Genomic DNA, 68,282 nt, shown 5'->3' with positions numbered 1-68,282 from the left:
TTATTGTTATTACTTTTAAAATGTATTAATTTTGGCTGCGTTGGGTCTTCGTTGCTGCGCACGGGCTTTCTCTAGTTGCGGCGAGCGGGGGCTACTCTTCGTTGTGGTGCGCGGCCTTCTCATCGCGGTGGCTTCTCTTGTTGCAGAGCAGGGCTCTAGGTGGGCGGGCTTCGGTAGTTGTGGCTCGCGGGCTCTAGGTGGGCGGGCTTCGGTAGTTGTGGCTCGCGGGCTCTAGAGCGCAGGCTCGGTAGTTGAGGCGCACGGGCTTAGGTGCACTGCGCCACCAGGGAAGTCCCTAAACTCAGTTTTTAAATATGAACACACACACTCGTGCAACAGCACAGCTACAGCGGGCTTTGGCCTGGAGAATGCCCCACTGCCTCTGCTCCCGGCACCCCACGGCACCTCGGGTGAGGCTCTCAGGAGTCTTCCCTCACTCAGCTCCTGGGATGCCAGGTTGCCCGGGAGATGCTGGAATAGAACACCCAAGGTCCAGGGAAGGGCCTGGGGAACATGGGCCTCGGGGTCCCCTCCAGCCCACGACAGCCTCCACTGAGGAAGGAAGCAATGTGTCTTGGGCCAGCCCCCGAGGGCATGGCGTCTCAGATGAGCTCCACCGTCCAAGGAAAATAGCACCGCTCCCCAACGTGTGCCCTCACTCACCCTGGCCATGGGGACTCTGACCATGGCCACAGCCAGGCCACAGGGCCCTCCCCCACAGCTGGGTCACAGGATGTCTCCAAGAGACTCAAAGACTTTGGGACACAGCTCGTCATGGTTTTTAGTTCCCTGTTCCATCCAGCCCGCCCAGAACCCAGGGCTTTCCTGACCTTGAGATGCAGAGGACCTGGGCTACAGGGGTGTGACCACAGGTAAGGTGCCGGAGAGCGGACCACGGGGTGGGAGGTGGGGACTGCCCTGCGCTGGCTCAGAAAGTCCCCGGTTTATACGCGCTCATAGGACTGGCGCTCCGGGACTGAGTGTCTACACTGCGTCAGGCTCTGTGGACCCCAGGCAAGTGGTCCCACCCAAGCCCTGTCCTCAGGAGCAAATCCCGATCCAGTGGACGAAGACTCGTGAAAATAACCACGACGCCTAACCATAAGGGTGGGCCCAGAGGTCGGGGTGCAGGGTTGCAGAGGCTCCCAGGAGGGGAACCCCAAGAGTGGAGGGGCCTCCACCCCAAAACAGTCCACGCTGTGGACTCTAACACAGGCGGAAAGAAGCCCCCAGATGCATTTAAAACACGGCTTCCAACATCGTAAATCAACTATACTTCAGTAAAAATTAAAGAAACAACAAAACAAAAACAAAAAAACCCGCGACCTCTGCTGGGGTTGCCCGCAATGTCTGAATTTTTGTGACGGGGTGGGGGATGAGGCATTTTCACTTGTGTGAAAAGATGTAACCAGTAAACACAAATATTTTGTTTTTCTCCCATTGGCCTCGAAATGAAAAAAAAATGTTGCTTTGCCACGGAGGCAGAGAGGCCCAGGCCACCCGCGACCCGCCTACAAGAGTGGCCCCAGCCCCCGGCTTCTCTGCCTTGGTTTCCCCTCTTGGGAAGCTCAGAGGCCGCCGGCTCAGCTGTGACCAAGAGGAGGGTGCCGGGTCAGAAGACCTGGCCTTCCCTGGGCCTCTCCCCGGCTGTGCCCCTCCAGGTCCCTGGGTGCCCGGCCCCGGCCTGTGTGGCTCTCAGGATCACCGCCCTCCTGCCCCTGCCGTGTCTGGACGAGGGTCCCCAGGGGGCTGGGTCGGTCCCGTTGGAAGGGGTCCATGGAGCGAAGCCATTTTCTGGCTCTGGGCTCCAAGGAAATGGGGCCTCCCTCTGGGCGTGGGGTGGGAAGGCTGCCCCCGCCCCCCCGGGTGCAGCTCCAGCAGAGACTGGCCTCCCCGAATCTCACAGCACCTCCCTTCTTGGGGGGCCTCTTGGGACACAGGCCAGGGGTGTCCATCACCCCAGGGCCCAGTTCAGGACTGAGCAGCACGTGAGGGGGTGGAGGGCGGAAATCAGTGGTGTGGGGCGTTGACAAGGGCCTCGGGGAGACGGGCACTGGTCCCTACAACCTCCCAGCGGGACGCTGGTCCAAATCTCAGGCCTGTCCCTCTGTCTCCTGGAGTCCCGCACACGTCCTTGGAGCTGGTGCCTTTCTGGGCCGTGCGTGGCAGGGGAGGAGGGCCCCTTCTTCCAGAACCTCCCAGACGGGCCACCCCTGCCCCACTGTGGGGTCTGCGAGCAGGGGCTGGGCCACTCCACGGGGGCCGCCTCCCTGCAGTCTAGAGTCTCCTTTGGAAACAAAATCGCCCACCTTTGCACGAGAAGATGAACCGACTGAGAAAAGGCCAAGATGTGGTGTCAGTCCCCGCTCGTCGGGCTGGGACACTGGGTCTCAGAAGAGCAGGCTGTGTGCCCCGCGCACCCGGCTCCCTTACCGCACCTTCAGTTAAATGGAGGCGTCGCACGCAAGGACCGATGTCAGCTGCATGGGGACCCAAGCAAGGCCCAGAAGATTTGAGAAGCAACCGTTTTCCTCGTTCTGCAGAAACAGGAAGCACGGCTCCCTTGAGGACCCCTCAGCCGTCTCCCTTGGGAAGAAACGCCCAGAAGAAAGGACTCAGAGGGGCCTAGAGAAATACTCCGTCCTCACTTTTCACCTGAGTCACGGGGAACGTGAACCCACCCTGATTTAGTTTCCACTTTAAAGCCAACTTGGGATGTTTGTAACCCACACTAATCCCTCTGGGTTGTTTTGTCCTTTCCTCGGAAACGCTGAGCCCACGGGCTTGGATGTACGCGGTGGTGCAAACACAGCACAGTTTGCCAGTCGGAGTCTGCGTCTGGGGCCAGAGCAAGTTCAGGTTTCAGCGTCGTTGTCGCATTTTAGCAGAGTGTTCGCACCCTGTGGAGGCGGCGGGTCATCTCCCGGCCTGAGGAGGGATAGGCCCGGCGCCGTGGACCAGTGGGCACAGAGCAGAGCCCTTTAGCTACCAGAGAGCCGGGGGTGGGGGGGCACCAGAGCGGTGCTCTCCCCGCCAGCTGTGACAAGCGGAGTCCCACCCCACAATCTAACAGACAGCAAGGCCTCTCATCATGTTGTTTCAGCTAAAGAGGGACCTGATGTACCCATGTGCTGCCAGTGGGCGTGGAGGCAGGTGTGGCAAACCTCCCACGCTCCTTCCCGAGGAAGCCGGACCCCGAGACGCCCCCACTCACCTCGCCGCCATCCCCCCTTTTGCCAACTTCACACAGCCTTGCGCAAAGCTTGTGAAGTTCAAAACCATTTTTCTCTGAGTCAAAACCCCTTGTGTTAGTCTCCTGGCCAGAAGTCTGAGATCGAGGCGTCGGAGGCTCTAGGAGAGGGTCCTTCCTGCCTCTCCAGCTCCTGCCGGAGGCTGGCAGTCCTTGGCGCTCCTGGGCTTGTGGCTGCACCACCCTGACCTCTGCGTCTGTCTTCACAGCGCCTGCTCCCAGGTCCAAAATTCCCTCTTCTCAGGACACCAGTCACTGGATGGGAGCCCACCATACTCCAGTCGGACCTCATTTTAACTTGATCACATCTGCAAAAACCCTATTTCCAAGTAAGGTCACATCCATGGGTTCCAGGAGGAAACTACCCGATGCATGTTTGGGGGACACAGTTCAGCTCACAACACCCACGAGTGGCAAGTGACAAACGAGGAGCTGCTCCCGGCAGGCAGATCCGGGCACAGTGAGGGAGACTGGGCCGGTGGACGATGTCGGACTTGTCCGATTTTATTCCAAAGGCCCACCGTGGGCTGCCAGGCTAAAGGCACAAGCGAGCCCTTGGCACCCGTGGCCGGTCCCCGTGGGAGCAGAGCTGGGTGTGCTGGGGCCACTCTGCCCAGACGTCCCTCACTTCCTGGGGTCTCTGCCTCCACCCACCCCCCCGTCGCCTCCTCAGAGAAGACTCCTGAGCTGACCTCGCCCAGCGGCACCCAGCACTCGCCTCCCGCCAGCCCCGTCACACAACCGGGAAGGAGCGATGTCCTCTGAGCCCACGAAAGGCCCTCTCGCCTCCCTGGCCAGGGCACCCGTCCTGCTCGACGCAGAGCCAGAGATCTTCTCAAACCCCGGCTCAAGCCCCTGCCACGGCATCCCTGTGCTCCGGGCGCCGGTCCATTTCTCAGCTGGGGGTCAGCTGGGCCGCGGGCCAGGCTCAGCCCGTGGAAGAGGTCGGGGCTCAGGTGGCCTCCTAGCACCGACACCGCCGCGTAACTGATGCCTGGGGGTTGCAGCCCCGGCCCGGTGAGGGGCCCAGGCCCAGGGACAGACAGACGGACGGATGGATGGACGGCACACCGCCTCAGGTCCTCTGGGACCCGCCGGCCCCCTGCAGCCGCCGGGGTCGGGCGTCGGAGTGATACGGCCTCTCCCTGCCCCCAGCTTTGCTAGGCTCCCAGGCTGCGGGGGCAGAGCACGGGGGTCTCCACACAGATGGCGTCTGCTTTGCGTCACGTTTCTCCCCTTGAATTTACCCCAAGCCTTGCTGTTCTAAGTGAGGAACAGACATTAGTCCAAGCATACTCAGGACCCCCAGCTCTGGGGAAGGGAGGACGGACCCGCCCGCGAGTCAGGGTCCCCAGGGAGGGGGGAGGCGCCCCTCTCCCCCAGTGCCCTGCACGGCAGGGGGGTGGCCGAGGGAGAACTTCCCCCACACCCCCCCCCCCCGGCACTAGCAGAGCCCTGGGCCCCTGTCGCCCCTTCTCAGCCCTGCCCACAGGCATGGGAACCAGCTTTCCTTCCACGAGATACGTGGGAACCAAAGAGGGAAAAAACCCATGAGGCCCTTCACCCCAGCCTCATGGGTGCCCACGCAGATGCTCAGCGCACAGTAGACGCCCCAGCAGGTCCCGCATGGAGGTGAGGAGGGGCGGCGGCCCCCCCCCCAAAGGCCGCGCGCCCCTGGGAACCTGCAAGCTAATCCCATCACGGCCTGCTGGTTCCCACAGTGCTGAAGCATGTCTATCCTCCCTGTGCCTGAGTGATAGTCGGTCTGATTTATGCTGTGCAAAGACCCTCCAGCGGCTGCAGGCCCCTGGGGCGGGCTCCAACGTCTGAGCGGTCCTCTCTCCAGCTGGGGCCACGTGAAAGACGGCTTTCCTTGCTGATTTTTGAGAATTATTGCAATGAATGTTTACCCACGAGATGCTGATTATGAAGATAAGGAGGCTGGAAAGGCCGAGGAAAAAGGGACGCGAGAGGGGGTTGCAAAAGCCCCTCTGGATCGCAGAAGCTCCAGTCGCAGGCTCGGCCCACTGGCATTTGCCACCAAAGTGCCTGTTTTTATTTAAATGGCCCAGAGCAAGTCTCTGACTAAACTAACATTCCCACGCCGACACTCGGCAGTGCCTCTGGTTTTTGGCAGATTGTTTCCTTAGCTGTCAAGGCAGGAATATAGAAGAATTCTGGTCTTACTTAAGGATCGTTGGGGTTTTTTCCCTTCCCCCTGGAGACGTGAAAATAACTCACAGATGTGCCGTACCTGCTAATGCCTGTGCGCCGTTTACCTCGGGAACGCGATTCCCTGCGCTCCCTGTAACCCAAACCCTGATTTCCAGGCGCATTTTCTTTGTAACTGGGGGCCGCCGGGGGGAGTATGGGGGAGGGGGAAGCCCTAGACATGTTTAAATGTGTCTGGAGCAAATGGGAAGAGACCCAGGCGGCCCTGAGAAACTTGCTGAGGCTCCCCTCGAAGGCCCGCCTGGGGGACAGGGCAGCCGGTGGGGATGGGGGCGTGGTGCAGAGAGTACGGGGGACAAACGGTCTGAGGGGACTCCTGGCTTCCTTCCAGCAATTCCCGCTGGGGCAGAAAGGGTTTGCTGTGAGAAGCCTATACCTTCCCTGTAAAAATAAAAATGGACTTTTTTTAGAAGGTAATTTCCAGCTATTTTTAACCCCGGAAAGGAAGAAAGGGAAGGAGGGAGGGAGGACGGAAGGAAGGAAAAGGAAGGGAGGAAGGAAGGAAAAGGAAGGAAAGAAGGAAGGAAGGGGAGAGGGAAGTGGGGGGAGGAGGGAGCCTGGGGGGAGGAGGGAGCCTGGCCGGCTCTTCCCTGGGTGAGTGACTCAGGTCTGCAGAGGCCCCTACTGAAGCTTGAGGGATGGGGCCAAGCAGTTCCCACACACCCCCGCCCCCCCCCGCCCCCCTCGGGGCCCTTTCTCTTTGGAGAAAGTTCTGAGCTGCAGCCAGCAGGGCCAGCCCCACTCCCAGCCGGCCCTGCAGGGGTCCCAGGATCCCCGGGGGTGGGAGGGGGAGACCTAGACCGGGCTCCACAGTCCCCTCAGAGCATCAGTGCGCATAAAGTGGGCAGGGTGACAGCGTCCCTGCCGCAGCCCCTCTGCCAGCCCCGCCCCACCGGGGTCCCTCCTTGGTTTCAGCAGGCCCAGCCTGGAGTGCCCTGGAGTCTGGGCAGGCTCCTCCTCTCTGAGGCCGGCTGTCCCCCAGGGCCACCCAGAGGTGGGCCACCGAACCCTGAGTGATCCAACCCCAGGCCCAGTTCCACCCAGGCTCTGTGGGCAGCTGAGGGGGTCGGGGGGCCTGGAGAGGTCCAGGCAGGCCCCTCCTTCTCAGAGCTTGGGAGACCAGGCCCAGGGCCCCCAGCCGTTGGGGTCAGTGCCCTGAGCAGTTAGTCCAGGGGCTCCTGGTCTCTGCCAGGGCCTGTGCTCCTCTGGCTGCCCCGCAGCCCATTCCTCAAATGACAAGGACCGGGGCCAATCCCGCGGCCCTCGGCGCCCACACCAGCTGGGCCGCATCGACTCACCTGCTCAGGGCGGCAGCTACCTGTCAGGGGACTTGCCCGGGCAACACACTCCCAGGCTCTGTGCCTGCCTCTGAGATGCTGACCTTCCTTCCTGGGCTTCGTGGGCAGCAGGGCGGCTCACAGCCAACCTGCTTCCTGGCCCTGAGCTGCCAAGAGGCCTTGGGGCTTCCAAGGAGTGACCACTGTGGGTGACAGGTGGACAGGACCCTCAGCAGGGCAGGGCCTGGTGCAGGGTCCCGCGTTACGGAGTTGTTTGTTAGCCGTGGGTCCGTCTGCATCTGTTGGAAGGGGCAGGACACACAGTGACAGGTCCTTACATCCGGGACCGCACCCCCCAAGGAATACCGTACGATGGTGCAGTAGTTAGGAGGCCCAGGGGCTCTGTGACACCTTCCCGGAGGAGGTGAAGGCCGATGAGGGTGGGGTCATTTCAGCAGAGGACACGACACGCAGACAGCAGAGTGGGGAACTGACCCACTGCAGGTGGCCTGGGATGCAGGGCACCAGGGGGCCTCCCCCATCAGGCCTGGCAAAGCTGGCCCAGGGGAAATGCCGGCACCTGCAGGTGGCCCCAACCGGCCCACTCCCAACACAGACAGGTGGGTGCACATCCGGGCCTGGGCGACAGTGGATCCCTGCTTGGGGGGGCGAGGGCTGGCAGGAAAGCAAACTGTAGACCCCAGCCTGCCCCTTCCCTTCTCAGGATAAAGGGAAGTCCTCCAACGTCGGCCCGAATCCAACCTTGGGAAAGAAGATGGAGGAACTAGCGGAGCTTCCACACGTAAGCGCACAGGGACGCCCAGCCCGGGGTCCAGCACAGGGGGCTGGGGAGCCAGCCCTGGCCCGTCCACCTGAAGCCACGCCACACAGCCACTGAAACCACGTCCGGGAAAAACGCTCAAACCTCTGGAAATGTTCTGGCTTGGTTTCAAGTAGAAAAAGGTAGACAGGACTTCGGAAATCTCTTGATAGTGGAGGAGACTGAGCCCAGGGAGCAGGGATGGTCCCTCAGTGGGCCTGCTGGTCAGAGTCCGGTGCCGGGCCTGGGCCTGGCTGTGGTGGGGTAGGAGGCTGGACACGTCTCAGGTCCCTGAGCTCTCTCTTTGCAAGCAGTTCAGATACGTTTGACAATTAACTTCCAAAGGTGGACAAGCCCTACCCCTGGTGTTCTGGAATCGCCCCACAGCTGCCCTGGCTGGTATGACCCCCATCCGGTCAGGCCGGTGTGCCCGTCACAGGCCCCCCACTCTCAGGCCCGCCCCCGAGCCCTCACCCCTCCTCCCGACACCCTGTCTCCTCTGCCTCAGGGCCGCCATCACCCACACCAAGCTGTTAGCAGCACATGAGGGCAGGGCGGGAGCGGCCCTGTCGTGGTCACAGACAGCCTGCCACAGGCTTCCGGAGCCCATCTGCCTGCTGCAGAGCCAGGCGGGGACCTGGGTGACCCAGAACCAGTCCTGTCACAGCGTCTCGGAAAAGTCACGTGCATCACGCTACCCCAACCCCCGGGCTGCGGGGGTCACAGGGGCGCATCTGAAGCGCCAGGAACAACCACTGCAGGACAGAGAGGAGCTGGGGCCCCAGGACCAGGAGTCTCAGCCTGGCTGTGCCTCAGAATCGGGGTGGGGGGGGCTTTAAACATGCTCCCCCCACCCACCAAGCAGGCCAAGTCATGCTGGACCCCCTGCAGGAGGGGGCTCGGGTGGGTTTTCTTTGCGGGGCAGGAATGGGCCAACGTCAGCTCAGCCCATCCTGACGATGGCATCCCTGTATCTCTGGAGGCAAGAGACAGGGGGACTGACCCAGCTCAGCCTCGGGTGTAGAGCGTGAGGGCCTTCTCCCCCTCGGGGCCCGGCAAGCTAGACCCTGGAGAAGAAAGTGACCGCTGGACACTCACCCCTGGGAGCCGGGCCTGCAGCCTCGCCGCCACTGGTCCCAGGTTCTTCAGACAGCTTGGGGGCTCTTCCTTCAGCGCCTGTGCATGGAACTTCCCTGCGAACCTGGCCCCAGCGCCCAACATAAGCCAGCCAGGAAGCCCAAAGTGGTGTCCCATTGCCATACCCTGATTCAACTTCTGGCCATCCCAGGCCCCACCCTCGCAGTGGGCTCTGGAAGCGGCCAGCACCCCAAATTCCCCTCCCCTCCCTGTTTCTCCTTATCTTCCCCAACATCCCCCAACCAGGGCTGCCCCTAGGCTGCCCATCCTGTAAGAGAAGGTCTCCAGGATCTAGGCCATGGGGACGCCCCAGTCCTCTCCTCCCTCAAACCCCCTGGCCTGGGAAGCTTGATAAAGAGAGGAGAAGGGGAGGCCTAATTTGTGAATTTGTGAACGAAAAAGCTCCGTGCCCACTTGCCAGGGCCTGGAGGGGAGGGACACCCGGCCCATGCCCTGTCCTTGGCCTCACGCAGGCACCTCCCCAGCCCCAGGCACTTCTGGCTTTCCCAGGGTCTCCTCGGGGGCCCCAGTTGCCCATGGGATATTCCAGGAAGCAGGTGGCACAGGGCTTAGAAGCTTGGGAGGCCTAGCTGCGCTGTCTGTACCGCAGGCTAATGAGAGCACCCAGCTCCTGGGCAGAGGCCCAGGGTACTGGGCACAGCCGGGCAGACCCAGGTAAGACTCCCCTCCTCCCGAGCGCCCTCGGCCAGGGCTGCCCCTTGACGGAAAGCTGAGAACTTGCTCCCAAGCTAGGGCTGGGTGGGCCTTCACTTTCGGCCTGGGGCCTATCGGCAGAGATGCTAGCTCTGATGGAGGGCACACAGGCAATGGCCCCGGAGGAGTGCCTGGCCTGAGGTCCTCAGTCCATCCCCGGGAGACGAAGGGGCTGTGGTGTGCAGAGCCCTGAGACTGTGAGCTGGAGGGAGGTATGGAGGGACTTCGCAACCCCCCTCTTCCTTCTACGGAAAATCTGCTCCTCCAGGCTTCCTGGCTGCCATTCTATAAACATCTCTGCTGTCTCCAGACGCCTCCTCTCCTGGGCACTGACCCCAAGAGAAGTTACCCCAGGCTCTGAGAAGCGCCACCAGCTTCTGGGAGGCGGCAGGCCAGGGTGGCTCCGGTGGCAGCTGCCCGGGGGGCCCGGACCGGCTGTCCCTCCTGTGCTCCCAGCAGCAGCCCAGCTGCCACCAGTGCCCCGCAACAGGTGTGCCAAGGGCGGGCGGGCTGGGGTCAGGTGTGTGATCTGCCCACGACCTGGCAACCCCACTCTGCCCACCTCTCTGGGCCTCCCTGGCAAGGGCTGCTTCTCAGCCAGCCTCTGGGATTTCTGCATTCCTGAGGGCTCTCCTGCCCGGGACCCTTTACCTTGCTAGGTCCCTCTCAGCCGTTAAGGCTCCCCTCTGGTATCACCTACTCCAGGAAGCCTCCCCGCCCCCCCCCCCCCCCCCCCCCCCCCGCAACACAGGGTGGTGCCCGTACCCAGTGCGAGGCTGTAAACTTTGGTTTAGTAGGGTCTATGGCAGGCATTTTGGGCGCCCAGCACTTAACCCGGGCTGGTACAGGATGTCCAAATCTGCCATCGTGGTGGAGAAATAAATCATCTGGAAGGAGCATGTGGGAGGGGCCCAGGGCTGCGTGAGCGCTAGCACGAGGTCTGCTCGGCCCACGGGTGCTTTGCCGGGCTCCTTAGGCTGGAGGCGCCCGAGAAGGGGTAGGACAGTGACCAAGGGGCGTCTAGAGGCGGGTCCTTCCTGGGGGAGCTGGTGCGCAATCCGTCTGGCCAGGCGTCAGGCATTGGCCCCAGGATGCTTCCTTGGGGGCACCCAGAGCCCCCTTCGCAGAGGCTGCGGCCCTGGTGCCACCATCCCTCAGGGTCAAGTGCCCCAACCTTCACAGCCACGGGTGTCTGCGCTCGATCTCTCAGAGGCTTAAAGTTGCGACCACGGGCTCCTAAGATTGGAGCCCCGGGCCAGGGGTGCACCCAGGACTGCCCAGGGCGCGACTTCTCCCAGAGCTCGCCTCCCAGGGTCCCCCAAACGGGACTTCGGCAGCTCCTCCCCACCTGCCGGGGCCCAGCTCCTCGCGGGGCACGGCCTCCCGCAGGCTACCCTTTCCCCACTCGCCCCGCGCCTCCTCCGCTATTGAGATGTAAATCGTTGTCAATCGTCGCCGAGCACGGCTGAGGACAGAGCCGGATCCTTCCGCAGCCACGGACCAAACTTTTGGCCTCCGAAAACTTTCGAACGAGAAGTAGTCCCTAGGGCCGGGCCCCGACCCCGCTCCGCACCGCCGCGGCCCCCAACCCCGGAGGACCCGGGTTCGGGACGCGCGCCCCACCCCAAGGAGGTGCAGGGCTGGTCCAGGCGCGCGGAGGGGCGCGGCCAGCGAGGGGGCGACGGCTGCGGAGGGATCGGCGGGGGCGGGACCCGGGGGCGGGGCCTGCGGGGCGGGGGCGGAGCGCACGGCGGCCCAGCGCCTCACTAGTGCCTCGGCCGTGGGAGGGAGCGCAGGGGTGCGGGGTGCGGGGCGCGGGGCGCGGAGCGCGGGCGCAGCGGAGGAACGATCGCGGGCGCGGAGACGGGCCGGCGAGGTCGCGAGAGCGCAGCGTCGCCCTCCAGCCAGGAAGGAGAGGGCAGTAGCGGGCCGCCACCGCCCGTGGGACAGTCCGGAGCGCGCGTGTGCGCCCGAGCCCCGCCGGCCGGGCGCAGAAGGCCGCCACCGGGCGCAGCGGGCAGCCGGCGGGCAGGCATGCCGCCTCTCCTGGCGCCCCTGCTCTGCCTGGCGCTGCTGCCCGCGCTCGCCGCACGAGGTAGGCGACCGCCCGCCGCGAGCCCGCAACTTTCCGCGCCTTCAGAAACTTTTGGCAGCGCCCTAGGCGCGCGCCCCGGGTGGCTGGGAGCGGGCGGCCGGGGTGGGGAGGGGGACCGGGCGGCCTGGGGCAGGGTAGGGGCCGGAGTCCCGGGCTCGGGGAGAAGGACTGACCCCCCCCCTGCTCCGCCTGCCCCATCGGGGCGGACTCACGCGGCTTGCTCCTGGAACCGAGTTTGGGGCCGGGTTTGAAGTCGGGTTTGAAGCCGGGCGTGGGCCTCTGGGGGCCCGGGAGACCCAGTCCTGGGCTCGTCCTTCGCCAGCCGCGCGTGGGGCTCGCCGCCGGGGCGGGCGGACGAGCTGCCTACTACTTTTCGATTTGAATCGAGTCGGTTTTGGTTTCCTGTTGCTTTGGGGCCATTTATCTTTTTTCTTCGCCTCTTGCCCGTGCCGGGGGCGGATGTTGGGGCGTGGAGCGTGGAGCGTGGGGTCCGGGGCGCCGCGCTGGTCTTTACGAAGCCGCACTGCCGGACCCGGCCGCCGGGCGTGGTGGGCAGAGGGGAGTTGGGCGGGCCCGGCGGGCCCGGCCTCCTTCCCGAGTAAGAGAGTTTGCGCGGGGCCGGGGCGAGGGGCGCGGACCCAGGCGTCCCCGGGCTCCTGGCCGCCCCGCCCGCGGTGTCCCCTCCCCACGCCGGGTCGCTGCCCCCATCCCGGCTCACAGTTGGGGGAGGGGGGCGTGTGTGCGGAAGACAGCTGCTACTGGTGGGACTTTCACTTTGTGGAGTTCAAGTTTGGAAACCTTGCGGTGGGGGGGGCGGCGTGTGTGGGGGGTCGGTCATTCCTCTCTCCACTTCACCTCAAGAGGATCTCCGAGGAATCGGATGGTGATTAATTCTTCTCTTCCCCTAAAAGTTGGAGGGAGCATTAGCTCCCCGGTTCCTGAAGTTAGGGTTCGGTGTCACACCCCGCCCCGGCCCCCATGGGGTGCTTAATTACATAGCCCTGGGAAGAGGAAGAGGCGAGAGCTTGATTGGTTGACCCCTTCCAGGGAGTAGGGTCGAATTCCTTCCAAATGGAGCATCTCCATCCCCCTCCCCTGGGTGTGTGTCGGGGTAGGGGGGGCTGCCACTGAAGATACCCGCCCTGGGGAGCTGGTATTGGGTGTCGGTGGAGGCGTGGAGGCGCGGCCCGGTCCCTGGGGTGCAGTCCCGGTGCCCCAGGAGGCGGCCCTGGCGCGACAATGGGCCGCTCTGATTCCTCCGGCCGGCGCTTTGTTGGCGGGAGGGGCAGCGGGCCTTGCAGCTGTCGCATTTTCCCACGAGCGGAGGAGCTGAGTGTGGCCAGGGCTGCCCACCCCCCACTCAGCGCCACCCCCTCGAAGAACTTGTTTGAACAGCAAGACAGTCCTGGTGGTTGGATAGGGGCCTCAGCCCAGCCAGGGTCCCCAGTGAAGACGGGGTGGGGAGTGAGAACTTTGGGAGCGTGGCCCGGGGTCATCCCAGCTTTCCTCCACTGCTGTCCCCGAGGCGTCTCAGGCCACCCCGCCTCCACTTTGAGCATGACCTAGCCACCTGCCCCCCATCAACGGGCTCCCCCTCCCTCCATTTCTGACCCCAGAACTCTGGGCGGAATGTTAAATCCCCTTGGGGTTCATGCCAGGCTTCCTGGGGCCCCCGGCCCCCAGCAACCACATGACAGGAGGTGAGGGGTGGGCAGTGCCCCTTGGGGTGCTGGCCAGGCTGACGTCTCCCTTTGCCTCCCCCCAGGCCTGCGATGTTCCCAGCCCAGCGAGACCTGCTTGAATGGCGGGAAGTGTGAAGTGTTCCCCAACGGCACCGAGGCCTGTGTGTGAGTATGCGCCCCTGCAGGGACCTGTTGCTTTGTCGGGAGCAGAGCCCCGGCCTCCTGCAGCGGGCCAGCAGGGACAGAACACTGGGCCATTGTCTTCTGGAGGCGGCCCAGAGGCTGGGCGGGTCACGTGCTGGTTTTATTGGACAAAGTCTGGCAATTACCTAATCACCAGCAATTATGCTGCGTGCGGAGCTGGCCTGGCCCGTAGAGGATGGAGCGCTCCTTTGTGGGCCACCTCAGGCTCCCGGGGAGCTAGGTGGGAATCGCTGGCACCCCATTTCTTTCCGAAGTCCCTGAGAAATAATTTGACCTGCCGGGGAGGCTCTGGAGCATCTGTAGAGAGGCCCAGCCCTCACCGCCCTGCCAACCGCCCTGCCAACCGGGGGGTACCTCTTCTGGGCAGGTGAGCGCCTCCTGGGCAGGTGATGCCTCTCAGCAGGAAACTGACAATTTCAAAGCCAAACCCACCCTTCCCAGCCCTCTGCCTTCCCGGCCTGCTTCTCTCTGGCCTCAGGTGAGGTTGGGGAAGGGAAGTTGGAACTCGTCTTGTTGGCTGTGCCCACCTCCGTTGGGTGTGGGGGTGGGAGTGTCTGCCAGAAACTTGGTTTCTGTCCTGGCATCTGCAGCTCTGGCCTCCTAACCGGCTGGCCCTTCACCTTCCCAGCCTTGGGTCCTCAGCTGTGAACTGAGGTCTGTGATCGGGTAATCTGGTTAGAATCTACTGCCTGGCCGCCTGCCTCTGAGTACCAGTCAGCCTTAGGGAAGTTTTTCTGCTGTGGCTGATGCCCTTCAACTTGAGTTCGTCCCTGATGGGAATAATGAGGAGGTGCTTGGTGGCTGGAGAAACGCCCCCCTCCCCAGGCTGCCCAAGTGGCGCGCCCTCATTCCAACTGCTGAGGACCCATTCCCTTGACAACCCCCAGCCCGGGCTCACTGCTGCCCAGCCAGTGGGCAAGCAGCCCCTCCTTCTACTGCCTCCCACCCTCCCCAGACTGAAGCCAATTAAGCAGGTCTGTGAGCAGTTTAATGGACAAAGTGCATTGTGTCTTTGTCAGACGCTAATGAATGCGGCACTACTTTTTTTTTTTTTTTTTTTTTTGGTTTTTGGGGCCTTTTTCTCCTGCAGAAGCCTCACCGACGCTTGATGCCCTAAATCTTGTTTCCTTTCATTCAGAGACCGACAGCTGGGATTCAGTGGAAATGCAGTGGCTATTGTTGGGGAGGTGGATTAATGCTGGGTGATTAATTATGCGTGGCTTCCCAGAATGCAGACTCCTTCCCTGCCGCCCCTCGAGCTCCTGTGTAGGGGCGGGGGGCAGCCTCCGCGTTTCTGCAGAGGGCTTTGGGAGGGTGGGGGGCAGTGCTGTGCTGAGGAAAGTGGGAGCAGTCTCTTCTTGTCTGATCGGGGAGCCCGGACCGCCCGGGGCCTCCCGGGGCCAAAGCTCCAGCCGAGTGTTGCCTGGGCGGGGAAGGGGGTGCCTCGGGGTACACGCTGCTGCGGCTTACTCGCTGGCCTCAGGGTGAGGCACTTCAAGGGGATGGGGGTGTGCTCTCCCACTCTCCAAGCCTGGGCACTTTGGGAGTCCTGCCCCCCAAGACGGCCAGGGATCAGGGCTGTGGTGCCGGCCTTTCTCCTCCCTTGGGCCTGGCGCCCCGCCCCCCCTTGGCGGGAAGCCTGCCTGTCTGGCCTGGCACCCGGCCGGGCTCGGCACACAGAGACCCCATTGTGCACACCCCACAGAGCCACTTGGAAGGTGAACGGAAGCGCCGTCCTCGGAGGCCGCACCACTGGGCATCCCGGGTGGGAGGCAAGGGTATCAGAGCCGCGACCGGCTGGCCGGTCCCGGCTCTGCAGAGGCATGGGTCCAGGCTCACTGGGCAGTTTGGCGGGCGCTGCGGTCACCCCGGGGCCTGTGCCTTCCCGCTCTTGCCCATCACCCACCGTTGCGCAGAGGCCCCGGGAGGTCTGCTCGTGGGGGAGGCCCTGCTCTCCTAGCTGAGGGGGAGCCACTTTCTTTCCTCAGAGGTGTCAGGGTGCAGGCTTCTGGGGCCCTGCTGACCTGGCTGCGAGTTCCAGCTCGGCAGCATCCAGCAGGACCCTCAGAAAGTTCCTAGACTTTCTTGTTGACTTGCTGGCTCCCGCATGGCCAGGGCGTGGGAAACGGTGGTGTCATTGTGCCAGGCGCGTTAATAGCAGGTGACTCATGTGTTTCCACCCCGAAGAGAAGGAACCTTCCCCGAAGCTGCCAGTCAGGTGTCTGCAGGGCTCAGGGTGGGAAAAAGAGGTTCGTGTTGGTGTGAAGGCCCTCCGGGAGGTCACAGAGAGCCCGTGCCGGGCTGGCCAGTGGCCGCGGCGGGAAGGCTGCGTGTCCCCATGGGCGGAGTGCTGTCTCTGGACGGTGGCTGTGTGTGGTGGCCCGGGGGGGCAGGCTAAGGCGGGTCTTTGCGAGCCTCTGCGCATCTCCAGCCTCCGTGCCGCCCCATCAGTGCTGAGGAGATACCGAAGTGGGCTCCCCCTCTTTCCTTTTGATTGGGGTGGCGGGCAGTGTGGGAAGGCCTCTGGGGGCTGCCATCTGTGGGGTGAGCGTGCGTTTTCTGTCTGAAAGGCTTGTTGGTGGGGGGGTGCTGCCCGGTGCTGGGCTGGGAGCTGAGGCCTCAGGATGGCTCAGACGCTCCCCCTGCCTGCGAGAAAGTCAGAATTTTACCGGGACGTCTTCCAGGTGATCGCAGAAGTGGGGTGCACCGTCGTCGCACCCAGAGTACCTGGGAGGGAAGTCCGGCCAGCCAGTGTGTGGTGGCCCTCAGCTTTGGCCGATCCTGTATTTGAGGCCTGGCTTTGCCGCCCAGTGGCTTTGTGACCTCAGGTCATCGGGTCACCTGGATCCAGATCCCCCCCGCTCCCGCCCAGTCCGTCATTCGGGGCTGACCCACGATTGATCTCTTGGTGATGCATAAGGTTGCGTAAGAGGGGCACGCAGCAGGCACCGGGCCAGGGTCCGTTTCCTCCCTGTCCTCTCCTTTTGAGTTGATGCTGCTGGTTTCAGGATCCTCATTTGAGAGTGTTTAGTTGGCTGACGAGTCAACTCAGAGAGCCCGAAAGGTGCAGCCTGCTGGGCCCGAGCGGCGTGCTGCCTGGGAGGCGCCGGCCAATCGGGAGACTTCATCGCCCACGATGGCTCCTGTCGGTGCCTCTTCCTTGTTTGCTTCTGCGGTTCTGCGCGCCTGTCGCGTGCTGGGCTCTGTTCTGGACTTGGGCACCGCGGGCTCGGGGCAGACACAGCCCCTGCCCTCGTGGAGCCCACTTTCCGGTGTGGGGGCAGGAGAGGCAGCACGAACACGTGATGTGTCAGGTGGAGGCGAGCGCGGTGGGCGGGGCTCGGAGCAACCCCGTAACCACGGGGTCGGGCATGTAACGGAGCACGGAGAAGGTGGCACTCGGGCCCAGCACCACAGCACAGAGTGGAGCCCAGCCCTAGCTCTTTCTCCAAGAGCGTGTGTTCCTAACCACTGCCGCATCCTGCCTGCACTGCCCCGGGCCCTCGCTGGCCATTCTGTGAGGAAGCAGGGCGGGGACGGCAACTTCCCTTAAAAGAGGAGGTTCAGAGGGTCGGGTGGAAGTGACTCGGCCGCCCGGCTGCAGAGGGATGGAACGTTCTGCGTCTCTGTCACCTGGTCCGACTGTTTCCAGTGAGTCACCTGCGGGCCTTGGGCGAGGCGTGGGGTGGGGGTGGGGGGAACAGGTTAATTCTCATCCTCACTCCTAGGCTGAGAGCAAACAAGGTCTGTACAGGACTTCCTCTGTTGACGCAGAGCCCGGGCTCCAAGGACGCAGGGTTAGAAAAACACACGGCAAACGCACAGCGTCAGCTAGAAAGCTTCACCTCCTGCCTCTGACTGCACGGGGACATCCAGGGACACGCGATCTCTGCAGGGAGGTGCCTTCTGGGGCCTGGCCCTGCCTCTGTACAGCAGCCAACGTTTTTCCCATTGAGAAAATAATAGTGACGTGTTTTAACAAAGAGAAAAAAGGAAAACTGTGCCCTCAGCTGGAAGAGAGTGGGGCAGGGCGGATAGCTGATGGAGAAGCTCTTCATCAGGACAGCTGAGTGGGGTCTGGGTGGCGGGGGGCGTGGGCAGGGTGCTGGGACCCCGGGAAGCTGGAGTGGAGGGCCAGGGGGGCAGGTCCAGAGGGCGTTGCGGCTCCACTCCCCGAGTGCTGGGTGGCGGTCCGAAGGTCCCAGGAGAAGTGGGACTGGCTGTCTTCCTCATTGACTGTGACCCTGGTGGGTGGCCACGGCTGTCGCTGGCAGGTGGGGCCCACTGGGCAGTGCCGGGCTGGGCTGAGGGGCTGCGCCCTCCTGGGGTGGGGAGGGCACCTTTCCTGCTTCGTGTCTTGTCTGTAAGTAGTGAAAGGATGTGGCTCTACAGAGCTGATTGAGCGCCCTGATTGCTTTTCTCAAGAACGTAATGATGAGGCCCCCACACACGGACAGCCGCTCTTACCCGGCCTCAGAAAACCCCCGGCAGACTTTTCTTCTCCAGGCTCATACCCCCTTGGGGTGGTGGCCAGCTCTGCTTTTCTCTAAACCCCCAGTTTCCCCAGGTGGGGAAAACTGAGGCTGAGAGATGAAGAGGCTGGGAAAGGGAGAGGGGATCTGAGGCCAGCTTGCATCAGCTTTTGCCTTCAGGTACAAAAGCTGGCATATCCAGAACTTCTCAGACTCTTTCCGGAGGCTTTAATGAGTGACTGGCTTCGGGGCATCGTGACTGTGGGTCAGGATGTGTTTGACGGTCCCGAAGCTCCCGGCGGGGCTGTCTCTGGTGGGCCCCACCTCATGCCCCGCCACAGACAATCTGGCAGATACAGAGCCAGCTGGCTCTGGTTTGCTGTGCGCCTTCGGACTTGCGTCTCCTTTCTGGGCCCCAGGTTCCTCCTCTGTACGTGAGGGTGTGGGGTTAGGTGGCCCCTGGAGCTCCCTTCCAACTGCATCCCCGCAGGACCCTGGGATGTGCCTGTAGATGCCCGGATGGTGGCAGTGGGCAGCAGCGTGGTGGGAGAGAGGTGGAGAGGTGCCCAGGAGTCAGACCTGGCTGTGCCGCTGGGCAGCTTCTGCCGGTCTGGGGCCAGCTCTGGGCTCTGGTGTCCTTACCGCCTGGCCCGCTGGGCTGGGGACACACCCACTAGAGAGGGAGCAGTGATTGACAGGTACTGCAGAGGAGGGGCTGGCAGGCAGAGGAAGGCCCTTTGCCAGAGTGGCTTCTGTTGGCTTCTCCCCGGGCATCTCCTTTCTCGAGGCCTTGCCACCCTCCCCGACTCTGCTCTCTGAGAGCACGGGGAGCTGACGACTAGATTGGGGGGGATCGATATTTGCTTTTAGGTGGTCAGTTGCACATATTCTAAGTTTTATGACTTTAGCTGTTTAAAGTGTACATTTCAGTGGCATTCAGTACATTCACAAGGTTGTGGAACCATCGCCCGTATCTAGTTCCAGAGCTTTTTCATCACCCGGCACAAAATCCCATACCCATTAAACAGGCACTCGCCTTCCTCCTCCCCGCCAGCCCCTGGCGGGCACTCATCTGCTGCCTGTCTCTGGCGTTACCAGTTCTGGACGTTTCACACGCATGGAATCGTGCCTCTCCTCTCTCTGACCCGTCTTCGTTCACTCAGTGTGCGTGTCCATGCCTCGCTCCTCTGGGCGCTGGACCTGACCTGCCTGAGACTGTCAGGGACTGGCTGGCGGGGGGCACCAGCACCCTAGTCCGTGTGTGGTTTCGGACAGAAGTCCAGAGGGGGTGGGTGTTGGGGGTGGTGGACGTGCGGAAGGCTTCCTGGAGGAGTTGGTTCTCATTTCCGTGCCCGTGTGGCCGCGCGCCTGGCAGCCGCGGAGACCCCTCGAGTGGGGCCCGGCACGTATCGGGTGTATTCGTTAGGGTGGCCCAGCGTGCCCACGGTGCCAGCCTGCTCAGGGCTCCACATCAGCTTGCGGCCTCGGCTTCTGCCCCTGGGCCTTGGCTGGCGCAGGCTGCGCGCCAGCGGGCCCAGAGGAGAGGCACCAGGACTCCAGGGCCAGCGCCCCACCTGCCCAGCGTCAGCGTCAGGAATGCGAGGGGAAAGCGGACTTTTATTGAGCACTTACTAGGTGCTGGGGCTGGGCTGGGCGGGCGAGGCAGACGCAGGCCCGGCCTGTGCAGGAGAAGGAGACTCGTTGTTTCAGAGCCAGACTTCAGGGCAGACGCCTTAACTGCTTGTGGTGCGAGGCCAGTGCTGTGGGCACACCCCGCCCGGGTGCCCCAGGCCTGCCGCGGCCTCGGAGTGAGTCCACCGCGGAGACAGCGGGCAGATGGGCTGGGACAGGTCAGCAGGCAATGCAACCGCAGGCAGGAGAAGCAGCTAGGGGCAGCGGCAGGCGGTAAGGCTTTGGATGTGAGACCCTCGGCCCCTGCCCACGTCATCTGCCTGCTTCCCGGCCTCTCCCTGGGGTGGGAGCACATCCTTTCCTGGACCCTCAGGGTCAGCTCAGAGTTACTGGGTGTACCCCTAGCAGGAGGCACTCAGCCTTGTGTGAGAGGAGAGAGGGCCAGGGGTCTGGCCCTTCGCTCTTAGCCACAGATGGGTCCCCTCCAAGTGGCCTTCGGGGCTCAGGGAGGCTCCGTGTTTCCTCCAGGGCACCAGAGGGGCCCGCAGGCCCTTGAGAAAGTGGCCCTCCTATGGTGTTAGCATCATCCCAGCGGGGAGGGTCGAGCTGGTCCCCGCGTCACAGGTGGGGGTTAGCTCTCTGTGCATCTCTGGGACGCACGGAACTACGGGAACAGAACCCCTTCCCAGGGTTTCACCACTGAGTGGTCCCTTCTTGCTGAGGGTCTCCTCCCGCCCCGCACCCTCTGCCCCTGCGATGGAAGCATTCTGGGAAAGGGGGCCCTCGACCTCGCCGTCCACTCCCCCAGGCTCGGGGGCAGGGGTCATCATCCCGTCGTCCACACTGTGGAGTGTATTAGGTCAAGCACTGCCTGCTCCCCGCTCCCTTCCTGACACCGAGCTGCTGCCTTGAGTGGGCACCCATCAGATGGGGTGTGGACACCTCCAGAGGGCCCGGCCTCTCCTTCCAGGCAGCACGCCCCACTCGGCGGCTCAGGCCTCCCGGGGACCCCTGCCACGTGCTGCACTGGGGGGTCTTGGGCTCTCCTGGGCTGGGGCTGGGGGCCGTCTTTGGAGGTCTGACCTGGAGCCTCTCTCCGCCTGAGCGATGGCGGCGGCCCTCTGGGGCCCTCACGGTTTCCTGGAAGGAGTGCCCGGGGTCCTGGCTCCCAGCGGGCCTTGATGGGGGCGGGGGATGCCCTGGGGAGGCCTCACCTCCAACGCCTACACGGCGGTTCCCAGCCCTGAGAGTCTCTTGGGCGGGCCGCCAGCCCCCGCCAGCCTTCACCTGGGAGTCCTTGCGGGGCGGGTGCCGGGCACAAATGCTGCTCCAGAACCTGCGTCCACAGAGCCCACCCCCACCCCACGGCTGCCCGGGGACAGGTGGGTGCCGGGTGGGAGCCGCTCTCAGCGGCAGTAGGCCAGGCCCAGGCCCAGCTCTGTTGTCGGGACTTTCGCCAAAGAAACGGCTGCGATGTGACCCTGCCGCGCGCAGCCTGGCCTGGCTCCGTGAGGTGGGAGCCTCGTCCCCGCCCGTCCCGCCTGCTCCGTCTGTCACCGGGCCGGGTGTCAGTCGTGTGTCTCTGAAGGGCTTGAATTGGTTGCTCTTCTCAGCTGGGTAAACGGTCCCTCGTCCCTCTGTTGACACTGTGATTTGCTGAACAAACTCTCGCCGCACAGGTGGCACGAAAGGCCAGCCTCACCCAGCCCAGCCGAGGGCTCGTGCAGGCGGGTCCCGCGTCGTCACACGGACCTTAGTGTGAGGGCGGTGGGCCTGGGAGAGGGAGGGGCTGAGGGTCTGATACTCGCTGGATGGGGGACAGACAGCTGGAGGCTGGGAAGAGCCCCGGCTCTGGGCCTGGTGCCAAGGTGCCGCTCGGGCCCGGGGCCGTCCCCTTCTCCGGGGATCCCTCCCGGCCTCCCGCCTCCTTCACCCCAAGATCATGGGCCAGCACGCGTCACAGCCGAGCGGCGGCCCCTCTGCCGGGCCCCGGGGAGGCCCCCGGCCCCGTTTCAGCATCGGCCAGCCTGCTGGGCCCCAGAAGCTGCCGGGAGGTCGTGGCGCTGCCCTGGACCCTGGCCGCCTCGGCAGATCGTCGAGGGCCCACGGGGGACGCGCGTGCGAGGAGGTGGGCGGCAGCCTCTGGGAAGATCTGTCAGCAGCCCAGCAGCAGGACCTGGGGCACGGGGACCTGCCTCCCACCATTTCCTCTCTGTTTCGGTTGTTGAGAAGCGGAAACTTCACGGTTACTGGAAATGAGAGGTTTGGGGGAGAAGCCAGAGTTTTGAGTACGTGTGTTTTTCCCTGAGAGCTTTTCAGTAAGAGCGATGCTGCGCTAAAGGCCGGGCTAAGGCGGGGACAGGCGGGGGCCTGGCCACACTTCCGCCCCTTGGGGCCTCCGTCTCCCGTCCATCCGGAGGGCTGGGCGAGGTGACTACCTCTGGGCCTTCTGGGTCAGCCGAGGGTCTCATCACCCCGCTCCCCAGGCCGGTACCGGCTCCTAGGGGGCGGCCCCAAAGGGCGGGGCTCCCCTCACTTCCTCCTCCGGGGTCAGGATGAGGGTGGCCCCAAGGCTGTCTGGTTGAGAGCCAGACGGGGGAGGCCAGACAGGGCTGTGTGTCCCGGCATCCACCATGGCAGGGGCCCAGACCATGGTGGCATCCTCCCGGGTGGTCTGGGGTCCAGGGCCGGCACAGCATAGGCACTTGGCAGGTATGTGGCGTGCGCGCCTGGTTGAGGTCTGGAGCCGTGGGCGCGGAGCAGGGAGTGGAGGCAGGTGGGCAGATCCAGGTTTCGGGAAGGCCCAGCTTGCAAGACACAGGGAGGCTCGGTCTGAGCCGGTTGCCCAGCACTGGGCTTCCCCCGTCCCAGCACGCTGCTCCCACCTGGCCGGGCCGGGCTGGGCTGGTGCGGCCACATCCGTAGCACGGCCTGTGCTGGGCTGTGTGACCTTGGGCTGCTCACTCACCTCTCTGAGCTCCCCTATGAGAAGTATCACGGATCGGTCCCACGTGGTGGTCCCGTGGATTGATCCCAATGGGACGCGTCGGCTTAGCTTTACTCCACACTGGAGCTCGTTCCTGATACTCTGAGGCCTCGTCCAGAAAGCTCTCCCAGAGACCAGCCGAGCTCAGGATTTGGGCGAGGTCACACAAGGGCAGAAGGTCATGCCCCACCCAAGAACCTACTGCTTTCCCCACAGGGAAGAGCCCCCCCAGACGGTCCTAGACCCACACCAACTGGCCCAGGATGCCCGGGTGGCCCCAGGGTGTGACAGTACAGGCCTGTCCCATGCAGGCCTGGGTGCAGCTGGCAGGATTCTATCTTCTGGTGTTTCCTGTGCACCCCGGTGCCTTGGGGACTGTGCTGGGCCTGGGGTGAGAGCAAGGGCTATAAGTGGATGGCCAGGGGTACCATGGGCCCGTGTGCAAGCCTGGGGGGGGCACGGGATCCTGGGGGGCACGAGAGCCTGGTGGTCTGCCTTGGGTGGGGTGGGTGGCGGTGGGCAGGTGGCCTGCCTGAGCTGGGAGAAGGGTCCAGAGCGAGGGGCGCTGGTGGTGGGCCCTGGGATCCCACGGAAGCCTGTGCTGTGGCTTAGTCAGGGTCCGGCTCTCCTTTGGCCTGGCCTGGGGATGGCTGGCTGTGGCCTCCGTCCCCTCCGTCCCCAGAGCCAGACAAGACAGGAAGGAAGGCCACGCGGGCACTGTGGGTGAGGGTGGTGACAGGTGTCCGGTACTGGTGGGGCCCTCCTGCTGCCTGGAAGGGGTGCGGGGGAGCTGGGGCCCAGAGTGGTCTCACCCACCAGCTGGGAGCTCCCCAATTCCCAGGCTTCTCACCCAGACACCGCCCCCCCCAATCTGGGGTTTTGAGTTTCAGCTGATCTTGTGGGGTTGTAAGGATGCATTGTCTGCTCCGGCCCTCCCGGTCTGGGGAGAGCAGGCGGTCAGGCAAGAAATCCAGGCTGCTGGGGGCAGGGGGCGGGGGACAGCTGGGGCGCAGGGGACCCACACATTCCTTCTCTGCCCAGGGAGCTCCTTCTGGCCCTTTAGCTGCCTCTAGGGGGGCGGCTGTGCTCTGACTGCGCCCTGGTGGCCGGCGTCGGGCCACCCTTGGGGGCAGGAGAGGTTAAGAGCAGCATTCAGATCCAGGTGGTGCCGTGGGCATAACCTGGCTGAGTCCTGCTTTTCTCGTCTGTAAAATGGGCCCGGTGTGTCCTTGCAGGGCTGTTTCAAGAGTAAGATGAGATACAGCTGGCAGAGTCCAAGTAGGTCCGGGAGTGCGGGGGGGGGGTGCTGTCCACAGTTTCTTCATTCTGGGACCCATGTCAGGGGGTCCTTGGTGTCCTCCCCCTGCATTCTCGACCAGACGCTGGACACAAGCGGGGCTGCCCCCAGCGTCTGCCCTGGTCAGTGGGAGAGGACAGGAGCGCCGCCGGGCCACCCTTCCCTCTTCCCGAACCTCTGGGATGGCATCTGCTCCTGAGAGCAGAGGCGGGAAGTTGCAGAATGGTTTCTGGCTTTGGTGCGGAGCTCGGTCTGCAGTTGCTGACTTAATTAATCGCGTTTTGGATTAAGGCCTCCCCGTGGCGCCAGGCTGCGCGCGCATCCACCCCTTCATTGCATCCGAGCGTCTGGGGACGCAGGTCTGGCTCCGTCCTGCTTGGGAGCAGAGGCCCCCGGCAGCTGTGGGGATCCCTGGCAGTAGGGGCGGCAGGCTCGTCCATGTGGGTCTCGGGGCCGTTGGGGTGAGCCCAGGGAAGGACGCCCATTCCAGCCTTTCTCCAGCTTCAGGCTCCATCTTTTGGGGGTGGTTGGTAAATTCCCCCAGCGGAGTGCGGGCGTGGGGGGCGGCAGGCTTTTCTCACACGCCCAACAGCCCCCGGGGCTCTCTCGGGACAGCCCGTTCCCAGGACACCCTGGCCCCGTTGGCTGTGCCTTTTGCAGTGTCTGGGGTGGGGGTGGAGGCTGGCCAAGCAGCGGCCGTCCCTGCCCCATGGGTGGGCCTGGGTTGCCTCTGCCCGCCGTAGCTGGGCCATCTCCGGGAAGCCGCTAGACCTCTGCACCGGCCCTTCCGTCCCTTCAGACGGGCAAGCCACTTCCCACGTCAAGGGTGAGGCAGCTCTGAGCGCCGCGGGGGGCCCTGAGCCACGGGGCAGGCATTGTTTTCCCTGCAGTGGGAAAGGTGGCTTCCCGGGAGGACGGCTTCCGTCCCACACACAAAGGGTTTCCCCGTGCTCCGGCGCTTCCTATTTCCAGCATATTTTAAACCATCCAAAGATGCAACTTGGGAGAAAGATTCTAGACAAAGAGCGGAGAGTGCTGGGAGCAGCTGCTGGGGCCAAGTGCGCTCCACACCCCACCCCACCCCGGGGCCAGGTTTCCTCCTCGGCCCGCTGCTGCCACTCTGGGCTGAGGATCACTGTTGTTCGGGGTTGGGGTCTGTCTGCATCAGACCTGGCTGGTCCCTTTCCAGGGTCCCCCATCCCTCTGCAGCCCTGACTGCCCTTCTCCTGCCCGACGCCCTGGGAGCCAGGGCAGGGACCCCCCACCCCCACCCCGCCCCGCCACCGCCCCACGCAGCTCTGAGCTGCCCCAGCCCAGCGGCTACACAGGCTGGAGGGAGACCACAGCTCTGCCAGCTCTGGTGGGCCCCCCTGCAGTCACTTCCTGGGGCAGTGGGGCGGCAGGTCGGACGAGGGGGCAGCAGTCCCACGCTGTAGCCTCCAGACCCATGGAGGGCCGACCACGCTCCGGGCTGACCCGGCACACCCCACCTGACCCATGCCCTGATGCAGAAAGGGGCAGAGATGAGGGGAGTGCAGAGGGCCATCTTCCAGGTGACCCTCGGGTACAGCAGAGTCACAGCTGGGACCCAGCCTGCCCCTCAGACCGATATCTGGACAGAGGATCCTACAGGCTTGAAAGAAACCTGGGGACGTTGCCTGCTGTGGCTCTTCGTCCTGGGGGCTTTGGGGAGCCGAGGGCAAGGGGCCGTCGGAGTCACTGGGTGCCCTCGCACCCTGGCTCTCATGTCTCCCCGGGGGTCTCTGTTCCCCAGAGCTGAGCTGTCCTGGCTCTTCCCAGTGAGGAAGGACCCCGGGACCCCGAGTGGGCACAGTGGGGGTGGCCAGCAGGTGTCACCGAGCACGCACCCCACCTGCTGTGAGCACGTCATCCATTAGCAGCTGGTGTCTCGTGGAAGGTGTGACCCCTCAACTGGGATATGGGAGGCCTTGGACTGGCCTCTGCCCAAAGGAGCCCAGGACCGCCCCCCACACCTTGGCCAGGAACACAGTTGGGCTCCTTGACCCCGCCCCCTCTGGGGGAGGAGCTGGGGACCCAGAGTCTGGAGGCCCCCTGTCCTGCTCTTTCCTGGCCTCAGTCTCCCTGTTCAGTCTGCAGGTGGCCCCAGTCGCCTGGGCTGGGACAGGGGTCTCAGAACCTCCCGGCCAAGCTGCCCAGGGGTGGGCGGGCCTGCCTGCCTGGGGGAGGGCCTTAGGGCTCTTTGTTCAGTGCCACGGACCACCTCTGGGGAGGAGTGCGGGTACCAAGATGAGCCATCCATGCTCCCTGGCCCCCGTCATCAGGGGCCCTGGTGACACTGTGGGTTGGAGGCTCCTGGGCAGAAAGCCTGTGAGAGGAGGCTGTGCTGGTGTGGGGAGAGGGCTTCTCGGCCGGAACCCACTGCAGGCAGAGCTGGGCCAGGCTATGGGGTGGGAGGGGCCTTCGGCTGTGGGACCCACAACCTGGGGACGGGACCCCAGGTCCTGACTCGGCCTCCCTGGGAGCAGGCAGCTTAGTGGCCCCCAGCTTGGGGGCGGGTGTTTGGGAAGGGTAACACCGCCCCCCCACCTTTGTTGCTTGTGAGCCACCACGCTGCCCTCTGCGGCCAGAGGGACATTTGGACTTCGGAGGTGGCGGGAAGATGGGCTGGAACGGACGCTGGTGGAGGGGCTGTCCCAGGGGCGGGCACGGGGAGTCTGCCTTCCCTGCTGCTCCGGAGCCAGGTGGAGCCAGGTGAGAACAGGACGGCGGCAATCAGCCGGGGGCTCCTTCCCCCTGGGGCTCGGGATGCAGGCTGCCTGCTTGGGGGTCCGGGGCCCAGGGACCTGCAGAGCTGTCCCTTTCTGTGTTGGGTGGCACGGCCCCTGCCCACCTTTGGGGTGCAGGCTCCGGGCCCTGCAGATGTGGCCTCCGGCCGGGGTTACAAGCTCGTCCTGCACATCCTGGCCCCCAGGCAGCGTGGGGTGGGGCGGGGCCCTCTGTGCCTGGGGAGCCCTTGTGTTCCTCACGGCTTTCCTTAAGCAGGCGCACCTCCCTTGGTGCAGCGAACATGTTCCCAGAGACGCATCGGTGAATTACGTGCAGATCAAATCCAGCAGCGCTGGCTAGAGCGAGAGTCTCCTCTGCCCACATGGCCAGGCTGCCTCTGCGTGGGGCCTTCTGTGAGCCCATGCCGTCCCCTCGACCGCCTCCCCGCACTCACAGGAAGCCGAGGCCCGGGCAGGCGGGGCACACCGCAGAGCCGGGGCTGGCAGAGCGGAAGGAGGCCCCTCTCGGCCCCCAAAGTCCCTTTGACCGAACTGTCTCACCCATCCATTGGGGGAGCCCCCAGGATGGCCCTCCCTGGGGCACCTCTGTCCCTCCTGCAGAAGGAAGGAGGGCAGCGGCACATCACTGATCCCCTGCGCCCCCCCCCCCCCCCGACCTCCCATCCCGGCCAGGGTGCAGGGCCCGTGCTCACCCCTGGCTCTGCCCCACTGGACCGTAAACTCCTTGAGGGCAGAACTGAGTAAATCCCTCCTCAGTACTGAGTCCCTCCCCCTTGGAACTGAGGGGAGGAGGGAGCAATCATCTGTCCCCTGAGGGCAGCAGATGGCCTGCTTAACTTAGAAAGGAAAACAGCACAATTTAGAATTAGTCCCGGGTGAAAGGGTGAAAGGGTGAAAGGTGGAGGCAACATCTGCGTCGGGATGCTTCTTTCTGGGGTTGCATTTCTATGGAGCGGTGCTGGCTGGCGGGGTGTGGCAGGGAGGGCCGAGCAGGCACAGTGGAAATTTTGAGGCGGGAACAAAGCTCCAGGCCGGCGGGACCGCTGCCGTTTGGTGCTTCTCCGGGGGTGGGGGTGTGGGTGGGTGCGAGCAGAGCTGCTGTCGGGGGAGCTGGCCCTTCTGCAGCCCCTCTCCTAGGGCCTTCAGCCCCACCTGTCACTCACCTGCCGCTGGCCAGGTGGGGCCAGGACAGGTCACCCCGGCCAGATGGCCAGGTTGTGTGTGGGTGGGAGAGAAGGCCAGCGGAGGGGCAGGTGCTGGGGTGACCTCCTTCCGGAGGGGAGCAAGGAGCGGGGAGCCGTCGTGGGCCCCGGCTGCCAGGGGTGGGTCCTATCCCGTCTGCAGGAGGCTCGTGCCCCCCCCCCGCCCCCCGCCGTCTCGGGTTCTCCACACGGCCCCCGACGGCCCCTGGCCTGGAATCGCACGGCGGGTGTTGGGTGTGACTTCCCTCTCCAAGCCCGGGCACCTGTCCCCGCCGGGCACTTACACTGACCTGCCAGGACAGGTGTCGAGGACAGAATGGCCGAGAGGGGCTTGCTCACTGGTGCTGGTGGCCTTGCCCATGTCTGAGCAGACTCACGGGCCTTCCACCTTCTTAGGGACGGGTCGGTGCCATGGGTGCCTCCCCAGGAAGCCCAGCACTGCAGCCAGGGTAGGAGAGAGGTGCAGACAGGTCCAGGGGACAGAGGGGGCATGGCTGGAGGCTGGCCAGAGCAGGGACAGGACTCGGGGCGGGGGGCGCTGGGGAGCGGCCTCCGGGACTGGCTGAAAGCTGCTCCACCACCCCCGACCACCCCCCAGGCCCAGACCCTGCCCGCCTGGCTCAGGGCTTCCTCCCTCCCAGCTGAGGCTCCTGCCCAGACCCTGGTCGTACCTCACACCCCACGAAGCACCTGCCTCGGCGGTCCCACCCCCGGAGGCTGCCCCTCCCTCTAGCCCTGCCCATCCCCTGGCTGGGGTGCTGGTGGACGGTGGCCAGGCCTGGGCCCAGCCCCGGAGCCGGCCCGGATGGGCAGCATGCCTTCACGGCAGTGTCCACCAGGCCTGGGCGGGAGTGGGGAGGACAATGGGCCCCCTCAGCTGCCGCCTTCCCCCACAGAGGGGCCTCCCTGGCTCCTGCCCCGCCCACTGGGTTGGCGGCCGCCGCGCCCGGCCGACAGCAGCTGCTCCCCACGTACCCAGCCGCAGGCGCACCTGCTCCCCAGCCGCCCTTTGTCCTCGCTGCCGACGCCTGATTTACGGGGTGCGTTTTCCCTCCTGCCGGCCCAGCATGACACAGCCTTACTGGCCGGGATGCCCCCGGTCCAGGCGGATTCTCCCACAGTCCCCCACGTTAGGCTCTCCACTCAGGATGGGACGGAGGGGGGTCGGTTCAGGGGCACACTGCCCCATGGCTGGAGGGTGTAGGGTTGTGCCTCCGAGTGGGCCCTTCTGGTCCACTTGGGAACACGGCTGAGCAGGGGACTGCTCTAGTGGTGGCAGGCCCCGGGGTGCCCCACCCCCACCCCCGGGACCAATGATGGAGGCCTCGCCTACGAGAAGGACGGTGCTGGGCAGCCTCGTGTGGATTCCCCCGAAAGCCGTGGCGCGGGCCCGCCTCATCTCGCCCATGCGGGTGGGCTTCCCTCCCCTTGGAGCTGGCGGGATGGGGGCAGGGCCCAGAGGCGAGAGGGAGGCGTGGACAGGACTGGCTCCCATCCCGCTTCGATGACCAAGCACCCTCTGTGCAGCACCCACTGCCTGCCTGCTCCGTCAGTAGCTGGGGAAGAAAAAAGAGCCTTTTCTCCAAGTGGGAGCCGTGGCCAGCTCCCGCCCGACAATGGAGGGCATTGAGAGGTGGCGGAGGTGCTGCCTCCTGGGTCTCCCCCCTCCCACCCCCCAGGGCTCTGGGTTCCCAGTGCCACTCGGGCCGGGACCAGGCGGCCTGTAACTGGATCCACGCACAGTGGGGGTCACACCGCCTTCCCCAGGCTCTGGGGTGTGGCCTTGCAGGAGCCAAGGTGCCAGGGCGCCAGCGGCACGGGGGCCGCGTGCTGGGGTCTATGCCCCTCGCGAGGAGCCAGCCACCCCCCGCTCCCTGAGCGGGCTGGCTCAGGCCTGAGTTACCTCCCCCGGACCCCTCCCAGAGGGCAGCTGGTTTTCTTTAAGCCAGTTGGTTTGGGACTTTCGGCTTCTGGCAACAGATGGTGGGCCGGAGTGGCCATTTCGCGTCCTCCCCGCCTGCCCTACCCAAGCCACAGCCACAGATAAAAGGCTGCAGGGAGACAGATGCCTCCCAGGCCACGGGGACAGGGGAGCAGCCCAGCTGCTGAGAAACGCACAGACCCCGGCCGCCCGAAACTGCCACCGCCAACCCTGGGGAAGGGCCTCTCCAGGGGCCGCCCCTCCCCTTCTTCCCCGTGCAACTTTGCTTTTAGCCCCCCGGGGCAGGCAGGTGGGGAGGGAGGCGGGGGCTGGTGTTTGTCGGGGGCAGGGGTTCTGGTGGGCTCTGGAAAGTGGGACGGTCCGGGCTCAGGAGGGCCCTCTCTTCATCCAGGGGAGCCCAGGCTCCTGGCAGCGCCCCCTGCTGCCCCGCCAGGCGGGAGGAGGCTCCGCCCACAGGTGCCCAGAGCTGTGGGCCCAGCGTTGGGGCCGCCTTCTCAGGCTGCTGCAGGCTGGGGGCGTTGCCGCTGGGAAGAGTGATGCCTGGCTGGTCCCAGAGCCTTTCCTGAGGTTTTCCCTCGAGTGCAAGGCCGCGAGGTGACCTCATGGGGGCAGTTTATGGCCCAGCCCCCAGAAGCCGAGGCGACAGGTGGCCAAGGGGGGCCCTGGGGTGGGGATGACAGGCGCTGAGCCCTTCCCTGCAGGGAACGCGTGGCACCAGGCCTGGCACCAGGAGGGCGGCAACCTGCCTCCCCTGCCCCAGTCACAGCCTGGGCAGTGAGTACCCGGGGAGCGTGCCAGCCTGCCAGAGCGGTGGTCCTCCTGGACCCCGGCTTCTCCAGCCGGGCAGCGGGTGCCTCTGCTCCTGGCTGGCGTTGCGTGGACATCTGTCGTGAAGCCTTGACCGCGCAATGGAAAAGCCGTGTCTGGGTGCTATGTGTGGGTGGGGATGGGTGCCGACCAGCACGGCCCCCAACGCATCAGACCCCTGACAAAGAACTCCACGTCGCGAAGAAAACGGGAAGCCAGGCCACGTCGTGTTGGCAGTCGTTTCCACGTTTGCTATCCTATTGACGTTGAAAGAAAAAAAGCTGAGAACTCTTTTATTAACCAAATAACGCACGTTCATTGCCGAAAAGCTAAAGAGGAGAGAAAGCAGGCAGCCCCCCCGAAACTAAAGATTTTACAGAGCGCCGCTGCCCTCGGCAGAGGACGGCCGTGTCTGCCCGTGTGGTCCCCTTCTCGGTGGCTTGCCGGGGTGCAGACAGGTGCCTCCGTGAGTTCTGACACCTACGCCGGCGCCCACCGAACACTCCGGTCTCTAGTTTCTCCAATTAACATAATCACTTTTCTTCATGAAGGTGAAATTCACTTAATGTAAAATTAGCCACCGAAAAGCGTACAGTTCAGTGGCGTTTGGCACACTAGTGATATTGGGCAACCCCCGCCCCCTCTGGTCCCAGAACTTCCCCTCTGTCCTCGCGGGGCCTCCCCCGGCTGTGCCCGCTGCCCGGGGTGGGGCCCCACTGACGCCGGGGCTGGTGGCGGGCGGCTGGCTGGGGAGCGGGCACTCACCGCCCCGGTGTGTCTGCCACAGCTGCAGTGGAGCCTTTGCGGGCCAGCGATGCCAGGCGCCCAACCCCTGCCTCAGCGCCCCCTGCAAGAACGGCGGGACGTGCCACACGGTGGAGCGCGACGGCCTCGTGGACTACACCTGCCGCTGCCGCCTGGGCCTCTCGGGGCCGCTGTGCCTGACGCCCCGCGACCATGCCTGCCTCGCCAGCCCCTGCCTCAACGGCGGCACCTGCGACTTGCTGACTCTCACCGAGTACAAGTGCCTTTGCCCCCCGGGCTGGTCAGGTGAGGACGCTGGCGGGAGACGCGGCTGTGGCGCTCGAGAGGGGTGGGCAGGCCCCGGCCCTCCCCCAGCTGCCCGCACAGCAGTTGCCGGCCCGTCTGTGTGGCTGGGGAGGGCTCTGCTCGGCCGTTGGGGTCCGTGATCCAGAAGTGGCGCAGAGCCCCCCCCCCGGAGGGTCCCCACGCCCCTCTCCAGCCCTGGAGGGCCCCACCCCTGCCCGCCTCTGTGAGCAAAGGGGACACTCCCACCTCCCTCCTGCCAGGAGTGCAGGCCCCCCTTCAGGAGCCGTGGCGTCACTGCGGGCACCAGAGTTTAAGAACACGGGCTCTGGAGGGGCGCCTGCCGCCGTGCATCCTGCGACAGTCACTCAGCCCCTAAGCTGTCGGGGGTCCTGAGGTGTCAGGAGCCGACGCCGTGGGGCCCATCCCCGGCGGGCACCTCCGTGGTGCCTGGAGGCCGCCCCCGGCTCTTGGGACGGCCTGGCGCGGGGAGCAGGGAGGCCGGCTGACCCCCTTCGCCCCTTCCCCGCCAGGGAAGACATGCCAGCAGGCGGACCCCTGCGCCTCCAACCCCTGTGCCAACGGGGGCCAGTGCCTGCCCTTCGAGGCCTCGTACATCTGCGGCTGCCCACCCGGCTTCCACGGCCCCACCTGCAGGCAGGACGTCAACGAGTGCAGCCAGAACCCCGGGCTCTGCCACCACGGTGGCACCTGCCACAATGAGGTCGGCTCCTACCGCTGCGCCTGCCGCGCCACCCATACCGGCCCCCACTGCGAGCTGCCCTACGTGCCCTGCAGCCCCTCCCCCTGCCAGAACGGGGGCACCTGCCGCCCCACGGGGGACACCGCCCACGAATGCGCCTGCCTGCCAGGTACCTCTCGCTGCCCCCTGCTGGGGGTGGCCGTGCTCCCCCTGCCTGGTGGGAGGGCGGGGGGTGCCCAGGGCGGAGGGAGCACAGGGCTGGAGCAGGGCCGGCTGGGCCTGGGGGTGGACGTCCACTGGGCACGGGCGATTGGAAGGCAGCCTTGGGTGTGGTGTAGGGGCGGGGCTGGAATGGGGGCCACCCATTAGGCACCTGCCCACCCACTTCTGCCCGGGGACGGGTCCGCTGTGACCAGGCGGCTGGGCCCATGACCCCCGATGCTCCTCCCCTGCCGCCAGCCTTCTCCAGGCCACTCAGGAACCCCCGAATCTTGAGCTCCCTGGGACCACGTGCACGTTACAGAACTCTCCACGGCAGCAGGGAGCACCCTCACTCGTGCGGCCCCCGGGCTTCCCCCGTGTCCCCGAGGTGGGGACAGTGAGGCTGGGGCTTACGCGTCACTTGCCCCAGTGGTGGCCCTTCCTCCTGGCCCCGCTGGTCTCCCACCGGTGGGGCGACAGTGGCGGGCACAGCCCCCCACCCCCCAGCAGCTCCACTGTCCCTGTTGTGTGTCCCACACTTGCCACTGTAGTTTTCATCTGAGTCAGTTTTGCTGCCGGTGATCTAAAAATACTGGTAACGACAGAGGTTTGAAGACCTCTCGTCTGTCGCCTGCGCACTGGCGGTTAGGCGGTTGGGCAGGAACGAGGAAGGGAAGGGTGTTTCAGGAGGGGGGCGGGATGAGGTTTGGGTGCTGGAGGGGAGCCCAGGGTCTGGCTGACCCAGGGGTGAGCCGAGGGTCGCCCCAGCCCCCATGCTGCCGCAGCCCAGCTCGGCCCCTGCAAAGAGGAAGTGCTCTGCCCGCCCACCGTCCGTGAGCCCCGGGCCTTGTCACTGCAGCGGCCGCCTCTGCGTGCAGACGCCGGGCGCACGCACTTCCTGCGTGTCAGTGGCGCTCCCCTCGCCGCCTGCCTGCCGCGGCGCTGCTGGCCGCCCGGCTGGGCTGGTCAGCTGTCCACAGGGGGCTGGGCCGGGCGTGCCTCCCGGTTCTGGGTTCAGATGCCTTCTTGGTGGTTGTGGAACCCCAGGCCTGGGACCTTGTGTCTGGCCACGTGGGTCAAGCGGGGCCGTGGAGGTGGGCGGAGTGGGGGCCAGCCAGAGGGTGCTGCACACCTGGGGCAGGTGTGGCCCCACCTGGGGGGGTGAGGTGAGACCCAGCCCGCTTTAGAACTCACCCTCCAAGGCCAGGGAGAAGCAGCGCTTCCGGCCCACCGCATACAAGGGGGTCCGGAGTGAGGGCTCCAGGCTCCCGTGCGGGGGCCTCGGAGGGAGGGGCAGGAGGGAGTCCAAGGCACCCCGGGAGGAGCATTAATCAGTAACTGGCTGCAGGTTGGGCTATTGCCAGACGCCCCTTTCTCGGTTGATTATTGAACCAGCGGGAGTTGAATGGATTAATAGCTAACTGGCTGGCCACAGGCTGGGGGAGGATGTGGGCCCTGCCCGCGCCTCTGTTCCTGGGAAGCCAAGAGCCACACCTGCAGTCCCCCCCAGGACTGCCCACCTGGGTCCCACTGTCTCCCCGCTCCGGTTCCCTGCTTGGGGGGCCCCCGGGCCCAGTGCAGCCCCTGCAAGGCGGGGTATCTGTGGCCACACACGGGGATGTTGCAGAGAACCCCCAGCATGGGGCGGGCCAGCAGACACTGCCCAGTTACTGGAGCCACTACACAGAACGTCTCTTACAGCAGAACCTCTAGAAGCTTGTAATCCTGAGTCCCTGTCTGTTCAGCCGGCTCTTTACAAAATGATTCCTTCGAGAGGAGTGTGTCGCCTGTCCTGGCCACAGGAGAGGGAAGGGTGGGGCGTGGACCCCCGAGGGTTGTGAGGCCATGGAGGGACAGCTCTCTGTCCAGAGTAGGGCGTTGTGGGTGCAGCCAGGAAGGTGCCAGAGGCCAGGTTGAGCATGGCAGGGAAGGTGAGGGCCGGGACGCGTGCTGCCCAGCCCCGTGGGGAGGCTTGACCGGGCCCCTGGCCCCCCCTGCCACACAGGCTTCACCGGCCAGAACTGCGAGGCAAACATTGACGACTGTCCAGGAAACAACTGCAAGAACGGAGGCGCCTGCGTGGACGGCGTGAACACTTACAACTGCCGCTGCCCCCCGGAGTGGACAGGTGCGTGCACGGGGAGGCCTGGGTGGGCACCACCACTGCTGGGGCACACGCATGTGGCGGGCCAGAGGGGGGCCGAGAACCTGGTCCAGGCCGGGAGGGATTCCGGAGTGACCAGGGGCTGCCCCGCCGCTGGGCTCTCAGGCCTCCGCCCCAGCAGCCAGCACAGATGTGGCATCAGCCATTTGCAGCCTGGCCCCGGGCAGCCCTGAGCCAGAAGCAGGTCCCCAGTTTGAGCCCAGCTGCTGGGCAGGACACGGGGGCGCTGGCCGGTAGGACGCCGGCCCCGCCCACAGACGAGCGTGGACCCCAGTGCACCTGTGCCCGCACAGCAGCCAGATGAGAGCCCCCTCTGGCGCCAGGGGTGCAGGGGAAGGAGTGATTCAGGCTGGCGGCAGGCGGAGGAGTCATGAGGGAAGGCTTCCTGGTGGAGGGGGCCCTGCGCCCCGAGGGGGAGGGTCTGGAGGCGCCGCCTGGCCCGACGGTCCCGGCCCCCGCAGGTCAGCACTGCACCGAGGATGTGGACGAGTGCCAGCTCATGCCTAACGCCTGCCAGAACGGCGGGACCTGCCACAATGCCCACGGCGGCTACAACTGCGTGTGCGTCAACGGCTGGACAGGCGAGGACTGCAGCGAGAACATTGATGACTGCGCCAGTGCCTCCTGCTTCCACGGTGCCACCTGCCACGACCGCGTGGCCTCCTTCTACTGCGAGTGTCCCCACGGCCGCACGGGTGAGCACCGACGAGGCGGGTTCTCGCTGCCCTCGCCCAGCGGTGGGCCCCCTCGGGTCAGGGCTCGTGTACGTGGCCTTGCGCAGACACACGGACTGCAGCTTTGCGGGGTGACCCCAAAAGAGTCACCAAAAGAGTCAGGGTGAAGGGGCTGGCGGGGCTGGGGCGTTGCCTGCCATCAGGGCTGCTGGCAGCGAACCTCCCGGAGTGACTCGGGCATCATGGGACGCTCCACAGGGTCACTAGCAGTGGCACAGTGCGGGGGGGGGGCCCTCCGTGGGTAGCCAGGCGGGGGTGGACCCCGGCTGTGGGCAGCCCGCGTCCCCAGGCCAGGGGGCAGCGCCTCGGCTGACCACCGCCGCCCCGTATCCAGGTCTGCTGTGCCACCTCAATGACGCCTGCATCAGCAACCCCTGCAATGAGGGCTCCAACTGCGACACCAACCCCGTCAACGGCAAGGCCATCTGCACCTGCCCCTCGGGCTACACGGGGCCGGCCTGCAGCCAGGACGTGGACGAGTGCTCGCTGGGTACGGGCAGCCGAGGGGGCAGCCAGGGCGCTGGGAAACCTGGTGGAAATAGTCTGATGGAGGAGGCGGGCACACCCCAGAGCGTTCTGGAGGCCAGGGCTCCCGGAGCAGCCCCTCACTGCGCCATGCCCGCCCACCCCCAGGCGCCAACCCCTGTGAGCACGCGGGCAAGTGCATCAACACGCTGGGCTCCTTCGAGTGCCAGTGTCTGCAGGGCTACACCGGCCCGCGCTGCGAGATCGACGTCAACGAGTGTGTGTCGAACCCGTGTCAGAACGACGCCACCTGCCTGGACCAGATCGGGGAGTTCCAGTGCATCTGCATGCCCGGTGCGCGGGGCGCCGCCCGACGGGCGGGGGTGGGGAAGCCGCGTCCGGGCCGACGGACCCCAGCGAGCACCCCGGCCGCATCTGCTCTGCCCCCCGGCCTCCGTGCTCACCCAGACCGCGGCGCCAGCGGGTATCTGGCGAGACCGAGCCAGGCCCGTGGGGCACGGCGGAGAGACCAGAGCTGGGCAGCTGGGTCAGCCCCGGGGAGCAGGTGTTGGGGGGGGGGGCGTCCCGAGCCCTCGGCTGTGGTGAGGGCCGCCCAGGTGGGTCCCGGTCCCCTGCACCCCTTGACCGCCCCCCTCCCCCAGGCTACGAGGGCGTGCATTGCGAGGTGAACACGGACGAGTGTGCCAGCAGCCCCTGCCTCCAGAACGGCCGCTGCCTAGACAAGATCAACGAGTTCGTGTGCGAGTGCCCCACAGGTGAGGCCGGCCCCAACCGCGCCCCCCGCGCGGGAGCCCCCCGCTGTCCCTGAGGGCTGCCGGGTCGGGTCCCCCAGCGGCTGGGTGGGAGACGGCTGACTTCCACCTCGGGAGCGGGTGGGGTGTTTTCAGGCTTCCCCCGATGGGCAAGGCTGGGTTGGGCAGGGGGTCCTGGCCCCCGACCTTGCTGAGGAGCCCGGGACCCAGAGGCCCTCCTTCCTGCTGGCGGGTGTACTCGCCGACCCCTGAGGGACCTCGGCAGGAGGCGGTCTAGCCTGCCCTGGCCGCCCGTCTCCGCCAGCCTGCAGTGGACATGATGCCCAGGAGGGCCTAAGGAGACTTTGGGGGCCCGAGTCTGTCCCAAGGGAGGGCTGGGGGCTGGGGGACGCCGGGCCCGGGGAGGTGTTGTGGGTCAGAGCCTTGGATCTCCCGAGATGCAAATCAGCTGTTCCAGACACCGAGCCGGGAACCTGATTCTCAGCCCGACGAGGCTGTAGCCATAGCAACCGGAGTCGGTCTGGGGCAGAGGCCCCTGTATGAGGGAGCCGGAGGCGTGTGACCCGAAAGGCAGGAACTGAAAGGGGCCGAGAAGAGAATGGGGGGTTGGCCCAGCCCCGGCCAAAGCACTCTCAAGGGGCCCTCCCAGGCACTCCCTGCCCTTGGCTGGCTGTGGGGCCGCTGCGCCCATCGTGTCTGACCACCGTCCCTCTCCCCGGCTGCAGGCTTCACCGGGCACTTGTGCCAGTACGACGTGGACGAGTGTGCAAGCACGCCCTGCAGGAATGGCGCCAAGTGCCTGGACGGGCCCAACACCTACACCTGTGTGTGCACAGAAGGTGCGGGGCCGCCCGACTGCCAGGCTGAGCGGGGGGAGGAAAAGCAGGCGTGTAGGGTCCAGGGAAGGGGAACAGCCGGGAGCTGAGGCTGGGAAGGTGACCCCTCATTCTGGGGCCAAGAGCAAGGTGAGGCTTTGACCCGGGCAGTGGGGGACGTCCCCAGACAACCCCAGTCTCCCCCGGCGGGAGCGCAACTGACCCTGGGTTGGCTGGTGGCGTCCTGGGATGGGACGGCCGCGTGCCCGGGGAGCAGCCCCACTTAGCTTCTCAGCCCCCGCCCTGCAGGCTACACAGGGCCCCACTGTGAGGTGGACATTGACGAGTGCGACCCCGACCCCTGTCACTACGGGTCCTGCAAGGACGGCGTTGCCACCTTCGCCTGCCTGTGCTGGCCGGGCTACACGGGCCACCACTGCGAGACCAACATCAACGAATGCCACAGCCAGCCCTGCCGCCACGGGGGCACCTGCCAGGACCGCGACAATGCCTACCTCTGCTTCTGTCTCAAGGGGACCACAGGTGCCTGGCCGGGGCTGTGACTGGGGGGCTGGGGGCGGGGCCAGGGACTGAGCGCCTCTTGTCTCCCACCGCCAGGCCCCAACTGTGAGATCAACCTGGACGACTGTGCCAGCAACCCTTGTGACTCGGGCACATGTCTGGACAAGATTGACGGCTACGAGTGTGTATGTGAGCCGGGCTACACAGGTGAGCCGCTCGGGGACCCGCAGGGCTCTGTCCCCCCGGCCCTCGTCACGGCCTCGCCTCGGGGGCCCAGGCTGTGCTCACACCTCAGGGTCTCCGGGATGGGCCAGGTCTGGGGACCGTGGGGGCAGGATGGTGTAGGCCGCCCACCGCCCAGGGCCCAGCTGTCAGACCACCAGCTTTGGCAACGGTGGCAGAGACCACGGAAGGATCGGGGCTCCGGCCGGCAGCGGACGGGCATCCCTGAGGCTCCCGTTCCTGGTCAAAGCCGGCCCAGCAGACCCAGGGCAGAGCCAGGCTCCCGGCACACGTACTGCCCTCCCCGGCCCTCTGCCCTGAGGGTGTCCAGGGTGTCCTGAGCCTCAGCCCTCACCGGCCAGCTCGGCCCCTGGGCCCGGGGAGGGGAGTTCGTGTGGGTGGGAGTTTGTGCCTCGGAAGGACCTGGGGAGGGGGTTTCACGGAGGGGGAGACTGAGGCCCCGAGGGCTGGGACCCACTCACCGAGACCCTGCACACTCTCCCTCCGGGGGGGTGGGCGTGAGTGTCTGAGCCGCCGCCCCGTCCCCCCGCCCGCAGGGAGCGTGTGCCACATCAACATCGATGAGTGCGCGGACAACCCCTGTCACAACGGCGGCACCTGCGAGGACGGCGTCAACGGCTTCACCTGCCGCTGCCCCGAGGGCTACCACGACCCCACCTGCCTGTCCGAGGTCAACGAGTGCAGCAGCAACCCCTGCATCCATGGGGCCTGCCGGGACAGCCTCAACGGGTACGGGGCCACCCCACACTCTGCATCCTCGGGAGCCCTGCCCCAGGGAGGCGGCCTGCTCGGGGGCTGGCGGCTGGCGGGCCAGGGAGGGGCAGTCGCGAAGCCCCGGGCTGAGTGGGTGGGTGCCGGATCCGCCGTCGGTGCCCGGAAATGTGCCGTCGGGCACTCGCTCGGCTCCTGGCCTGTGCCCGGCGCTGCCCTGGGCTCCGTGTGCTCACGGGCCACAGCGTGCGCTCGGGAAACACGTGTGCCGTGGCCGCAGGCAGGGTTTCTGTGCCATCGCGGCGTGACGAGATGATTGCTCTGGGCTTTGTCCTGGTTCCTGAGGTCACTCAGATCTATATGAGTGGAAGGAGTGTCTTCTGTTATTTGTCAAAGCCCCTTTCAAGCACACCTGAGGACGAGGCTGGGTGCCGGGGAACCGTGTGATGAGGGGGTTGGATCTTTGAGCCCCACCCGGACCTCCAAGGAGGGGAGAGGGGCTGCAGGGTGTAATCACCAACAGCCAGTGATCTAAATGGGTCACGCCTGTGTGAGGAACCCTCCATAAAAATGCAAAGTACAGGAGTTCAGAGAGCTTCCGTGTCGGTGAACAGGTGCAGGGGTGGCGGGCGCAGCTCTGAGCCCTTCCCTGTACCTGGCCCTGTGCATCTCTTCCATCGGGCCGTTCCTGAGTTTCACCTTTTATAGTAGACTACTAATCTTGTAAGTAAACTGTTTTCCTGAGTGTGAGCCATTCTGGCCACAAGGAAGGCGTCTGATTCGTAGCTGTTCGCTCAGAAGTACAGGTGACAACCTGGCGCTTCAGGTCAGTGTCGGACTTGGGGCCAGTCTTGTGGGACCGAGCCCTGTCTGTGGGGTCTGCGCTGACCCCAGGTAGTTAGTGCCAGACGTGAACTGTGGGATACTCAGCTGGTGTCCCCAGAGCTGGAGGATTGCGTGGCGTGGGAAACCCCCTACGTATGTGGCGTCAATATTAGAGTGTAGAGAAGCTTACTTTTAGTTTCTGACACCCATTATGTGCCTGACACTGCTCTGTCTAGATGGGGCCATTGACATGGGCAGGGACCCCATGCCCCCGTTTGGCACAGAGAGGGTAAGCACACCGTCCAGGGCCACACAGCGAGGGAATGGTGGAGGGCTTTCTGACCACTGCCCCGAACTGGGCACTGTCCCCAATCTAGTTTAACAAACCCTCACCACCTTCTTGGGCAAGGTGGGCTATTTAAAGGTGTTTAAAAGACTCCGAGGGTCAGAGCGGACCAGCGCCTCCGTCCAGTCAGATCATAGGAAGGTGGCAGAGCGGGGAGTGCCCCCAGCCTAGGCCCTCCCCTCTTGGGCCACACCTGAGCTGCTGTGTGGTCACCTCTGCAGGTACAAGTGTGACTGTGACCCCGGGTGGAGTGGGGCGAACTGTGACATCAACAACAACGAGTGTGAGTCGAACCCCTGTGTCAACGGCGGCACCTGCAGGGACATGACCAGCGGCTACGTGTGTGCGTGCCGGGAAGGCTTCAGTGGTGAGTGGGGCGGGGCTCCTGGTGCAGAGCGGGCCCCCCAGGGCGGCAGCGCGGAGCCAGGACACAGGTCCAGCCACCGCGACCCGTGGCGGCTCCCTCCCTGGGTGGGGGGTGGGGGCGGGCGTGCAGACCTGCTGGGGTTGAGTCCAGGCCCCAGGCTCAGCGCAGGGCCCTTCCTCCACACCAGGTGGGACCTGGCCGCAGCACCCAGGGTGACGGCCACACTGACTGCTGTCCCTCCCTCTCCAGGCCCCAACTGCCAGACCAACATCAACGAGTGTGCGTCCAACCCGTGTCTGAACCAGGGCACGTGTATCGACGACGTGGCTGGGTACAAGTGCAACTGCCTCCTGCCCTACGCAGGTGAGGGCGGGGCCTGGGGGCGGGGGCGGGGCCTGGGCCACCCGCGGGAGTGGTGCCCGAGGGGTGCGCAGTGGCTTCCGGGGCTGGCCTTGCCTGCATTGCTTGGTGGGCATCTCGAAGGCTCTGCTCTGTACTTGGGCCTGGCCACATTAGGGCCTCGCCCGGCAGGTGTCATTGCCAGATGAGCCCACAGGATACCGGGTGCCTGGGAGGAAGTTTTAGTATAAGTAGGTCCCAAGTATTTTATCTGGTGAGGTGGCCCCCTTGGTGGCAGAGCTGGGAGCTGGGCCTGGGCTGTTGGCCTCCACGGCCCAATGTCCATGCCGCCTTGGGCCCCTGGCGGCCAGGCCGCCCTCCGCATCCGCTGGCCGGGCCTGAGGGATTCCTCTGATGGCGGGCCTTCTTTGTGTGGGGAAACAAGGAGCCTTCTGTTCCCGCTGACAGCGGCGGGAGACTTGTCCCCGGGCGTCTTAGCCTCCGCCACTGGCCTGGCCAAGGGGATCGCGAGATATGGTCCTTTCCTTAGAAGAGATTTGCCAAGTGTTAAAAAATAAAAGTCCACTACGACTAGGGCCACCAGCCCCACGGGGAATGGGCAGAGGGTGCTGCCACTGGGGACGGTTGTGGCCCCCGGCGGTCCTGAGAGGGCCCCGGCGGGCGGGGTGGGGCCCATGACTGTGGTTCTCATGACATCGGGCGGCCCATGGCCAGAGCAGTGTTTTCTTTCACCAAAGCTGGGGAGCTGGACTTTCTCTCTCGCACCGGTGAGGAAACTCTCCCCTGGTGGCCGCCCAGGGGCTTCCGCGCCCAGGGCGCACCCGAGTCCCTTTCGGACACATTGACATCGGGGCCCGGCGGGCCGGCGGGGAGGAGCCGGCCTGTGCTGACCTGCTTCCCGTCTGCCCGCTTCCTGCTTCCCTCTGCACAATTGTCGGAAACTCTAGCGAATTTCCTGCCTGCCCGGGTCGCCGTGGAAACCGATAGAAAGAAAGGCCCTGGACAATCACACCCGCAGGCCGGGGAGATAATGGACCACGGGGAAGATAACGCTTCCTCGCGGCCTCAGGACTCAGTTCCGTGGGCTGTAAACAGGAAGCCCTGCATAGGGCTTTCAGGGAGGAAAAGTCACCCGGTGTGCACGGGGGTCCAGCCAGACTCCCATCCCCGTCCCAGGGGTCCTGACACCTCACCCACCACTCCCCTGCTAAGTAGCCCGTGCTCGGGGCTGAGGCTGGCCCGTCCCCGGCAGCGAGGGCTCGTCCCCTGTTGTCACGGCCTTTGTTCAGTGGCCTCCTGCGTTGGGTACTTGCTGCCCTTGACACAGAGCCCCTGGATTAGCTCCCAGGCCGCCGGCTCAGTGCGGGGCCCTCTGCTACCGGGAGGCGAGGAGGGGGCATGAGGCTGGGAGCGGGTCCAGGGCCCCTGTGACGCTGGGGGGGCATCAGTCCCAGCCCAGCCCTTGCTGCTGGCGCTTTCGGCGGGCTGAGGCCCAGGCCGTGCCCCACAGCCTGTCGCGGGGCAGGGGATCATCTGGGTCGTGTTCGGGTCCTGACTCGACCGGGCGCTCACGGGGGTTCCAGTGCCACACCGTATGCCCCACTGCGGGGCAACCAAACGTGCTTTGGTGGTAGAGCCACCCGCAGGCGGTGGCCGCAGTGGTCTCTGTCAGGTGGTGCCATGGGGCGTTGACCCTCCGGGCCGGGGCTCCCCGCCTGTGCCTCTTCCCCTCAGGAGCCACGTGCGAGGTGGTGCTGGCGCCATGTGCCCCCGGCCCCTGCAGAAACGGCGGCGAGTGCAAGGAGTCCAAGGACTACGAGAGCTTCTCCTGCGCCTGCCCCGTGGGCTGGCAGGGTGAGCCAGCGAGCCCAGGAGGCGCTGGGACAGGGAGGGTGGGGGTTCCGGGGAGCTTGGGCATCTGTAGAGCAAGAGGTAGTGAGCTCCCCGTCCTTGGAGAGGAGCCAGCGGGCTGCAGAGCCCTCCCAGCCTTGGACGTCTGCATCCGGCTCGGCCCCACGTTGGGGGACAGCAAGTCGGAGAGCCCCTCCTTCCCGGGATGCCCCCAGAGGACCACCCCACGGCTGCGGAGGCCCCGCTCCTGGGGGGCAGGGGAGAGTCCTGTGGGGAGGGGGCTGAGCTAACGGCTCCCTCTCCCCCTCCACCAGGGCAGACCTGCGAGATTGACATCAACGAGTGCGTGAAGAGCCCGTGCCGCGCAGGAGCCTCCTGCCAGAACACCAACGGCGGCTACCGCTGCCACTGCCAGGCCGGCTACACGGGCCGCAACTGCGAGACGGACGTCGATGACTGCCGGCCCAGTGAGTGGCCGGCCAGCTCTGTCCACCTCCGAGATGCTCAGACCTATTTCCCCAGGGGGGCTCAGGGCAGGGAGCTCGTTGGGGTCGGATGGGAGAGTGGACGGGGCAGCACCCGGGTGCAGGGTTGGCGCCGGCCAGCTGGACCCTCCAGGAGGGCACCCGGTCAGGGGCCGGAGGAAGTGCTGGGGGGGGTGGCCGCTGTTGACCAGCGAGGTGTTCCCACGTGGTTCTGGAGGCTCTGGAGCCAGGTTGCCAGGCTTCAAGCCCATCCTAGCATCTCCCCACCAGACTCCAGGGCTCCTCCCTCAGGGCCTTGCCTGCCCGGGCCCGGCGTGGCTCTTACTCTTGTCGTGGCCCCCCGAGGAGCGGGGCTCTCAGACCCCTGGTTCACATGACCTTGGCGTCCGGAGAAGCCGAGTATGTCATCTGGCGTCACTGGCGAGCGGGGAAGACTGACTTCAGCCTCGCTTGGTGTCACTGTTAAGCCCGGGCGTTCTTCCCTCCCTTGTGGCCTGGGGACCGGGAGCACGGGGAGGGGTGTAGACCCCAAGCCCGTGATGCAGCCTGCCGGGTCAGGGGCTCCTGGCCGGACACCGTGGGGGCAGTGCCGGGGTCCCCGCAGCTTCCGTTGCCCTGGCAGCGGGGGTGGTGCCCGCCCATCAGGCCTGCCCTCCCTTCCCCTCCCAGACCCGTGCCACAACGGGGGCTCCTGCACAGACGGCATCAACACAGCCTTCTGCGACTGCCTGCCCGGCTTCCAGGGCGCCTTCTGCGAGGAGGACATCAACGAGTGCGCCAGCAACCCCTGCCGCAATGGCGCCAACTGCACCGACTGCGTGGACAGCTACACCTGCACCTGCCCTGCGGGCTTCAGCGGGATCCACTGTGAGAACAACACTCCTGACTGCACGGAGAGGTGCGTGGGGGCCACGGCCACCGGTGCGGGTGCCGTGCAGGGCGGTCCCGGGCCTTAGGCTGACGTGGGGAGGCAGATGGGCCGCGGGGCCACGCAGGGTCTGGCAGCCTGCACGCCGAGCAGCTATCTGCCTGGTGGGCACACAGTGCCAGGCGGGTTGACTCAGATGCTCTTCCTCCTAAAAGAGCCATTGTCCATTGACCCGTGTGACTTAGAAGCCGGAACCCTGGTGGTTTATGCTGAAGAACTGGCGTCCCTCCTTCTGTCAGACCAAGGACCTTGTAACCCATCTAGTTTCCTTATTTGCCTTGGCTGCCAGGAGGCTCAGTGTTGAAGCTCATTCCTGGTTTCTGACATAACTGTCTCCCGCGTTGTCTGTGCGATTCTGTTTCCTGCTTTTTTACCTTAACCGCTGTATACCACGTGTGTGACGAAGCTCCTCGGCATGAGTTACAAGAAGGCAGAGGGAGGGAGTGTGACGTGGTGAGACTCTGAGGTCCCTGGTCCCGAGTTGGTGACCTCCTGGGACTCTCCTGTTGGCTGACCTTGGGGAGGCTGTTCCTGGCCTGTCCCGGCACTCAGACCCCTTCGGCCGCACTGATTCGAGGGGGAGACGCCAGCGTGGAGGTACCTGCTTCGGCAGGGTCCCGCTGCCCCCACCCCCGCTCACCACCGCCCCCCCCTGCTGCCCACCCACCTCCAGCTCCTGCTTCAACGGCGGTACCTGCGTGGACGGCATCAACTCCTTTACCTGCCTGTGTCCGCCAGGCTTCACGGGCAGCTACTGTCAGCACGACGTCAATGAGTGCGACTCGCGGCCCTGCCTGCACGGCGGCACCTGCCACGACAGCTACGGCACCTACAAGTGCACCTGCCCGCAGGGCTACACTGGCCTCAACTGCCAGGTGAGTCAGGGCCGCAGGGGTGCCCACCACTCGGCGCCACGGCCGCACCACTGAGTGCCCCTCGCCTCAACTCCAGCTGGCTTCGCCACCCTGGGGTATGGGTGAGAGGGCCAGGCTCAGGGGGCGGGGGTGGCTCCTGGAGATCTGGGCTGCCAGCCTGGGGCCCAGCCCTGGGCTTAGCTGCCAGCTAAGGAGTCAGAGGTGAACTTGAACTCAGGTAGCAGAGGTTTACGGAGCACTGATCTGGGGGAAGACGGCTAAAAGCCAGTGTTTCCATAGGAAATACGTAAAGGTATTGAAGATTTACATTCATTGAAGATTTTCACGTAAAACGTCAGTTGGAGGCTTCCCTGGTGGCGCAGGGGTTGAGAGTCCGCCTGCCGATGCAGGGGACACGGGCTCGTGCCCCGCTCCGGGAAGATCCCACATGCCGCGGAGTGGCTGGGCCCGTGAGCCATGGCCGCTGAGCCTGCGCGTCCGGAGCCTGTGCTCCGCCACGGGAGAGGCCCGCGTACCGCAAAAACAAACAAACAAACAAGAAAGCATCAGTTGCAAAAGAGCTGTTTACTTTTTAAGAAAAATCTTCCTTCAAGGAAGAGCAGCTGGGAATTCCCTGGCTGTCCAGTGGTTAGGACTCCACACTTTCACTGCCAAGGGCGCGAGTTCAATCCCCGGTCGGGGAACTAAGATCCCGTAAGGTGCGTGGCGTGCCCCCTCCCCCCACCCCAAAAAAAAAGGAAAGGCAGCTGATGGTCCGGATTCACCGAGGGCCCAGAACGAGAGAGAGACCGGCACCCCAGCCCCTGGCGGTTCCTGAGCGGGGGCGCCCATGGGCCTCGGGGTCAATTTCTATAGGACGGGGTCATGAGCCACCTCGGGTGAGAGGTTCTCTGGCGCATGTGTGTTCCCCTGCCAGGTGGCATGGGCCCCTTGGGAGTTGGCGGGTGGGGGCGTTGTGAGCGAGGCTGCCCACTGCCGTCCGCAGAACCTCGTGCGCTGGTGTGACTCCTCGCCCTGCAAGAATGGCGGCAGGTGCTGGCAGACCAACGCCTTGTACCGCTGCGAGTGCCACAGTGGCTGGACTGGCCTCTACTGCGACGTGCCCAGCGTCTCCTGTGAGGTGGCCGCATGGCAGCAAGGTAACCGGCCACGTCCCGACCTGGCCCGGGCTTCCCCACGACCACCGGGCGTCTGTCCTCAGGCGAGGAGGTTTGCTGTCCGGAGGGGAGCCCAGGCCTCACGCTCCATCCACCTTGTCCCCTGCAGGCATCAATGTTACCCACCTGTGCCGGAACGGAGGGCTCTGCATGAATGTGGGCAACACGCACCACTGCCACTGCCAAGCGGGCTACACGGGCAGCTACTGCGAGGACCAGGTAGACGAGTGCTCGCCCAGCCCTTGCCAGAACGGGGCCACTTGCACCGACTACCCTGGTGGCTACTCCTGCGAGGTGGGGACCCGTCCCTGGTGAGGGTGCGCGTGTCTGGTATGAGTGTCGGCGAGGGCTGGGCCCTGGGTGGGGAGCCGGTGCAGCAGGGAAGACCAAGCCCGTAGACGTGTACGACTTTCAGTCTTATTAAGGGAGGGCTCGGTAATCAGGAAAGACTGCCTGGACGAGTTGTCCTCTGCGGGGGGGACACCTGGAAGAGGAAATGGGACGGGGTTTCCCCTCCCCCAGATTTGCCCCAAGGCCCCCACCTCTATGCTAGGGAACCGGGTCTAACACCCACCTTGGCCAGTAAACTGCAGCTTCCCGGGGCCCTTCCCGGGGTCTCCCTCTGGGTCCGCCAAGTGGGGGGAACCCCCAGCTTCGCTGGGCAAGAGGGCAGCTCATGGGCCCCGTCAGCCTGCACAGGGAGTGGGGGGCGCACTGAGCCACGGGCCCGCCCCTTCGCTGTCACCCTGCAGTGCGTGGCTGGCTACCACGGGGTGAACTGCTCCGAGGAGGTCAACGAGTGTCTGTCCCAGCCGTGCCGGAATGGGGGCACCTGCATCGACCTCACCAACACCTACAAATGCTCCTGCCCCCGGGGCACGCAGGGTAGGCAGGGCCACACCCGGGGAGGGAGCGTGCGGGCCGGCGGCCGGCGTCCATTGCCTGGGCGTCCAGGCTCCCAGGTCCTGACCGCTGGCCGAGGGGCGCACCTGTGGGAGGACCTGCCGCACGGGGTTTGACGGTGCCCGGGCCTGCAGGCGTGCACTGCGAGATCAACGTGGACGACTGCAACCCCCCCATCGATCCCGTGTCCCGGGGCCCCAGGTGCTTTAACAACGGCACCTGCGTGGACCAGGTGGGCGGCTACAGCTGCACCTGCCCGCCCGGCTTCGTGGGCGAGCGCTGTGAGGGTGATGTCAACGAGTGCCTGTCCAACCCCTGCGACGCCCGCGGCACCCGGAACTGCGTGCAGCGCGTCAACGCCTTCCACTGCGAGTGCCGCGCCGGCCACACCGGTGGGTGCCGCCGGCCGGGGGCAGGGAGCGGTGCCGGGGTGGGGGTCAGCCCCTCACACCTGCTGTCGTCCCCAGGGCGCCGCTGTGAGTCGGTCATCAACGGCTGCAAGGACAGGCCCTGCAAGAACGGGGGCAGCTGTGCCGTGGCCTCCAACACCGCCCGCGGCTTCATCTGCAAATGCCCAGCGGTAGGCACAGCCGGACGGGCGGTGGGAAGGGCCCTGTGCGGCCAGGAGGGCTCCCTGGTCTGAAGGTGACAGGAGGACGCACCCGCTTGGCGCACCTGGGATACTGAGGTGGCCAGAGAACCCCACCTCCCCCCATCCCGCACACGTGCCGGAGGACAGTGGGTGGCTTGAGTGTCTGGACTCCAACCTCCTCGTTCCCCTCGAGACCGTGTGCTTTGTGTCAACAAACTTTACGTTTAGAGCACTTCTATAGAAAAATCGTGCCGAAGGAGGGTCCCCACGTACCGCCTCCCTCTACACACCTAGTTTCGCAGTTGCTAGCAACTTGCCCTCACGGGGAACGTTGTTACCACTTGCCACCAGCATTAACACATCGTTAAATGATCAACACCGATACGCTGTTAAGTCAGGTCTGCTCTCCTGTGGTGTTTGGGTCTGACACGCGTGTAGTGCCACATGTCCACTGTTGCAGGGTCACGTGGGTTCGCCGTTGCCCTAAAACGGCCCCACGCTCCCCCCTGCGCTCCCTCTTCCCTCACGCCCAACCCCTGGGAACCCCCGAGCGTTTTATGTTGACTTTCTTGAAAGGGTCCGGCTGCCCGGGGAAAGGGGGATGGGGGATGCAGAGGCAAGGTCAGGCCTGGGTGGGTCCCTGGGTGTCTGGGGAGCCGGCCCACCCCGACACCCCCTGTGTGGCCCCCTCCCGGCAGGGCTTCGAGGGTGCCACGTGTGAGAACGACGCACGCAGCTGCGGCAGCCTGCGGTGCCTCAACGGCGGCACCTGCATCTCGGGCCCGCGCAGCCCCACCTGCCTGTGCCTAGGCCCCTTCACCGGCCCCGAGTGCCAGTTCCCTGTCGGCAGCCCCTGCATGGGTGGCAACCCCTGCTACAACCAGGGCAGCTGCGAGCCCACGTCCGAGAGCCCCTTCTACCGCTGCCTGTGCCCCGCCAAGTTCAACGGGCTCCTGTGCCACATCCTGGACTACAGCTTCGGCGGCGGCGTGGGCCTCGACATCCCCCCGCCGCAGATCGCGGAGGCCTGCGAGCTCCCCGGCTGCCGCGAGGAGGCCGGCAACAAGGTCTGCAGCCTTCAGTGCAACAACCACGCCTGCGGCTGGGACGGCGGTGACTGCTCCCTCAACTTCAACGACCCCTGGCAGAACTGCACTCAGTCCCTGCAGTGCTGGAAGTACTTCAGCAATGGCCGCTGTGACAGCCAGTGCAACTCGGCCGGCTGCCTCTTCGACGGCTTCGACTGCCAGCGCGCAGAAGGCCAGTGCAAGTAAGGCCCGCGGGGACGGCCGCTCCGCGCCGCGGGGGCCCCGGGGCTCACGGGGCGGCACGAGGGAGCCGTCCGCTCGCGGGCCAGGGGGAGGGCGAGGGCCGCGGGCGGGGGCAGGACCCCGAGCTCGCGGGCAGGGTGGCGGGCGGGCAGGTGCCGGCCGAGGGTCCCCGGGGGCCCGGCGTGGAGGGAGCCCTGAGCGTGCCTCGTGCCCACAGCCCCCTGTACGACCAGTACTGCAAGGACCACTTCAGGGACGGGCACTGCGACCAGGGCTGCAACAGTGCCGAGTGCGAGTGGGACGGGCTGGACTGCGCGGAGCACGTGCCCGAGCGGCTGGCGGCCGGCACGCTGGTGCTCGTGGTGCTGATGCCGCCCGAGCAGCTCCGCAACCACTCGCTGCACTTCCTGCGCGAGCTCAGCCGCCTGCTGCACACGAACGTGGTCTTCAAGCGTGACGCCGGCGGCCAGCAGATGATCTTTCCCTACTACGGCCGCGAGGAGGAGCTGCGCAAGCACCCCATCAGACGCTCTGTGGACGGCGGGGCCTCGCTGCTCCCGGGCAGCGGGGGCGGGCGCCGGCGCAGGGAGCTGGACCCCATGGACATCCGCGGGTGAGTGCGCTCCCGCGGGCCCCGCCCCCCCGCGCCCCGCGCGTCAGCGCTCTTCCCACCACGTGGCGAAAGAGGCCCAGGACTTACGGGGCCTGTGGGGGGTGAGGGGCGGAGACAGCATTCCCTCAGGGGCTCTTCACCCCATGGCCCAGGCCCTGGAGCCTGGGGTCGGCTCTCGGTGGCGGGGGGGGGGATCAGGTTCTTGACATCTCTTTCCTTCCGAGATGAGGAACAGGGACGCTCGTGGCACTCAAGGGAGCCCCGGGGCCAGGGGTGGGGCGGGAGCTCTCTGAGGAGTGTCTGTGACGAGCAGCCACGCATGCCCCGCTGGGGCTGACGTGGTGGGCCGGCAGGGGCGCTGGCCACCTCCAGGGTTGTTCCTGTCCAGACCCAGCTCCCCGCCGCCCCAGGCTGCCCCCTTGGGTTCTGGGAGTGCCTCTGCCCCCGCCCATCAGGGTGAGGCCCCAGGGGCCAGAGCTGGTCCCTGGAGGCAGTGGGCTGGGTGGGCGCAGGGAGGAGGCTGGGGTCCGAGCCCCCCGACCCCGGTGCGCCCCCAGGTCCATCGTCTACCTGGAGATCGACAACCGGCAGTGCGTCCAGTCGTCCTCACAGTGCTTCCAGAGCGCCACGGACGTGGCCGCCTTCCTGGGCGCGCTCGCCTCGCTGGGCAGCCTCAACATCCCCTACAAGATCGAGGCCGTGCAGAGTGAGTGGCCCGCCCTGCTCACCCAGCCACACTCCCTCGGGAGCTTTTGCGTGTACTGGGAGGGGTCCGCCTGGGAGGGGCTGTCTCCCAGTTCCCCTCCAAGGTGCTCACGTGCTTCGTGCCATTTGCCACCCACGGGGGTGTCGCGCCATCCAGAGTTTCGGGAGTGTCTGCTGGTGTTTTCCGCCCCGCACGCTCTCCCTCCCCACAGTGACAGCTGTCAGTGAGGCTGGCCCAGGGGAACCAGCACCTCCCAGAAAGTGGGAGCCTTTTTCTCGCCCCACCCCTTCCTCCTGATTTTTCTTTGTTGGGTATTATTTCAAAATCATTACAGCTTTTTTTTAAAAAAAAAAGGAGAGAGAGAGAAAAGAATTGATCGGTGTCATGTGAAGTGTTGAAGTTTGTATCTCGAAAATCCCCCTAAATCCTTTGTCTTAACAGCTCAATGCAAGTGCAGTGATTTGAAGTTGGCTAATCCTTCTCCCTTAAAGGAGAAAAAAGTAAAAGCCGTCTCCAGATAGCTGGCTGGTGCAGGAGAGAATTTAGCGATAGTTTGCAATTCTGATTAATCGCGTAGAAAATGACCTTATTTTGGGGGGCGGGATGGAGGAGAGTGGGCGAGGAGGCGCCCGGCCGCGGAGCCAGTGCGCTGCCCCCGGCCGCCAGCCTGCCTGGTAGCTCGGCCTGATGCCCGCAGGTGAGACGGTGGAGCCGCCCCCGCCCGCGCCGCTGCACTTCATGTACGTGGCCGTGGTGGCCTTTGTGCTGCTCTTCTTTGTGGGCTGCGGGGTGCTGCTGTCGCGGAAGCGCCGGCGGCAGCATGGCCAGCTCTGGTTCCCCGAGGGCTTCAAGGTGTCGGAGGCCAGCAAGAAGAAGCGGCGGGAGCCCCTCGGCGAGGACTCCGTGGGCCTCAAGTTAGTGGATGTGGCCGCGGCATCTGGGGGACTTGGCGGGAGGCGGGGCCGCCCCCTGTGGACCCACGGGCCCCGCCTCGGATGCCAGGCGTGGCCCCGGGGGTCTCCCAGGAGCCCCACTCAGTCCCGCCTCCCCACCCCCTCACCCCCAGGCCCCTGAAGAACGCCTCGGACGGCGCCCTCGTGGACGACAACCAGAGCGAGTGGGGCGACGAGGGCCTGGAAGCCAAGAAGTTCCGGGTGAGTTGGTGCCCCAGGGCCCCCGCCCCCGCCCTTCCCCCCTCCCGGCCCCTTTGGACGTGGCCCTCCGTTCAACCCTGTTCCTTAGTTCGAGGAGCCCGTGGTCCTTCCCGACCTGGATGACCAGACAGACCACCGCCAGTGGACCCAGCAGCACCTGGACGCCGCTGACCTCCGCGTGTCCGCCACGGCCCCCACGCCGCCCCAGGGCGAGGCCGACACCGACTGCATGGATGTCAACGTCCGCGGGCCGGGTAGGTGCCGCCGGCCCCCCGCACCACCCTCTGGGGCTCCACCCCAGGGCACCTAGCCGCTGCGGGCAGCCCGCTCTTGCCTGACCTCGTGACCCGCCTGCCCCCCTGCCCTGAGCCCTCGGGGTCAGCACCTGGAAGCTCCGCTTGGGGGGATGAGACCTGGGAGGTGGTGGGGACCCCGGGGAGTCGCTCAGCCTCCTCGCCGGCTCCCCCCTCGGGGCGACGGTCTCAAGACTCACTCTGCCCTCCGAGTTCATTTCTTGATCCGAAACGCTTCTTTTGAGACGCCCCAGGTGTTGGTTTCCTAACCACCCGTTTCTTACGTGGTCTCTCTCCTGGGTGGGCTGTTGGTGAAGGTCTCGGGCAGGTCCGGAGGCGGAGCGGCGGGTGTCTCTGTCGCCCACCAGCCCGTTGGAGCTGGACTTGCCTCTGCCCTCGGGGAGCGTGCATGGGCTGCGTTGGCCCCAGGCAGGGTGGCCTCCGTGGGCCGCGCGTCCGCAGTCCCCGAGCGGCTGCTGGGGGCCGGCCTTCCTGACCAGGTCCCGCCCCTGCCCCGCCCCTGTCCCGCCCCTGCAGACGGCTTCACGCCCCTCATGATAGCCTCCTGCAGCGGAGGGGGCCTGGAGACCGGCAAGAGCGAGGAGGAGGAGGACGCACCCGCCGTCATCTCGGACTTCATCTACCAGGGCGCCAGCCTGCACAGCCAGACGGACCGCACCGGCGAGACCGCCCTGCACCTGGCTGCCCGCTACTCGCGCTCCGACGCGGCCAAGCGCCTGCTGGAGGCCGGCGCTGACGCCAACATCCAAGACAACATGGGACGCACCCCGCTGCACGCGGCCGTGGCTGCCGACGCGCAGGGTGTCTTTCAGGTGGGCAGCCGTGCCCGCGCCCTTCTGCTAGCTTGCGCCCGCCTTCCCTCCTCGTGGCCGGGCCCCGGAGCCCTCATTCCAAGCGTGGCCAGAGCAGGGGCAGCTGGCGTCTCCCCCGCTTCCCCACCTCGAGCCTTTGCACCCTGAAGGGGGCCTGAGGCCGGGGAGGGCATCAAAGCCCCGTGTCGTCCTCGCGGGGTGGCCCGGCTAGCTGCGGTCTAGCAGGAGGCCGTGGGGACCCGCAGGAAGCAGGGCCTCCTCGCCTTCCCCCAAGACAGGCTCCGTCCCCTGCGTCTGCCCCTCCCGCCTTGGCCCTCCCTCCCTGCTTTGGCTGGAGGCGTCGCCTCTGGCGGTGGGGAGAAGGGCTGGAGGCTGCTGTTTGCTGCCTGCAAACTGGGGGCTCAGGACCGGGGTGGATTAGGGACTTGGGTACCTGGGCCTCTGGGGAGTGTCCCTGGCACAGGGTGCTCTGAAAGCCGCCGGCCGGTCCCCCTGCCGCAGACCAACCAGGCCCTGGGCCGTGGTGCTCTGCACAGACGGGCAGGTAAACAGGGCGCAGACCAGGGTTTTAATTTAGTAATTTTTGACGTGCTGTCTTTCTGTGGAAGTAGGAGATCAAGGACGATTTAAATGAGCCCCTGGAGGCAGGTCCTGGCGAGTTTGCTCTGGCAGCCTCTCTGGCGCTTAGAGACATAAATTCCCACGGGCGCTTGTTTCACAGGAGCTAGGCCCGTCGCGCGCGTGGCTTGGTCCCCAGCTCCGTTCACCCAGCAGCAAACAGTGACCGTCCTTCTCACGGGTGCTCTGGCCCCAGCCCCTCTAGCGGCGGCCGGTGGTTCCCCCCCTGCCCCAACTCCATGGCCGTCCAGTCTCGCTGGGGCCACTTAGACCCCAGGAGGGGCTGCTTCCACGTCAGAGATCGGATCCCAAGCATTTGTCCCAGGTGGGGGCCTCGTGCTCACACTGGCCGAGCCTGAGACCTTCCCTGTCGCCTAGATCCTCATCCGGAACCGAGCCACGGACCTGGACGCCCGCATGCACGACGGCACAACTCCACTGATCCTGGCCGCCCGCCTGGCCGTCGAGGGCATGCTGGAGGACCTCATCAACTCCCACGCCGACGTCAACGCCGTGGACGACCTGGGTGAGCCAGGCTGCGCCCGGCGCGCGGGGGTGCCCCCGGGCACCTGCTGCTCCCTAACCCGCCCTCTGCTTCCCCTCGCAGGCAAGTCCGCCCTGCACTGGGCCGCCGCGGTGAACAACGTGGAGGCCGCCGTCGTGCTCCTGAAGAATGGGGCCAACAAGGACATGCAGAACAACAAGGTGGGCCGGCTGGCAAGTCACGGCCCCTGACACCACTGTCTTCCGACTGGGGGGCCCCAGGCCAGTGACTCCAGCCCCTGGGCCTCAGCTCCCTAAGCTGTAAAGTCCCAGGAGGACCCCCTGACGCACAGATGGGGACCCCTCAGCGAGTGCCTGTGTGTCGTCGGCTCTCCCTCCCTCCTTCCTGCCGTATTTACGGGTCCCCTCTCAAGCGCAGGGCATGTGTTCCCCGCGTAGCAAGTAAGCGGCTGCAGCTCTCCGCTCTCTGTCACTGTGACCTGGACCTCAGCCCTGTCCTTGGCTGTCCCTGGGCGGGGTGGGGTGACACAGATGGTACACGTTGAGTCAAGAGGCTGGCGGGCGTGGGGGGCTCTGTGCTGGGAGGCCCCCAGCTCTAAACGCGAGTGGCCGCCTTCTGCGCCTGGACCGCCCCCCCACCCCCCACCCCCCACCCCGGTCTCCCTCAGCGTTGCCACAGTCTGTGCCCTGAGGCCAAGGAGGCGCTTTCCTTCCTCCCCAACCCAGTCTGACCCCACGTCTCCTGAACTTGTCGCTGGGCTCCTCTGTGTGTCCAGCCCCACCCCGTACTTCACTGACCCCTGGTTGCATTTCAGACTGTCCTGGGGGAGGGGCGCAGGGGGCAGTGTTGGGCCCAGGAGCTCCTGAGTCCGCGGTGGGGCAGAGACGTGATCCCACCTCCCGTTGGGGAGACTCGGCCTCGGAGACGGAGGGGCTGGCCGAAGGGACTGCCGTGGCGTGGCGGCGGCCGTGGCCGAGGCCTTGTGTGTACCGGGCAGGCACCATCAGGCCTCACCCCACACGCACACAGCAGCCTCGGGGGCATATGCGGCATGTCCGCTGTACAGATGAGAAAGCCAAGACCCAGGGACAGAGCTAAGATGTCAGGGTCCCTGGGGGACCGTGTGGTGCCCACGGATGCCCTTTAGACATCCCCAAGCCCCCGAAATTGTGGCAGTGTTTGCGTCTGTGCAGGTTGGGAGGGAGGGAAGAGGGGCCACAGTCTGTTAGATTTCCTGTGGGGCCTGTGACCCCCGGAAAGGTGAAGCTTTACTGATTTAGAGTTTAGGATCCCACAGACCGCCTCTGGGTGGGTCTCAGAAGATGTATTTAAGGTCTTATTTGTTAAGACTTAACAGGCCAGGTAAAGGTAGCATGCCGGGGAGGGTCGAGATGAGCTGCCCCCCGCCCCATGGCCGGGAGGAGGGGCAAGACCGCCGGTCCCTCTGGTGGCAGGTGACCTCCTCACCTGCCCCCGTCCATTCCCCCAGGAGGAGACACCTTTGTTCCTGGCCGCCCGGGAGGGCAGCTACGAGACGGCCAAGGTGCTGCTGGACCATTTCGCCAACCGGGACATCACGGACCACATGGACCGCCTGCCCCGTGACATCGCGCAGGAACGCATGCACCACGACATCGTGCGGCTACTGGACGAGTACAGCCTGGTGCGCAGCCCCCCGCTGCACGGCGCGCCCACCCTGTCGCCCCCTCTCTGCTCTCCCAGCGGCTACCTGGGCAACCTCAAGCCCGCCGTGCAGGGCAAGAAGGCCCGCAAGCCCAGCACCAAGGGCCTGGCCTGCGGCGGCAAGGAGCCCAAGGACCTCAGGGCGCGGAGGAAGAAGTCCCAGGACGGCAGGGGCTGCTTGCTGGACAGCTCGAGCGCGCTGTCGCCCGTGGATTCCCTGGAGTCCCCCCACGGCTACCTGTCGGATGTGGCCTCCCCGCCCCTCCTGCCCTCCCCTTTCCAGCAGTCTCCCTCTATGCCCCTCAACCACCTGCCCGGGATGCCCGAGGCCCACCTGGGCGTCAGCCACCTGAGCGTGGCGGCCAAGCCCGAGATGGCGGCGCTGAGTGGGGGTGGCCGGCTGGCCTTCGAGGCGGGGCCGCCACGCCTCTCCCACCTTCCCGTGGCTTCCGGCACCGGCACGGTCCTGGGTGCCGGTGGCAGCGGGAGCTGCGGTGGGGCCGTGAATTTCACCGTGGGCGGGGCCGCGGGCTTGAACGGCCAGTGCGAGTGGCTGTCCCGGCTGCAGAATGGCCTGGTGCCGAACCAGTACAACCCGCTGCGAGGGGGCGTGGCGCCGGGCACCCTGAGCACGCAGGGCCCCGCCCTCCAGCACGGCACGGTGGGCCCGCTGCACGGCGGCCTGTCTGCCACCGCCCTGTCCCAGATGATGAGCTACCAGGCCCTGCCCAACACGCGGCTGGCCGCCCAGCCTCACCTGGTGCAGCACCAGCAGAACTTACAGATGCAGCCGCAGGCACCGCAACCGCACCTCGGCGTGGGCTCGGCCACCAGCGGCCACGCGGCCCGGAGCTTCCTGGCGGGGGAGCTGAGCCAGGCGGACGTGCAGCCCCTGGGCCCCGGCAGCCTGGCGGCGCACACCGTCCTGCCGCAGGACAGCCAGGTCCTGCCCACGTCGCTGCCGGCCGCGCTGGCCCCGCCCATGACCACCGCCCAGTTCCTGACGCCCCCCTCCCAGCACAGCTACTCCTCCCCCGTGGACAACACCCCCAGCCACCAGCTGCAGGTGCCCGAGCACCCCTTCCTCACCCCGTCCCCGGAGTCCCCCGACCAGTGGTCCAGCTCATCGCCACACTCCAACATCTCCGACTGGTCCGAGGGCATCTCCAGCCCGCCCACCAGCATGCCGTCCCAGATCGCCCACGTTCCTGAGGCCTTTAAGTGAACAGCCGGCTGCCCCCAGGGACCCTGTGCTTCCTTTCCCAAGCCCTGCCGGACGTTTGCGTGCGCTCCGTGGATGTCGGGGCCGACCAAAGGAGCTGTTTTCGAAACATGCGTCTTTATACAAAACAAGAGGACGAGGATTTTTAATTTTTTTTTTTTTTAGTATTTATTTATGTACTTTTATTTTACCTGGAAACACTGTCTTTTTATTTATATGTACTGTTTTGTATATCACCGGGTAGCACCTTTTATCTGCTCCAAGAAAATAAACTAGCTCTCGATCGTGATTTCCCTGTTTAGGATAAAGATTCCCAGGTGTTTGTAAAATAGAAACAAAGATTCATGATTTCCAAATGCCATTTATTTATTGATTTCCTTTTTTTTTTTTTTTTTTTTTTAAATCCGGAAAGAAATGTCAGAGAAGGGAGGTTTTTTGAGCCAGCATCGTTCAAAAAGCTCCCGGGGTGCCCGGGCCTGCTGCCCGTTTCCCCAGACAGCCCCCTCACCCCTCCTCCAAAGCCGGACCACTCCCCCGACCCCCGCTCCCAGGACCACCTGCGTTTTGCGAGAAGATGCATCTAGGGATAGAAAAGCAGACCCTTTAGTCCTTTGGCACATGGGTTAATTGGCTTCTAAAATAGGAAAGGAACATGTGAAATGATGTGGTTTATGTGTTTTGGTGTTCTTTTAAATGACCTTTTAAAAACATGCTTTTAAAAACGTGTTCTTGGGGTATACCAAGGGTACGTTTCATGGTACCAATCATGAATCTTTGTTTTGGGTTCAGTATTATGTAGTTGTTCATTGGTCTCGTGAGTTCTTGTTCTTTCTGGAGGCTCCCAGGCCCCCCCCCCCGCCCCCACTGATACTCAAGCGTCGTGCGGAGTGAGAAGTCAGAGGTGTGGTACCCACCTTGGACCCCACGCTGGGGAGGCCTACCCCTTTCTGGGGAAAGACACTGCCTGGGCCACCCCGTCGGAGGCGTCTCGACTTGAACTGCGTCTCCCAGGTTCAGCGGAAGATGGATTGGTGTTCCTGGGGCCCGAGAGCCGATGGGCCCTGTCTTTATAGGAGACTCGGAAAAACAATGGTTGTGTGCAGCCTCACTGCTCAGAGACCCTCGTGCCGGGGCCCGGCGCGGCTCAGTGGGGCGCTTGGGACGCCGGGAGCCTGCTTGCAGGCCACCCCTCCCGGTTTGGGGAGGGAGCAGATTCTTACATTATCAAGTATAAGCCTGTGGCAGAGTAAATGTCTGTAAATACATTTCTGAATGGGGGGTTTTGTTTAAGAAATCTGATTGAACAAATCTGTCAGGGGTCATGTTGGTAAGGGATGTCAGAACCCAGGCCCCACGACCTGACCTGCCGCCCACCGTGCTCGGGCAGCTCCTGAGAGCAAAGCCAGGGAGGGTCCTGCCGCCCACCGTGCTCGGGCAGCTGCTCGGGCCTCGCCGGGCACGGTGTTGGGCCACCCCCAGTGGGCATGACCAGACACTTCCTAAGATGTCACTTCTTACTGTGTTTTATAAAATAGAGTGTAGTTTACACGAGAAGGAAACTTTTTAAAAAGTTATCTACATGCAAAACTGCAGGGGATGAAAATGATGTATTTTTCATCTTTTTTGTCTGATTTGCAATAAAAATGATCCTGATGGTTGTCCGGATTTTGCTAAACTCGGCTGTGGTGCTGGCTTGCTTTCTGAGAGCGGGGAACAGCAGGGCAATCCTCTCCGAAGTACCTCCCGATGGGAGAGCGGTGGTGGGACCGCCCAGCCCTGGCCCGTGGGCGCCGGCGTCTCTCTGTCCGCTCGGAAGGTGTCCAGTGTCCCCGTCTACCACGGGGAGGCAGACACCCCGCAGGGAGCCGGGCACATACAGCCCGACACCACCAGGCTCCGGGCTCTCCCATCTTGTCTGGGCCACGGAGGGCGAGGCACCACTGACCAGCCCGGGGACCACGGCCCGGGGGCCGCTGCAGGAAAGAGGGGCACAGGGAGGGGCCGGGAGGCCACCGGAAGGAGTCCAGACCCTAGCGTGAGGTCAGAGGGAGCCACAGGAACATCCGAGCAGGGGCACCATGGGGGTGACCCCAAGGGGTGCAGGCTGGGCAGAGCCATTGGCTCAGGGATCCTGAGTTGGGCCACCAGACGCCCACGTGCCCCGTCCCTCCTGCCTGTGCCCCTCCTCTCACCTGGCCCCGCCTGCCTCTTCTCTACCTGGCCCCGCCCCCAGGCCAGTAGCTTCAAACCAGATTTTGATTTTTTAATTAAAAAAATTTTTTTTTAACTTTATTTTTTGGCTGTGTTGGGTCTCCGTTGCTGTGCGCGGGCTTTCTCTAGTTGTGGAGAGCGGGGGCTGTTCTTCGTTGCGGTGCGCGGGCTTCTCACTGCGGTGGCTTCTCTTGCTGCGGAGCACGGGCTCTAGGCACGTGGGCTGCGGTAGTTGTGGCTCGCGGGCTCTAGAACGCAGGCTCAGCAGTTGTGGCGCACGGGCTCAGTTGCTCCACAGCATGTGGGATCTTCCCGGACCGGGGATCGAACCCGTGTCCAAACCAGAATAACAGAGAGTCCGGTGACCCCCTTCCACGGCAAAGTGCCACCTGCCCCTGGGCCTGGCCTATTCAGGCACAAAGGTGAACCCAGGATTTCCTCACTGAGTTCGGATGCTTCGTTCCTGGGACAGGAGGTTCCGGGAAGTGGAGTGTGGCAAATGGCTGAATTTCCATCTTCGGGGGGCGGGACTCAGCCTGAATTCTGCCCAAAGAACACCCACGCTGCAAAATTACACTCCTAGGTGTACACTTGAGAAAAGTGAAAGCAGACTCACACAAGTGCGTCTACAGACGTGCTCACAGCAGCCAAGAGGTAGTAACAGCCCAAATGCCCATCCGCCGCCAAATGGGTGAGCCAAATGCAGTGGCCCACGCTGTGACGGCTAATTGTATGTGTCCACTTGGCTGGGGGGCCATTTGGCCAAACGTGAGGGTGTTTCTGGATGAGATTAGCATTGGAATCTGTGGGCTGAGTAAAGCAGACACCACCCCCTCCCCCGCCCATGCGGGTGGGTCTCACCCAATCAGGTGAAGACTTGAACAGAACGAAAAGGTTGGGTAAGAGGGACGTCCTTCTGCCGACCACGTGAGCCGGGACGTCAGTCTCTTCCTGCCTTTGGATTTGCACCAAAGCATCAGCACCCCTGGTCTCGAGCTGCTGACCACAGATCTGGGGACTTCGGAGCCCCCATAATCGTGTGAGTCAATTCTTTGTAATCAATTTCTTTATGTATTGATACATGCTGTTGGCTCTGTTTCTCTGGAGAACCCAGACTAAATAGACATATGATGGAATATTATTCAGCCACGAAGAAGAGTGAAGCTACCGACACCTGCTACAGCACAGCTGAAACTCAGAAACATCGTGCTGAGTGGTTGAGAGTCCGCCTGCCGATGCGGGGACGCGGGTTCGTGCCCCGGTCCGGGAAGATCCCACGAGCCGCGGAGCGGCTGGGCCCGTGAGCCGTGGCCGCTGCGCCTGCGCGTCCGGAGCCTGTGCTCCGCAACGGGAGGGGCCGCAGCAGTGAGAGGCCCGCGTAGCGCAACAACAACAAAAAAAGAAGCCAGACGCTAGAGGTCACACACTGTATGGCTGCATTCGTATGAAACGTGCAGACGAGGTAAACCCGTAGAGGCAGCGCGCAGATGAGTGGTCCCCAGGGCTGAGGGCAGTGGGGGAGGGGAAGCGACTGCCCAGTGGGGCTGGGGTGTTACGCTGGGTGATGAGACGCTTTGGAACTTGATAGAGGTGGTGGTTGCACATTTTTAACGTATTAAGTGCCATTGAATTTGCTGTAAAATGATTAATTTTACGTTCTATGAGTTATACCTCAATCAATTATTTTTTTTAAAAGAAAGAACTCCTAGCAGTGTTTGAACTCCCAAGAAGTTCACTGGGGCTGTGGGATTCCCACGGATGCAGCAGGACGGGCCTCAGGGGACCCAGGGGTCATGAGGAGCGCCTCTCTGCTACCCAAATCTTTGGGGCCCTCAGCAGCAAGGAGAAGGGTGCCATCTCATGTTTAAACGGGGCATGCCTGGAACCTGGCCCTGCCCACCGCTTTGCTGGCAAGGTCCTGGGGGGAGGGGCAGCTGCAGCCACAGAGCAAGGGCTCTGCCCTCCCCTGCCCGAACCTCCCCTGACCCTCAGGAACTCAGCCCTCAGCCGCCCCCAGGCTCGGAGGCACTGGCGGAGGTTCTGCAGGCCCCAAGTTGCCCACCGGATGCTGAGAGGGAGTGTACAACCCACCCGTTTGTCCCACTGGGACCTGAACCTGCTCCCGCTGCCCCGGCTACCCTGCCGACTCACCTCCCTCCAACTCGCCATTCTCATCCTGGACATACAGCCCGACTCGGTCTGCTCCGCCGGCCCCGCCTTTGAAGGACCCCCGCCTGGCCACCATGCACCTCCCAGGGAGGACACAGCCCCTCCCGTGGGGCTAAGCTCACCCAAGACACCCCTGGCTTGGGGGTCTGTCCTGGGCTGAACTTTGTCCTCCCAAAAGTCATATGTTGAAGGCCTAGCTCCCCGGACCTCAGAATGTGGCTGTGTTTGGAGATGGGTCTTTAAAGACTTGGTAATTAAGGCAAAGTGAGGTCGTTAGGGTGGCCCTAAGCCAATGTGACTGGTGTCCTCGTACGAAGAGGCGGTCGAGACAGAGACGTGCACAGAGGGAGGATGGAAGACCCAGGGAGAGGGCGACTACCTCCCAGCCCAGGAAAGAGGCCTCAGGAAGTCAACCTCGACAACACCTGGATCTCGGCCTTCAGCCCTCAGAAATGAATTTCTGTTAAGCCACTGGCCTGTGGTACCTTTCTTGTTTTGGACCGCGTTGTGCACTTGTGGGATATTAGTTCCCCGACCAGGGATTGAACCTTGGTCCCGGCAGTGAAAGGGCTGAGTCCTAAGCCCTGGACTGCCAGGGAATTCCCTGTGGTACGTGTCCTGGCAGCCCTAGCTGACTAACAGAGCACACCTCTCAGGTGCCACACGCATGTCCACATCCCCAGCAGCCCCAGCCAGCTGGCCCTGGTGCTGCCCTGGTTCCCTCCCCCTCCTCAGCTCGTCACTCCCCAGGGATCTGGAGACTTGCACTTTTCAACATGCAAAACACATGAGGTTGACACAGAGCTGCCAATCCCAATCCACCCTCCTGATGCTTCCTTCCCTCCTGACTGCTTGTGGTCAGGGGCCGTTTGTGGGGGGGGACCTTCCTCAAAGCATCCAGGGTGGTTCAGAGCAGCACGGTCCAACAGAAAGGTAATGCAAGCCACATGTGCATTTCAAAGACTTCAGCAGCCACAGTAAACATTAAAAGAAACAGGTGAAGTTTATTTTAATACAATTTAGTTAATCCAGTAGATCCAAAATATTATCACCTCAGCCTGTAATCGACATAAACAGTTAATGGGATGTCTTACATGCTTTTTGGGGGGGGTAGGAGGGAGACTGTGTCTTTGAAAGCCCGTGTGCGTACCAGGCTTACAGCACACCTCAGTTTGGACTGGTCACAGCCCCAGGTGCTTGACCAGCACACGTGCGCACAGACACTGCGTCGGATGGCACGGATTTAGACCGTCACGGTGGCCTCTCGGCACCTCTCAGTCCTGCAGGAAAGCCCAAGGCCCATCACTGGCGTGGGGTCTGCTCCACCTTGTCCCCGAGTGAGCCCCAAAGGAGGCTCTGCACCCCTCTGGCCAGAGCAGAGACGGGACCCGTGGGCGAGGAGGGACAGCATTAGGGCCCCCAGATAAACAGACAGGCAGGGCTACTCCACACCAAGAAGTGAGCAGTGTCTCCGGCCTCCGCGCTGCCTGGGGGCCTTGGGCCGCACTGGCTCTCTTGGTTAAGAAAGGCTCGCTTCCAGAGAATGTGCGCAGTGAGACGGCCCTTAGCCGCGGAGCTGACTCCACTCTGCGGCGGCTTCCTATCGCGTCACGGGCCGACGACAAGTCCTTTGTGGGCCACCCCGATCCAGAAACCACACCGCCGGAGCGGGGCAGAGCCGTCAGCGGCAGACGGTGGAGAGCTTCCTACACTCACCGCTTGTGATGGGGCCCCGGGCATAAGAGCAAAGGATTATTCTGTTAAAGTATTTCATTCAGAAACCTAAACAATGTGGTCCAGATTGACCCCAGGGCAAACGGAGACCCAGGAGCACTGTGTCCCGAAGGGTGTTTGACGGGTTTGGGGTCAGAGCATCCTTTCCTGCAGGACCTCTTAGGCTTTGAAATGATGGTGTGGACCGTGCATCGCCAGGAGGGAGCGCATGCCCACTGGTTCCCAAACGGACTCACCTATCACAGATGAAGGGGCGACATGGGCTGGACACGGGTCAGGACAGGCTGCTCCTGGTGACTCCATCTTCAGGATGATTCAAGAAGCCACACTGGTTGCCGCCGTGCTTCCCGATCTGTGTCCCTCGTGTCTCCACCTTCCCGGTCGCAGCTGTTGACCCGCAGGCAGGTGACTTGTTGTCTCCGAGACTGTGTCTCAGGGGTAACGTGGGAACTGCTCTGAGCCAACCTCCTGGGCTTGTGGTGGGGCCAGGACCTGTCAGGTCGCCGACGTAAAGCTCCTGGCACGAGGTAAGGACTCAGAAATGGCACCGGGTTCTACAGCTGCGTTCCCTGCGCCGCCCCGGGGAAGCGTGTGCTCGCTCAAGCCAGGCAGCAGCCTCTTTCGGGACACGTGACCATCCCCGTTCAGGACGGAAAAACCCAGGCCCGACGAGGTGACAGTCTGAGCTCCAGAAACGTTATTTCTGTGTAACACAACAGACGCCGCGTGCGAAGGGCCTCAGAGTTACACTGTTGACTTTTCCACACACCGGCGAATGTGTGGCCCTTCCCGAACCACACGATGATGCGTTATCAATACTTATTATGACTCTGTAGTTGTGTATGGATTCACAATATTCACTGTAAGTCTGTGTACAGACACACCTCAGAGATATCGCGGGTTCGGTTCCAGACTCCTGCAATGAACTGAGTATCACACTGAAGGAAGTCCCAGGAATGTCTTGGTTTCCCAGTGCACGTAGAAGTTATGTCTACACTAGGTGTGCAATAGCATTATGTCTAAAAATCAATGTACATATGTTAATTAAAAAATACTTTATTGCTAAAAGCATCCCCTGCGCTTTCAGTGAGTCATAGGAATAACATCAAAGACTGCTGACCACAGACACTCTAACAAGCATAATACAGAAAAAGGTTGAAATATTGCGAGAATTACCAAAATGCGACCCAGAGACAGGAAGCGAGGAAACGCTATTGGAAAAACGGTGCCCATAGACGTGCTTGACGCAGGGTGGCCACAGACCTTCAACCTGTAAGAAAACGTAGTATCTGTGAAGCACAGTAAAGCGAGGTGTGCCTGTACCAGAGCTTTTGTCAGCCTGATTTGGCATCTCTTCGATTTAAAATCAAGTCTTGGGACTTCCCTGGTGGTCCAGTGGTTAGGACTCCACGCTTTCACTGCCAAGGGCGTGGGTTCAGTCCTTGGTCGGTGAACTAAGATCCCGCAAGCCGCGCCAAAGACAAGACAAACAAAACCAAAACGAGCCTCAGAAAAGTGTGTGACGTTGGGACTTCCCTGGTGGTGCAGTGGTTGAGAATCCTCCTGCCAATTCAGGCGACGCGGGTTCAAGCCCTGGTCCGGGAAGATCCCACATGCCGCGGAGCAACTAAGCCCGTGCGCCACAACTACTGAGCCCACGTGCCACAGCTACTGAAGCGCCTAAAGCCCGTGCTCCGCAACAAGAGAAGCCACCGCGATGAGAAAGCCCACGCACCACAACGAAAAGTAGCCCCTGCTCGCCGCAACCAGAGGAAGCCCGCGCACAGCAACGACGACTCAACGCAGCCAAAAATAAACAAATAAATAAATAAAATTTACAAAAAAGAAAAAGAAAAATGTGTGACCGTGAGTAGGTTACTTATTCCTCACCAGCCATTTCCTTACCTGTAAAATGAAAGAAAGAGAAGGACACTGCCCTGAAGCGACATTCCCCCACCCCCGCACCCTGGCCACCCCTGGCTCAGGGCCTCCCCAGCGACCAGCGACCTAGTGGGTGAGGGATGATGCCGAGGCTAGATCCAGCCCCCATAGCTGTGAGGATTAAATCACTGAGCACAGCGCTCGAGAAATCCACATCTTCTGTTTTTCCATTAAGCTCGACTCTGGGAGGATTTACGGAGCACCTACTGTGCTCCGCAGACCCCGCCACCCTCTGGGGTCCAGAAATGAACAACCCCCCAGAGAGGGCTGCAGTCTGGGGGTGCTGCAGGGAGCCAAAGGTTTTCCTCTGGCTGCACCGGTGCCCAGAGACCCAGCGGTCCCGGGAGGAGCCGCCAGCAGGGCAGAGGCTTGCTGGGGCCAGCCTGCCTACACGGAGGCGGCTCTCTGCCTCCCCCTGCTGGCAGCGCCCCACCAGTGTCCCCTTTGGCAAGCGGGTGGCCCGCGTGGGGACTTCCAGCGGGCCAGGTGAGGCCAGGTGAGGCTCCGCGGTTTATAGTTTACGTCTGTACCTCACCTAACGCTCGGTCCATCGCCCGTGACAGTGCTGTTGTCCCTTTTTACAGATGAGGAAGCTGAGGCTCAAAGAGGTAGGTGACTTCCCTGAGTTCACCCACTTGAGCCAGAGCGTGCAACTCCCCAGTCAGTGTCCTTACAGCCACCTCAGGGGTCACCTCCCCTGGGAGGACCCGGAGGGCCTGGAGACCCTACCTTGCTCAGCCCCTCACCATTCAGACAGGGAAACCCACGCTCAGGGAGGGAAGTGCCAAAGTCACCTTGCCAGGAGTTAATGCTGCAGCCAGTCTGCCACTCGGCAATCTGCAGGTGTAGGAGTTCTTCCAAGCTCCACCCTGGGCCCTTTCCAATTCCCGATCCACGGTCCCAGCAGGCCTCCAAGTCCACACCTGTAACTTAGGTCACCACCGATGCTCAGGACGCCCGCCTCGTTTGTTCCCTTGGCTGATGTGTGCGGAGCGTGTGCCGTGCCAGGGGCTGCAGATGCAGCTGGCAGCCAGAGAGCCACGTCCTGCCCTCGGGGGTCATCCGGGGTTTGGCTCTCCCCACCAGCCTGGCCCCAGCAGCCTTGCCACTCCCCTGGGGGACCCAGGGCTACCTCCTGGGCTCCTGACTCTGGCTAGTGCCCTGCCGGACAGCCCGGGGGAGGCTAAACCGGTGACGTCACTCCTGGCTGCTGAAAAGCCCCCGAGAGCTTCCTTGCTTCCAAAAGTCAAGTGTAAGTCCCCTCTCGGCGCCCACGGAGCCCCACGCGATGGAGGCACGCCCAGCGGCTCCCGGTCCGCTGCCTGCTCTCTGGGGTCCACCCCCTGCCACTCCAGAAGTTTGTCTTCGCGTCAGCCACAAGTGCTCCTCCTTTCCCATCCCTGCCTCTCCCCGCCCCCCAGCAGGTGGGACCCAGGCCGCACTGGGCACATCCGCTGCTGCCCAGCGTCCTGCTCCCCCAGGGACAGGAGCCGCACCTGTCTGTGCCACGGCCGCAGCCTCGGCTCCTCCCGGTGCCTGGTGCGTGACGGGGGCCCAGCAAACGGCTGTGTGCTGCTCTAGGAAGGACGGCTCCCGGGTTTTCCAGGGCCTCGCTGCAGCTAAGGAGGACACAGCGCACGTTTCCCCGTGGCTCGTATGCGGTCGGCATCTTCCTGTGTTTTCTGCTTCACCCCTGTTGCTACTCACCTTATATGCTCAGTACTTGGCTCAGTGATTTCAAACAGAAAGTTCTCTGAGACCTCCTAGGTGCCAGGCATGTTTGCAGACGCTGGAGAGGACAGTGCCATGCTCAGGCTACAGTGCCACTGACGGTGATGACATTTACCAAGCCTGGCTGGCTCAGGGCTTGGCCTGGATATGGACGTCCTCCCGCAAGGCCCTGCGGGGGCCCAGGATGGCTCTAGTGGTGTTGGCCTTATGCCCCTGGCCTGCACCCTCATTGAGGGGCCTCCCTCTCCTCACCTGCAGCCTGGCCACACACCAGCAACCCACCTGGATGCACCCCGACAGGGGCCCCCACACACAGGGGCCCGATGCCCAGGTGCCACGGAAGAAACTCTAAGGCACAGCTATCTGCGCCTCGGAACCTGCTTTCTCCTGAAGGAACTGACCCCCATCCCTTCCTCTCCAGCCACTCCATCCTCCGGAAGCCCATCCTGCCAGCTCTTCCCACCTCTGAGGCCCTGACATGCTTTTTGCCTGGACCACTCAGCCAGCCCCGTCTCACAGAGGCTGCCCCTTCTCGCCAGGACGAGCTGGGCAGGCCCATTCCCACGCCCCCAGCCTGAGCACCCAGGACTGAGGGTGTGCGTCGGGGGCTGAGCAGAGCACCCGGCCTGGAACAGGCCTGCCCTACAAACACCCACAGACCACACTTTACGCCCTGCGGGGGAGTGAGGGGCACAGGCTCACGGCCACGGGCCGCCGGGCCTTCACCTACACTGAGACTGCTGCCCGCCCCAAGGGCCCCTGGGAGGACTGCCTGGCAGGTCGGTCATCAGGGATGCTGAGTGGGGACGCCCGACCTCTCCCCAACAAGGCGCTCACATCAGACCAGCGCTGTCCAATGGGAATGTAATGCCAGCCACGTATGGAATTTTACACTTCCTGGCAGCTACGTTAAAAAAAGGAAACAGATGAAATAAAATTTTATAGTATATTTTATTTAACCCAGTAGATCCAAAATATCATTTCAACAGGTAAGGCTCTCACTGAGCTACTTCACAGCCTCGGCACCGTGGCGTGGACTCTGCGCTCAGAGCGCACCTTGGTCTGGACCAGCACCCTGGAAGGTACAGGCTAGTGGGAGAGGCCGACTGTCACAATACTGAACACAATGTGACAAAGTGCCGTAATGATGACGAGACAGCCCGGTTCTCTGGCACCGCCTCGGCCCATTGTCCCTCTGCCCACAGCAGTTCTGTCCCGTGCGTTCTGGGCAATATGACTGCAGCTCATGTGACTACGGAGATGACGCGAGGAGCCACAGCATTTCCCCCAGGAAAGAGCGGCCGATTCTAACCCACCCAGTGGGGGCTTCAGGGAGGTGGTGACATTTGTATCCAGCCTCCAAGTATGAGCCAGGGGAGAGGCTGGGAGAAAGGAGAGAGGAGTGGACATTGCAGGCAAAAGGAAGGGCGCCTAATCGAGACTAGTGATGGCTGTCGTGGCGGTGCACCTCCTCGGCACAGCCCCCGCGTCCCAGTTTGCCCTGACAGCGCCAGTTCACACCTGTTGATCCAGCACATGTGTCAACAGCACCTTCTCTCAGTCCCCAAAATGTCCAGGTGCTCACCCTGCTTAAACCCCAGGTTGACGAGGTTGAGGAAGGTGACAAAGGGCACACAGCATCGAGGTAGCAGGCTGGGTCTTAAAGCAGATGGTCTTTGACTCTGAGCCCTGTCTCCATGGCCCAGAGGCTTGATGGCTCAGCTGTGGGCCCAGGAACCCTCTCCTGCACACCAGCCTACAGACAGAACCTGAGAGGGTCTCCACACACAGCTTAGCGGGAGGGAGGAGGGGAGGGGAAAAAAAGCCCCAAGGCCCTTGCAGGTCACCTTTGCTAATCACAGCTTTCCTTAAAGTCACCCGGTAGGAGTCAACAGTGTGCTGCCTCTTTAACAACCCCCCCAGGGCCCGGAGGTCTCCAATTTGCCCTGGGCTGACCACAGGGCCCCTCAGGCCACCAGAGGGGAAGGTCTGGGCTCGAGCTCTTGAGCTCTTT

General features: G+C 64.2%; 1 protein-coding gene across 1 annotated transcript; it reads left to right on the top strand.

Moving 5' to 3' along the window:
* The first annotated feature begins 11,464 nt into the window (after window positions 1-11,464).
* On the top strand, window positions 11,465-56,485 carry NOTCH1 (notch receptor 1). The gene is made up of 34 exons (XM_065879540.1): window positions 11,465-11,525; window positions 13,291-13,372; window positions 31,305-31,567; window positions 32,098-32,436; window positions 34,474-34,596; window positions 35,094-35,327; window positions 35,701-35,856; window positions 36,000-36,185; window positions 36,494-36,607; window positions 37,330-37,443; window positions 37,729-37,962; window positions 38,038-38,148; window positions 38,721-38,913; window positions 40,288-40,433; window positions 40,683-40,796; window positions 42,528-42,647; window positions 42,959-43,111; window positions 43,799-44,027; window positions 44,731-44,932; window positions 45,918-46,071; window positions 46,199-46,383; window positions 46,842-46,974; window positions 47,127-47,384; window positions 47,460-47,572; window positions 48,283-48,854; window positions 49,073-49,468; window positions 50,026-50,174; window positions 50,872-51,088; window positions 51,241-51,328; window positions 51,417-51,582; window positions 52,159-52,454; window positions 53,451-53,598; window positions 53,680-53,777; window positions 55,067-56,485. The coding sequence occupies exons 1-34, from the start codon at window positions 11,465-11,467 to the stop codon at window positions 56,483-56,485; spliced, it is 7,566 nt and encodes a 2,521-aa protein (XP_065735612.1).
* The last annotated feature ends 11,797 nt before the right edge of the window (window positions 56,486-68,282 follow it).

This window comes from Phocoena phocoena, chromosome 6 (genome assembly GCF_963924675.1).
Source record: "Phocoena phocoena chromosome 6, mPhoPho1.1, whole genome shotgun sequence".
Taxonomy (NCBI): domain Eukaryota; kingdom Metazoa; phylum Chordata; class Mammalia; order Artiodactyla; family Phocoenidae; genus Phocoena; species Phocoena phocoena.
This window is presented reverse-complemented; position numbering and strand designations above follow the sequence as displayed.

Excerpts from the sequence above, each read along its gene's own strand:
- NOTCH1 (XM_065879540.1), top strand. The coding sequence starts at position 11,465 with ATGCCGCCTCTCCTGGCGCCCCTGCTCTGCCTGGCGCTGCTGCCCGCG. Across the intron at positions 35,857-35,999 it reads CGTGGACGAGTGCTCGCTGG|GCGCCAACCCCTGTGAGCAC; the intron begins GTACGGGCAGCC and ends GCCCACCCCCAG. Across the intron at positions 40,434-40,682 it reads GTGCCGGGAAGGCTTCAGTG|GCCCCAACTGCCAGACCAAC; the intron begins GTGAGTGGGGCG and ends CTCCCTCTCCAG.